This window comes from Schistocerca piceifrons, chromosome 4 (genome assembly GCF_021461385.2).
Source record: "Schistocerca piceifrons isolate TAMUIC-IGC-003096 chromosome 4, iqSchPice1.1, whole genome shotgun sequence".
Taxonomy (NCBI): Eukaryota; Metazoa; Arthropoda; class Insecta; order Orthoptera; family Acrididae; genus Schistocerca; species Schistocerca piceifrons.
In genome coordinates, this window is record NC_060141.1 from 826,398,637 (window position 1) to 826,470,725 (window position 72,089).

Sequence of the window (72,089 nt, forward strand, 5' to 3'; positions counted from 1 at the left end):
GCCCTGTGCAATAAACTGATAAAGTTCCTTTTGTAAATAATGAAATACATTTTATTTAGCTCTTGAGTCACAACGGATGTACTCTTGGTATTCTGTTCTCTCCACAGTAGACATACAAAATATTCAATTTGGCTCAGCGAAGTGAAATGCCAGCCACAAAATAGCTTTCCAGAAAGAATGTCACACGACATGGTAGTGGATGAGGTACTGATAACAGAATGTGCTATGACCGAATTCTGCACTTCGGAAATTTTATTCAAAATAAGTTTCTCCATCACAAAATCTAATACAAAACATTTTACATTAACTTCGGAATTAGTGAACTTCTCAACTGTTCTACAATTCTCACTTACTGACATGGTTAACAATACTTGGATGTTACATGACAAAAGGTCTGACACCATTTGACAAATTTGATTCCAAAATTTAACTTCCTGGTATCAGGTTTACAAAATACACATAATAAGAAATCAGCATACCTAATCAACCTATACATTAAATCTGATGGAAGATACTTGGTTCCTAGATTCAAAGAATTAGCAAAATCCACATTGTGTTGCTGCATACTTAAAACTAAACATACAATAATGCATTACCTTACAAAACTGTGTTAAGCTACGTTCATAGGCCAACAACTAAATTCTCACCGCTACCCACTAGCTTAAAGTCTTGCATCCTACCTTTGTCGGAGTATAATCGCAACTACTACTGCACTCTGTGCACCCCTGCTTACAATCGATTCTGCCACTCAGGCAACATCTTTGGTTCAGTGGTGTCAAAGATACAATCTCTTCTATATGTGATAACCATTACATGTCATTTTTCATGAAATATATTAGAAAATCGGGCTGCACGTAAAAGTGGACCCCTCACATAACCCTCCAGCGGCTTTTGTTAAATTTGCCATACAGTTTGGATGCGTACCAAATGTAGGGTAATTTCTTATTTCTACATAAAAATTTTCAATATGAATAATAGGTATTACATAATCATTACAACATAATCCTAAAGACAGTACAAATCATTGAGCTCTTGAGCAAACTGCACTGGTGCATAAGTAGCAAAATTAAAGTCTCAGCATCTCATATACAAAATGTTCTAAAATCATGTTGCTGGAAGATGCATAACATTAGTGAAACGAAGAGTAAGCATATCCCTAGTCATCTATAAAATAATGGGAAAATGTTTAAGGAATGGTTAGTGCATGGCTGAAGTTTATAACCATGTAGATGTGGCTGCTTTACAATGTCCAGTTCTTTGCAAACTCACCTCTGAGGATTTGGCCGTAGTAGGTTGGTCCAACGTCCAAGAACAGCTAAACAAGGCACTGTAGTCTCATTGCAGTACAAAGGTACAGTTGGTACCTGGCACCATATTTACCAACACGCAAATTTGGTTGTTCTCAGTACATTAGTATTGTGATGGTCATCGTCATCACTATATTTGAAATTGAAGATTCTTCATCGATCCATGTTGTGAATAGCCACACTGAAGTATGAAATCTCATATCCAATAGTTCCAATGCCATGAGCAGAGGGAGGAAACTGGATGATGGATGGTGGGAAGCAGAAAGACAGGTAAGGTAGTGGAACATATCCTAATAAATCTAGGAAGATGTCTGTGGAAGGCCTAAATCAGCCTAAATTGAGTGTTGCAATATGCCAACTTCTAATAAATTTGGGAACAGTGAACAGTAATGATGCAATATCCTAATAAAACCATGAACTGGACCAAGCCATAGTGCTGTACACTATGTCATGTCAATTCTATACAATTTAATGAGAAGTGTGGCAACAGACTGCCTGTAAGTATAACAATTTTCAAGAAATGTAGCATAAGTCGGTCTCTGAGTGTATCAATAGTAGCATACATGCTAAATAAACAAGACATAAAGATTTAAGTAAACTGGACAAGATAATATTATTGGCAACAGGTGATCCTTCATAATGACTTATAGTGGCCTATATACCTATCATAATGGATGTAGCAGTGGTTAGATACATTAGAAAAATAGTGAGATTGCTACAAGCTCATTTTGCATAGTAAACATCCTGACAAAATATTTAAAAAGTTAATAAGAAATAATCATCTTATGGCTGCATGTGACCATTATCTAAAGTATACATATTAATGGAAGGTCATAGATTGGCTAAGTGACTGTCACAGAGTATGCACGAGTACACAGCTACCTGAAACTGTAGTGTAAATTTAAAGTTCCTGGCTCTCAATTGCCATTTAACATAAATGCTTACACAAACTCCTCAAAAAATGTCATGAAAATTAGCATGCTGGCTCTAAGTGGCCTTGTTTATGCAATACTGTGACATAATTACTTTAGAACACCTAACAGTAAAGTCAAAAATAGAATGGCTCCAGGTGGCCTTCTACATGGAATACATGCACATTTTAATAACTAAAACAACTGTGGAGAAAACATCAGTCAGAGGTTCCAAGTAGCCCTCCTACACACAAATGTGCTGATCTTAGTAGCTATAAAATGATTTTGGCTCTAGGTGGCCTAGTACAAGAAATACATGCAAATCTTAATGTCTACAGCAGTTGAGAAGACCAGAGGTGCCAAGTTGCTTTCCTACTTACATAAATGCTGATCTTAGCCGCTATAAATATGTTACAGACATTACATTTCTGGCTCAAGTGGCCAAGTTTTATAAAGAAATAATTGCTGACATTAACTAAAAAGTGACAAAAATTTTCTTTGAGACTCACAGTGGAGTGGTTTTACATGAAATAAATGCTGATCTTAATTGTTAATGTGACAGAAATCATCTTTCTGGCTCAAGGTAACCTAATTTTACCTAGCATAAACATCAAAGCTAACTTGGCTTGGCTTTCTACAAGAACAAAGTGCATAATAGCAATATTATTTAAAACTATGAATCTGTATGGTCTGTACAAGTACATATTAGACAAATAGATCATAGAGTAAAGACACAAAAGTTATAGGTTGTGTAGAACCCTTGGGGTTTCATAAAACTAGCTATTAAATGACCAGTATCTCCAACAATGTACTTATCTACAGGGAAGGATATGGGAATGATCGATAAGGGCAGTGAACTTTATCTATAAAGAAAATCATTAACAGTCAATCGTCTTGAGTCAAGAACTGCTATGGCCAAAGCAAAGAAAAAATGTGATTATAGTATATGCAAGCATAAATACAGGGAAATTAGACATATCATAGGAAATTCTGAGATAAAAATGTAAAGATGAGGTTGAACTGCAGAAGTAGTGGAAACTGTAAATATGAGTATTAACCTGGAAACAAAAAAAGGGCAGTCGTCCACACTAACATAAGAAGGCAGTATCATATGCAATCACGTAACTAATGGTGAAAAAATGTTTAAGTGTAAAGCTTCTGTGACAGTCTCCCACAAACACCTCCAGTCATGTGGCATAAGACAAGACAGATTTTCCTAGAAAGACACAACTTACACAAAATATATTAACGTCATAGAATATCAATAAGAAAAATCATCAGTATGTCAATGTAGTCCTCATTATTGGAGAGCAGCTCATGGCATGAACACTCATTAAACATCAGCATTCCATCATTATTCCAAAAAATCGGTGCAGCTCAGGGCATGAAAACTAATTTAAAAATACTCTTATTCCTTACACAAAATGCAGCAAAATGTCCTTAATTCTAAATCTTTATAGGCAATCTGTCTTATTTACTTAGTATACTAAGAGGAAAATGTTCATAAAAGCCTGCCAAGAAACAGTGTGGGAAGTGTCAATCGTGTTGCTTATACCGTGCTTTCTATGTATTGCATTTCCTACACTTTCATGTGCCTCTGTTTTTGAGCATAATGTCTCATCTGAATACAGTGATACTTTGGTACATTGGTTCTGCAAAATAAGCAAAATGGATGAGAACATATAATGGACATGATTTACAGGGTACATTGATTTCTTAAGACTACATAGGTGAAATCAAGTAAATTAGTGACATCATGAAGTACAACAGATATAGAAAATTAGAGCATAAGACTGGGCATTATAAAGTGCAAAGAATGACTAACCTAACAAAAAATCTAATGATAATTCATTAGACAATCGCATCAATTTCAGCATAGTGTCATGAAAATAGCACATTATATGATTTCCTCAAAGACAAAATAGCACCAGAAATAAATAAATAAATGATCATAAGACATATAGAGGCTATATACAAAAAGGACACAAATTCTTATTATATAAAAAAATGGTTGAGTTACAGTTAAGCGGTCAGACCACCCAAGGGATGTTATCTGCTGGACACATGTAAAAATAAATGTTGCCTGTTTCAGTTAATGTTTTCATATACATACATATGGAAACAGCAAAATGTGTAAGACCTTAGCTTATGGTAAGAGAACAGCTCTGGAAAATTCTCCCTACCAGGCACATCGCCACCCAATGAAATGGCGAATAACCAAGGAATCTTGAAAACAAGGTACCAATAGAATTTGTATAAGCATGAGAAATGCATCAGGTAAAATATCTGTGTTGTGCCATATTATTATGTACATTTATATATGAATTACAATAAGCAAATATGAAAGCTGGCAATATATATACGCACATCTGTAAAAAATCTGGCAGTTAGCGGAGTTCCTGGAAAATAGGGAAAAAGATTTATGTACAGCTGAAAGGCGGAAAAGTAAATTAATAGCGGTAGTGTAATGTCTTCAGAATCCAACAGATCGAACTGAAGAAATAATTAATGTCGTCAAGATTGGTGCATATCTGTAGTGTAAATAACGTAGCTGGTTACATAGGAATTCGTAGGATAAACGCCGCAAAAGTTTCTCCTGAATTTCTTGTTGCTGAAAGAAGCGTGCGTATAATTTCGTTCAGAATCGTATCCATATTCTTGGCGCTAAAACTTATTGGTATTTCAATAATCCTCATTATTGCTATACGATGGAAATTGAAATTCAGAACACGTTCAGTACATATTCAGGTGTACATAGCTACAAAAGATGTAAAAGGAAATGGACAAATTCAGTGTACGAGTGTGAAAATCGTGTGTAACGTTGTAGTCCGGGAAAGCAAAATCGTAGGAAAGGTAATTTATGTGATTGCAGAATTTTCTTTGTTATATGTACATAGCGCAATATAAGTGTTCCAGCTCTGTGTTGGGTTTGGCATAATATTTGTGAGATGAATATAGATGTGCTCAGTTTAGGAAATCGATGTTATCAAATAAATATGCTTGACAGTTGGTCGCTGGTGGTATTTAGCTCTAGTTTTTCTGTTGTTAACAGATTTGTTACAGATGACCTGGCGACTAATTTCGTAAGATCTTTGCAGTGCTGTAAAATCAGGTTGTCTTTGCTAGTAAATCGAAGTAGCTTTGACATCAGTGGGATTGAAATATGCGGAGCATAGTTTTGTTTTGTTCGGCGTAGCGCTACACTGCTTTTAAGTAAGCAGTGGCGTACCGCTGTGTGGCCCGAAGGTACTGTTGACCGCGCCGCAGATGGTTTCAAGGACGGCATGGCATTTACCTGTCTGCAGGTATCATCATACTTTGTCTGCATGTGGCCTCTATGCTTCCAAAAGGCTGTGCTATGCATTGCGCTTGACCTTGAATAATTTGTAACATCTGAGAATTCTCAGCGTTATTAGAGCTGTTTGTATAGGATAACTGTGCGGGGTCGGTATATCGGAGTCTGTAAGATTTTGCTCTGTATTGAATAAATGGTGAAGTTGCTTTCGTGGCTTAGGCTTTTCTGTGCAGCGGTTTCACAAATTTTAACTGAAATATCAGAAATGTTGGCTGAACGTGGTCAACTGTACCAGAAGATAAATTTTTATGAAAGCTGCTGTCAACTGTAGTCCTCTCACGTAATCAGAGTAAATATGCTGTTCGTTACAATTACAAATGGACTGTTGAAATAAATTCTAACTGTTGTGATCATCATTCTTACGAACTGTGACGTGAGACTGGGTTGGCTTACCATCGATAATAAAATTCTGTTCACTCAACATAGCATTTGCATCCGTGCTTAAATTCTGAATGTAACTTCCACGAAGTTGCTGTGTTTTATTTTCTTTAGTAATAGACATTGTCTTGTTGTAGCTGCAAATGTTTAGTTCTGACTGTGTTTTGTCGCGATTGTACGTATCTGGTTTGAAAGAGATAAACGGAATGGTGATATATTGCGTGGTTTAGAGGAATCTGTATCAGTAGTAGATCAAATATAAGTGCTGGTAGAAAAATCTTGCTTCCCACAATGGGCTGCTAAGTATATCAGTGGGGTGTGGGGGGATATACGTAATTTGCTTTTGAGCAGTATTAACTACACAATTCAAAGATTCAGTGTATGGGAAATCGTCTTGTCCTTCATCATATTTTGCGTCGTGACGCAGTGACCGCATAATATTTCTGGTATGCGTCACGGACGGAAACAAACTTTGTTCTTTGTTGGGACTGAGTGTGGCGACTTATGTTTGATTTTTCTCATCATTCATCTGAGAGAAAGAAAAGTTATTTGTTGAGGTTTGATTTTCTGTATGAATTTGGTCTGTAAATCGATGGTGGGGAACAGCATTCTTCAGCACAAAGGTTGCCTGAAACAAAAGTGTTCGCATACGATGAAGCGGAAAGCTGTGGTGTCAACGGAAGGTTTTCACGACAAAGGTCGGCGTTGTGTGTACATTTTTGTTTTGACACAATACTTCTTTACTGTTAGTGTCATCATGCTTAAGGTGTGGCTTGATAACTTCACTATTAACTGTTTCAGACTGCGTGGGTGGCTCCACAGAGCGGTCATGTGCGTCAATCCAGACTGTATTGTCGTCAGTATTAATGAAATATCTGACGTGGGAAACTTAGCTTTGTTATCAGATTTGGTTGGCACAACTGGCTCATCAAAGTTTTCCGTGACCATCAAACTGCTGCTGCTGACGATGGCGTCGGCGAAAAACTGACAATTTCATGCCGCTTAATAGAGGTCATGGTTAATTTCTCAGTAAAATATTGCTCTGCATTGTCAATATAATTTTCAATAGAATGTTAGGTTTGTGACGTGGCAACGCCTGTAACGGAATCTACGGATTATTTTCATTGTCCTTAACGTCCGTATCTACCTGTTTGAAAAGGTCGTCAATCTTATATGTACGATTTAGGCTCGTTACGTATGCAGTAAAAATGCTCATTGAACTGGGTATTGTCGTCATGTAGTTGTTTCCGCATGTTGGCGACCTGGTCATCATTTTTATTAAATCGTTCGTTAATCTGAGCAGTAAAGGCATCTTGTTTTCTCGTATGCTAGAAAATTGTTCATTCCGCTGAGTATTCAGTTTAATCATAATTTGCGTAAGAGTTTGAAGCACTGCTTTCGCATTCTTTTAAATTAACGCGTCGGGTGTCACCTGTATTGCGTTTTGTGGTGCGGAGAAATCATCTACAAACATGGACGTCTCGTTTGTTGCGTTATACGCGTGATTACCGTTTACGGAATCTGACGGCTATTTAAGAACAGATTGAGTACTTTGCTTTACTGTGTCCTCTGACATAGTGTTGGTAATCTGATTAATTGCACGAAACGTAGGTAAATCACAGACCTCATTCGGTAAACAATCAATTTTTGAATTATGCACATCAGCCATGTGCAGATCAATGGCGTCCGCAGCACCGAAACCTACCGTCTGGTTACTCGTCAAGTAAGTGGGTGAAATAAGAGTGTCAGGGGTTTGTTCGTTGGTTTTGGAAACGGAACTTACGTTTTCTGTGGTGCTTTGCAATTGTTGCACCGAAGAGTGGTCACTATCATTCTTAACATTGTCGTCAATAATCGGAAAGTCGTTCATTTCGGTATCTTTAATTGTACGTTAAAGCGCCGGAATCATAACAGTTTTGCGCGGTATCTTAAGTCATATACAGTGTGCAAATCCAAAGACAAAATTTCAACACTCAACACAATAAAACAAAAAACAAAAAGACGGAGCATAATAATAGCGATGAAACGTGGAAAAATTTTATACAAGTTAGTAAAGTGCGTGTTTGTTAAAAGTGTAGCGTTCTATAAAAATATATTTTGTGTTATCCAAATTTACTGTGTGATGTGTTGAGCAAATGGTGTGCTTAATCAGTTTTACTGTAATCCAAAGAAAGATTAAACAATTTAATCTGGAAAACTAGTTTGTAATGCCTATAAGGAAATCAATCCCTCTGAGCACCGAGTTCTATAGCCTTTTGGGAATAAAACATGAAATAAATTTTACGTAGCTCTTGAGTCGCAACGGATGTACTCTTGGTATTCTGTTCTCTCCACAGTAGCCATACAAAATATTCAATCTTGTCTCAGCGAAGTGCAATGCCAGCCGTAAAATAGCTTCACACAAAGAATGCCACACGAATGGTGCACGATGAGGTACTGATAACAGGACATGCTAAGACCGAATTCTTCAGTTCGAAAATTATAATCAAAATAAGTTTCTCCTTCACAAAATCTAATACGAAACACTTTACATTAACTTCCAAATCAGTGAAGTTCTCAACTGTTCTACAATTCTAACAGACATAGTTAACAATACTTGGATGTTACATGACAAAAGGTCTGACATCGTTTGACAAATTAGATTCCAAAATTTAGTTTCCTTGTATCAGGTTTCAAAATACACGAAATTAGAAATCAGCATAGCTAATCAACCTATACATTAAATCTGATGGAAGGTACTTGGTTCCTACATTCAAAGGACGCTACTTTTAGGATTAGCAAAATCCACGTTGTGTTGCTGCATACTTAAAACTAAATCTACAAAAATTCATTACCTTCCAAAACTGTATTAAGTTGCGTCCATAGGCCAACAGCTAAGTTCTCACCGCTAACCACTAGCTTAATGCCTTACGTCCTACCTTTAACAGAGTACAACGGTAACGGCTACTAGGCTCTGCGCGCCTCTGCTTACAATTGACGCTGCCACTCAGGCAACATGTGATAACAATTACATGTAATTTTTCTTGAAATGTATTAGACAATCGGGCTCCACCTAAAAGTGGACTCCTCACGTGATATTTGATGTTTTATTCGAAGTACAAAACAGAAGGCTAACTACTTTCTTGACATGCCAAATGACTCAAAAGTTTCACTTACAACAGAAACTTCAAATTACACATAATTGGAATGCTTCTGTATGTTCGTTAGTGTGACGGTATGTTCTTTAATGCAAACTGTGGCACTCTTGTGTCACTGATATGGTCGTCTTGTACCACCGCAATCCAACAAACTATAAACATTCATTCACAACTTTCTTGGCTGTGATTAACTATTAATACTTTCTCTGTGTACTTGTTAGCCCGTCTTATGGAGTTATTTCTCATTATTGCGTTTCGAATTACTGTTATCCAATGTAATAGTCCTAGAATGGTATGCCAAATATAGTGTTGTCATGGTGACAAAATGTATAATATGCCCTGTCACCGTTGCCAAGTGTGGTAATGTGCGTCTCTATCACCACGAGAAATCTGAAGTTCCTCTTCTCGTTATTTCAGTTATTTGAGTCTGTCAGAGATGAGTGTGGGATCCTTATGGAGAGAAAACCCGTGTCACACTTCCTCAGTTATATAACGTAAAATGTCACTTTGAAGTGCGAATAGTAGAAATTAATACAACTTCTTTTAATTATACTTTTACATACAACAGACTCCCTAACAATGCTAAGCTCATGCACTGTTGTGCTGTCAGTTAATCTCGCTTCGCATTTGTCCTGAAGAAGCCGTGTCGGTGTTTTATTTCCACATTAAATTAACATGTCATCACTGATCACAGAAGCATTTTTTCAGTAGCAATATGTTCTACCAAGGAAGTTAAGGACTATCAACACCATGTTGACTCGACCACAACTTTTCAGTATTTTCCTGTGCCTTTCCTTGAATAAACCGAATCACTAAAATGCTTTTACCCTCTGAACCAACGAAAGCCTTCTTCATACGTGACACAGCTGTGTGCAGCTGCTCTGTATGTAACCGCAACCACGACTCTGCACATTAGCTTGGTGCATGACCAATAGTGCTTGTGCACCCTTGACACTGTATAGCAAGACACAGCCCCCACCAGAGAAAAATGGCGCTCAGGATCAATAATTCCAGAAGCTAACGACAAGTAAGGAGCCCAATACCACCAATGTGAGTATTGGAACAACCTATCTACCACCCCAAAGTACCGTATCAAAGATGGCGGCGATGACGTCATCGAAAATGGCGGATTTTGGCGGGAAGTTTGAATTTTTGTTCGAAAGTGCCACGAGCCCCTCGCCCAGAAAAATGGCGGAAATTTCAAATTCTAACAGGATAATGTGTCACACCAAGAAAAATAGCGGGAAAAATGGACTTGTCTTTATTATCCAACCAGTTTCAAGCATGTGTGTTTGCCACGAGCTCTAGAGCCCAACTGGCTTAGTTGATATCATCGCCACCAGAGACCACCACCATGAAGTCATCCAAGATGGCGGATTTTGGCGGGAAGTGTGAATTTTGGAAGGAAGGAGGTCAGTTGGGCTATCTCCAGTAACCTAACCCCCACCCCCCAGGAAATGGTGGAAAGTTCAAATTCCAAAAAGATAGTGTGTCACACTTAAATTGGTACTAGCACTTTTGAAAAGCTGTAGAAATGGGTGCGACTGGAGGATGTGTAGGGTGTGATTAAAAGGAGGTTGTAATTTTACTGCAGCATACAGAGTTGTGGGATGGCATTCGTTTGGAGGAATGAGAGTGTGTGAAATACGTATGATTGACTTGCGGGTGTGAGCATATGTAAGTATGTGTTTGACTGGACATAATTTCTAAATATATAGCATAAGGCTAGAGATCTGAGAAATTATTGTATTTTTTTCGTTTAGGACCTCAATCATCACATCATCTACCACTACTGGCTGTTATCGCCTATAACTCAACGGATGTATATAGGAATGTCTGATATGGTCTTTAGACAGAATGTGTTGCAAAAACTAATGGATTATGCAGTTGTGTGCAGTATGATGGAGTCGCAAATAGCGCTTGCATACTACGTTCAAAGTTCATTGAGTTTATGGCGAGGTTGCATTGTTGAGTCTTAATACGCACATTTATACGATCACGGTCTCGGTATTTGTCCAGAAAACATCACCTCATTCAGAGGTAATGTCGTACCTCGATTTCTAAAGCGGTTATAGCTTTTAACATGGGTACTTGTGTGCACCTGTGGAACCAAGAGTGCTTGTAAGAGTAACATGCCGTAGTTGTTGGGGTCGAGATTTTTTGTTTAACCTGTGCTTGATTACGTCTGTGACACGATGGTGTTACTGGCAGGACGAACGTAAGAGAGATGCACACACATCGTTGATTTTCTATCAGTATTATTTGGTGTCGTATGCACCCAGTTATTGAGCAAGTAATATTATACTTAGTGCTTGCTATGTGATATGTTCGCATTTGAGCATCGGGTTTATGAAGTATATCTGTTTGTATAAAGGAAATGACTATGTACTGTTGTAGGGAGGGTACGGATTTGAGTTGGGGTGCTGTGATGGCGAAGGGAGGAGTGTGTCTAGTGGTAAGCAAGGTACAGGTATTTCCTGAGCCACTGCTGACAACAGGGTGTATTTCCAATACTTCGCTGATTGCCGAATACAGTTCAGTTCAGACCGTGATCGTAAGATTTAATTGTAAGTATAATGATAGAAGATGTGAGGGGATTTCTAGAATGTGTTCGTGTATGGAAACTCTGTGGTGGTATTGATTCGCGTTCCCCTGTTAATGGTAGCGGTCTTCTCAATACAGAGACCTATTGGAGTGTCGGAATGTATCATGGTTAACTTTAATCTTCTAGACGAACGAATAGAGAACTAATACATAGTATGTGCTGAGCGGCTTTGGTGATCAAGTGTAACTTTGAGAAGATGGTGCGTTTCGGCGGAGCGTTATTCTCTCGCATGTAAATTGTTCGGTCTACTGCTTCTGCGCACCTGGTGCCTTTATTTAGTCGAGGGAATATCGATTGTGGTGTGTTGGACACACGTTTTCCTGTTCTCTAGAAGTTGGAAAGACCCTTGTTGATTTGTAAACAATATTGATCATGTCGTATCTGTTAGATGACCGACTTCGGTATTAGAGTGTGCGAATATCAGTTTACTTTACTTATTTCTAGCTAGTCAATGGTTTACAGCACGCTGCACCTCGCTAAAGTTTGGTGTTTGTGGAGAAATAATTTACAGTGTATATGTTGTGCATTATGTTGCATTAGCGATCGGGAGGGTAGTACGGTGTTCTTGATACCGAGAAGTACAGCGAAAATTGACGGTACTCAGTGATATATTCCTTGGTTGGAGATCGGTTTGACACTTCAATATTCTTGCGTGTATGGTTTGTATTTGATGACCTGTACACAACTTTGCGAGGTTTAGTTGTCTGTGCAAAATGGTGATCAGTATAAAATAGTTTATTACCGCTGAGTGTAGCGTCTATAGAAAGAAAGAACCGGTTGGGGGTGTATAGATTGAGGGAACAGTCTGTGGAATTTAGCAATCTTTGCAAAATAAGGACAGAAAGCCCAAGAAAGAAAATGCTCGATTGATTGTGGTTGGATATAGGAGTGGTGAGAACATTTTCATATGTTGAGAGCAGGAAGGCTATCATGTTATGTCCAGGAGGAAGACTAGATTCAGCGATATTTTGGTAAACAGATTCTTTAGGGCAGGAATTTTGGCGCATACAAGTTGAGACAATAACAAAGCAAGCATTAACTATGGAATTTAGTAGAGTTAGACTTAGTTATTATTTTAGATAGCAATGTCAGTTGAGTCTAAGATTGAAAAGGTTTGCTGGTTTCGTGTGTTTGAGATGGTATGTAGCTAAGCGTGGTGAAGCGTGAGTCTAATGTAACATAGGGTCCATTAGAATAGCGAAGGAGAAAGCAAGTTCTGCTATTGTGAAACGGAAATCTGCAGCGTCTTCATCGGACCGCAGTTAGAGTGAGGGTATAGAGGAAAGCTAAACACTTGCGGCTCTGCTTGGAGTGCACGCTGTGTAAATAAACGGTCATTAATAGCGCCTACATAGGCCTGCGTGCGGCTGCAGCTCACGGTTGCGCTCCCACCAGATCACATCAGCACGTATGCATAGGTGAACACGTATTTGGGTAGGAATTTCTCAGGTGTTACGTATGAATGGGGGTGCCGCCACCTCATGCTTGCAGAAGCTGAGCAGGGGCTGTGCGCGGCTTGACATCTGAAGGATGCGTCACTTACCGCTACCTGCTGTGTACTCTAGTGGAGAGGGGGTGGTGGACTGTGTTTGCGCGCGTTCATTGCATTATTTCAGGAGCAGGTCTCTAGGCCATGATATGCGCTATTTGGACAGTTTTCGAGTACTTAGCGTGTCTACACATCAATTTGCTGTATTATTTAGGAGCAGTTTGCAGGTCTGTACTGAAATTATTTCGGAAAATTCGGAGTTCTTTCCGTTTCTGCAGAATGTGTATTGTAACCCCAAGCATAACGTGGCGAGTGTTTTGCGTCAGTGTGATAAATATATTCGATCGCTTAAGAAAACGTTTGAAACTAAATAGAGTGAACTCCTTCTTTACCCTCCCCCCCCCCCCCCTTCCCAACCCAGCCACCCAGAGTAGACTGAAGTCGTTTTCCCTCACTATCTTGGTTTACATCACAAAACGGAGGACAGCATTGTAGACCTCATGGAGAACACACTGTTTGTCGCCATAATGGATAACTGCACTTCCGTCATCAGCGGGCGTCACTGTGGCGTCCTCTGACGGCAAGATGTACTAAGACAGTTGGGGTCTGGAGCTCGTGGTGAACACACTAGGTAGCACCATGTTAGATTACGGTACTTGCGTCACTACAGCGTCCTCTAGTGGCATCAGTATGATCTAAGTCAGTTGGGCTATGGACTCAGTGGCGAATACACTTGGTGATGGTGCTGCCTCTAGTTGTTTAAATAAAGGCTGGTGTATGATTTTGACTGTTGACAATTAGCAAGCAGAGTCTTTTACATTAATTACTGTTTTGACAATTTACGAGTTGTTTGGCTGCCTGGATGTAAATTCTCTGCATTGTTTATGAGTAATTCACATGTCTCTAGGCTGTTCAATGTCTTATTTTTGACGGTTTACAATTAGCAAGAGTGTGTTATGTAGGAGTAGTTTGCAGGTCTGCATGATGTGGGGCATGTCAGAGCGTGTGTTCTGTGATAGATATAATCAATCCCTAAATAAACTGCTCCCAAGTGAATAAAGTACACTCCTTTGTCTCTCCATCAGCCTAATGCGGGCTGAGTCCTTTCACCACCTGCCCCTATGAAGAGGTGGCAGCCTGGTGGCTTAGGTTAGTGGTGCTGGTGAGTTTTGTTTGCAATAATTTTCTTACATTGGTAGCGAAAGCACAAGTGACCTTTCTTTGCTGCCAGAATTCAAAATTGGCACTGGGTCCTAGGAGGAAGTGGCGGTCGGGTGGCTGGGGTTAGTTCTTTCCCACAATTTTCTTACGTAGAGTCATGTAACTATTGGTGCAGCATTCCATGGTTGGGGGGAGGGGGGTTCTAGGCCATGACTGAACGCTGGTAGTGGGAAAATGTGGAAATTCTAATTAGATCACTGAATATTGAAATTGTAAATTGAATTATTGAATGTGATTAAAATAGAAATGGAATTAATTATTTAGGTAATTGATAGGTTAGATGAACGATGTGAGTGTTAGCATATTTACCGAAGACTATATGTCCAGTTCATGTATGGTGGTGGGGGTCGAGGGTGTGTGATGTAAACGGTCGGACACCCGCGGGCTGGTGGCGCTATGCATGTCCGGTTATAACGTGGACGCGAGGGAGAGCAGATGATCATGTGTCATCACGCGATGTCACGGTGACGTCCTCTGGTGTTGATGATATGAACTAAGTCACTTGGTCTACAGAGCTGGCGGTGAACACAGTGGGTGCCGTCATCTTGAATAACTGTACTTGCGTCAAGATTGGACATCAGGAGAGCGCCCTCTGGTGGCACTGATATGAATTAAGCCAGTTGGAGGCCAGACTCAGTGGCGAACTCATCTGCCTGAAATTCATTAATAAAGAGAAGTGCATTTTTCTAGGTGTGACACATTATCTTGTTGGAATTTGAACTTTCCGCCATTTCCTGGGGTGTGGGGTTTACGGTGTGGAGGTAGGCCAGTTGACCTTCTTCCTGCCAAAATTCAAGTGTCCCGCCAAAATACGCCATCTTGGATGACTTCATGGTGGTGCTCTCTGGTGGCGACGATATCAACTAAGCCAGTTGGGCTCTAGAGCTCCTGGCGAACACACTTGTTAGAAAGTGGTTAAATAATAAAGACAAGTACATTTTTCACACCATTTTTCATGGTGTGAAACATTATCCTGTTGGAATTTGAAATTCCCGCCATTTTTCGGGTCGACCGGGGCGTGGCACTTTCGAGCCAAAATTCAAACTTCCCGCCAAAATCCGCCATCTTGGATGACGTCATCGCCGTCATCCTGGATGTCATCATCGCTGCCATCTTGGATAACGGCACTTTGGGGTGGTACTCAGGTTGTTCCAATACTTATGTGATAATACCAAAGAAGGCTCTGGCCAAAACTCCTTATAGTTTTATCGTCTTGTTATGTTGCTGCTTCCATTTGTTGGCATGCTTCAAGCACATGAGAACATGGAATCGATGGGTTCTGGCAGGCACAATAAACGTCATGCACAATATGAATGGCCTCACGCAATTAGTGTCTGAAATAACAGACATATTGTTCATTTTCCCGAACAGGATCGTACACTGACTTCAATTACTTTGTAAGAGGAAACGAACATTTTTGCAGCGAGACAAGAGTTCACAGAGATGGTGCTATGACCCCTAGAGCACCAAGGCCTGTGAGATTTTCTTCAGGCAGCAGCGTATGGTGGCGCAACCGAGATTGGTGCGTCTGACGATAATAGTGGCCACTTGTTTGGCACCACGATGACTTTTCAGACTAGTTTTGAATTTACGTGCAACATCACAAAGGACAAATCCGTGGGTGCAGGCTCAGAGGAGAATAGGCCTTGGCAGATCGTATTCGACATATTGGAACTGGGCCAATATTTGGAATGATAGCATGGGGTGCCAACGAGCTCAAAAAATGATCACCTCCAAATCGCACAGCAGGTAATCTGGACTGGAGTCACTACATTTATGATGTTTAAGGTGTCGGCCGTGTTGATCTGACATATCTCGGTAAAGAGATTGTTTGACTATTGTCCCAGCCAGCACGCCATCACAACCTATCCCTGGTTAAAGTCATGTAGACATTGATTGCCAGTGTACTGTCATGTCGCCACCACTCGTCAATATCTGTAGTTAATGCCTGTGTTATAGACTTGTAAAGCAGCACAGAATACGGGGATAGTTCAAATTGATGTCCAGCCATGTAAGACGCATAGTTGTGGCCAGATGCGACAACCCTGTGTAATAAATCTCGCATCCTGTATACACTGAATCACCTACAAATTTGATAATGTACTATTCATACAGTGCTACATAAGTGCAATAACTAAAATGTACCGAGCGTGGTGGCGCAGTGGTTAGCACACTGGACTCGCATTCAGGAGGACGACGGTTCAATCCCGTCTCCGGCCATCCTGATTTAGGTTTTCCGTGATTTCCCTAAATCGTTTCAGGCAAATGCCGGGATGGTTCCTTTGAAAGGGCACGGCCGATTTCCTTCCCCATCCTTCCCTAACCCGAGCTTGCGCTCCGTCTCTTAATGACTTCGTTGTCGACGGGACGTTAAACACCACTAACCTAACCAACTAAAATGTATTTAATTACTGTCCCATCTGGCATTGTAATTATAACGTCAAGCAGTGTCATTTTGTCTGTGTACTACATAGTACTTTAAATTTGTACAAATAATTCGGGTAAGCATCATACAGGTTGATGTTAGGCATATATTTCAGGTTTTTGGTCGATTAACGGAGAACAATGAGCACCTCGCAGTGTGTGAGGCTGTGCACTTTCATGTCAAGCTCTGTCGAAATGGTTTCAAGAAATTAAGCAAAAAGTTGAATCTGGAGATTGTATTAGGAAGTTTAATTTTTGGCATCGGTTGACGGGCAGGGAGACGTGGATGCAGCTGCAGTGGGCAGGAGCCGCGGCCGCCCCGCGGTGGTCGGCGGAGACGGGCACGTGCGTCCTGGGCGGCGGAGCCGGCGCGCTGTTCGCGCAGCTGTTGGCAACCCTGGCGCACGCACAGTGCGCGCTGTCGGACCGCAGCGCCTACCCGCCGGAAACAGGGCGCCCACTGCCGGAGTACGACTTCGTGGTGGTCGGCGCCGGGTCGGCCGGGTCGGCGGTGGCCGCCCGCCTCTCGGAGAACCCCGACTGGACACTGCTGCTGCTCGAGGCCGGCGGCGACCCGCCGCCCACCACCGACGTCCCCGCCCTGTTCCCCGCTCTGGCCAAAACGGAGGTGAGCAGTGCCGCCGCCGCTGTTCCAGCTGCTGGGTGCGCACGCTGTGCTCCAGCTCCGCCAGCTGTGCCTTCGCGCTAGCCACTCTCCTACGATTACCACGTAGAAAAGGAAAATACACTGATCAGCGAGAACGTTATCGTCACCGATTCACTGTCCATATAAACCCGTCCGGGCAATAGCAATGTCACCTGGTGAGGAATGACTGCTAGTTAGACACACGCACGGTCAACGTAGTATCAATGACCTGGATGTCCGTTTGTAGAATGGGCAAGGTACGAGATCCATCTGAATTTGACCGAGGGCATATTGTGGTGGCCCGGAGGCTCGGCCAGAGCATTTCGGAGTGTTCGGGGAGTGGTATCGTGCGTGTCTTCAGCACGTGGCGAAACAGGGGTGAAACCACACCCAGAAATCATCTCCTAGGACGACAGACCCTCATTACAGATATCAGACGTTGTAGGCTCAGGAGACTAACAGAACGGGACACGTGGTGAACTGTGGCAGAACTAACATCAGAATTGATGCACAGAGTGCAAGTGTGTCTTAACACACTGTGCACCCAACACTACTAATGATGGGCATCCGCAGATGACGATCCGTGTGTGTGTGTGTGTGTGTGTGTGTGTGTGTGTGTGTGTGTGTGTGTGTGTGTGAACACTAACGTGAAGACATCCGCAGCTACATCAGTGCTATATGTTAGTACTGGGGCAAGGCCAGTTCTTGTGGAAACTACCGTTATCCGAGATGGCGGCGGCGACGTCATCCAAGATGGCGGTTGTGACGTCATCCAAGATGGCTTTTGGAGGGAAAGTGCTATACCCCCCCTCCCCTCCCCTCCCCCAGAAAACTGACAGGAAGTTCAAATTCCAAAAGGATAATGCATCACACCAAGGTTATCTCTACTAATCTAAAAAAATCGCGGGTAGATAGATCGCTTGGGCTACCTCCGCTAACCTAAGTCACTCGACTGCCAACTCTTCCTATGAAGTGGCACCAATTTGAATTTTAGCAGTAAAGAATGTCTGGTGGGAATTCAACATCCCCAATTTGGGAGAATATGCAAGACTATACATGGACAGAGACATGCATTTGCTTGCAGATGTTTTCGAAAAGTTATGGAGTGTATGTATGGCCATGTACTTTCTGGATCTCGTCTTTTATTATATGGCACCTGGATTATCCTGGGACGCTATGCTCAAAAAAATGGGGTGCAGCATCGAACTTTTGACTGATGCTGCAATGCTTCTATGTTTTGAGCGCAGGATCTGCGGGAGACTTCGTCAATGCGTTCACAGGCATGCCAAGGCAAATGATCCATGGATGGGTGTCGGGTGTAACACATCCCTTGATTTGAGTTACATTATGTGCTTATATGGGGACACCATGATGCAGCCACTGCCACTTGGTGGGTTTCGACAGGTGCCCAAAAACGAATTGAAGGGATTAGGTGGAAAAATAATGGGTCTTGCAGCCGATTCTGATGTAGGGCGTGTGATTGAGGCAGACATTACATATCCTAATAATTTGCGTGGAGAGACAAGCGACTTGCATTTATGTCCAGAGCAGCCAATTCCGCGAGGAAGCACCATCCATAAACTGTTGGCTACTGTTGGAGATAAGCAGAGGTATATTATTCATTATTATAACCTCCAGCAATGCCTCAGCTTAGGGATGAAGCTTGTTAGAATCACCCAGGCAATCTCCTTCAAGCAATTCCCCTGGTTGAAGGAGTATATTAAACTAAGTACCGAGAAGAGGGCAGTCGCGACTGATGATTTTGAAAAAGATTTTTATAAATTATGAACAATTCCATGTTCGGGAAAACTATGCAGAATGTAAGAAATGCTCGGGATATTTTGATTAGAACCGTATAGGAAGGGCGTTATGGCGTGAGAAAGTGTATCGCCAAGCCAAATTTTAAGCGTGCCACCATCTTCAATGAAAACTTTGTTGCTGTGGAAATGTCAAAGACTGCAGTAGATTTTATGAAGCCTGTTTATTTGGGTGTGTGCTTACTGGATATCACCAAATTCTACATGTATCACTTGCACTACAAGTTTGTAACACCTCATTCTGTAGAACCAAAGTTGCTTTATGTAGATACAGGCAGCTTTATCTACTGGATCAAGAACTGTAATCCATATGATGTAATTAGGTGCCACTGTAAAGAATTCGACACATCTTCTTGTGAGGTCGAAAATCCTTACAGTATTGTTCCTAAGAACAAGGTTATCGGTGTCATGAAAGATGAGGTGAATACCGATTCTAGAGTTTGTGGGATTGAGGTCCAAAATGTATGCATATCGTACAATAGACGGGGGCACCCAGAGGTGGGCAAAGGATCTTAGAAGTGCGGCATCTCGAGCTCTGAAGGTTGAAGACTATTTGCAGTGCTGTATGGTCGCTGCGTTCAAGGCGCTCCTCCATGCATTGTTCGGCAAACTAGTACTCGACTGCGAGGTCATGAAGTGTACACTGTACTGCACTCTAAAGTCGGATTGTCTCCTCATGACAATAAAAGTGTAATGTGTGAGGATGGAGTGGAAACCGTCCCATTCTCACACTATATATTTGAAGCAAAAGTAGGAATGGAGACTCTGATGGAGAGATTGAGAGAGAATGAGTGTGTGAATGGGGTGAGGGGCTTTATGCATCAAATAGTATGGCTCTTTTATCATAATGTAATTATTGGTTGTGTGTGTGGTGTGACTGTGTGTGCGTATGTGGGGGTGTAAAAATGTGTGTGTGTGTGTGTGTGTGTGTGTGTGTGTGTGTGTGTGTGTGTGTGTGTGTGTGTGAGTGTAAAATATGTATGAATGTGTAAATACATCTACTTTTATACATATACAGGGTGTTACAAAAAGGTATGGCCAAACTTTCAGAAAACATTCCTCACACACAAATAAAGAAAAGATGTTATGGGGACATGTGTCCGGAAACGCTTAATTTCCATGTTAGAGCTCATTTTAGTTTCGTCAGTATGTGCTGTACTTCCTCGATTCACCGCCAGTTGGCCCAATTGAAGGAAGGTAATGTTGACTTCGGTGCTTGTGTTGACATGAGACTCATTGCTCTACAGTACTAGCGTCAAGCACATCAGTACGTAGCATCAACAGGTTAGTGTTCATCACGAACGTGGTTTTGCAGTGAGTGCAATGTTTACAAATGCGGAGTTGGCAGATGCCCATTTGATGTATGGATTAGCACGGGGCAATAGCCATGGCGCGGTACGTTTGTATCGAGACAGATTTCCAGAACGAAGGTGTCCCGGCAGGAAGACGTTCGAAGCAATTGATCGGCGTCTTAGGGAGCACGGAACATTCCAGCCTATGACTCGCGACTGGGGAAGACCTAGAACGACGAGGACACCTGCAATGGACGAGGCAATTCTTCGTGCAGTTGACGATAACCCTAATGTCAGCGTCAGAGAAGTTGCTGCTGTACAAGGTAACGCTGACCACGTCAATGTATGGAGAGTGCTACGGGAGAACCAGTTGTTTCCGTACCATGTACAGCGCGTGCAGGCACTATCAGCAGCTGATTGGCCTCCACGGGTACACTTCTGCGAAATTGTTCATCCAACAATGTGTCAATCCTAATTTCAGTGCAAATGTTCGCTTTATGGATGAGGCTTCATTCCAACGTGATCAAATTGTAAATTTTCACAATCAACATGTGTGGGCTGACGAGAATCCTCACGCAATTGTGCAAACACGTCATCAACACAGATTTTCTGTGAACGTTTGGGCAGGCATTGTTGGTGATGTCTTGATTGGCCCCCATGTTCTTCCACCAACGCTCAATGGAGCACGTTATCATGATTTCATATGGGATACTCTACCTGTGCTGCTAGAACATGTGCCTTTACAAGTACGACACAACATGTGGTTCATGCACGATGGAGCTCCTGCACATTTCAGTCGAAGTGTTCGTACGCTTCCCAACAACAGATTCGGTGACCGATGGATCGATGGAGGCGGACCAATTCCATGGCGTCCACGCTCTCCTGACCTCAACCCTCTTGACTTTCATTTATGGGGGCATTTGAAAGCTCTTGTCTACGCAACCCCAGAACCAAATGTAGAGACTCTTCGTGCTCGTATTGTGGACGGCTGTGATACAATACGCCATTCTCCAGGGCTGCATGAGCGCATCAGGGATTCCATGCGACGGAGGGTGGATGCATGTATCCTCGCTAACGGAGGACATTTTGAGCATTTCCTGTAACAAAGTGTTTGATATATATATATATATCTCAATGAACTATGTGCTGGAAAATAGAAAAAAATTATTGTGACTTCATTTATATATAAGCACAATGTACCAAAAATAATAATATTGTGTCTCTTTCGTTATCTGTGTGTGTGTGTGTGTGTGTGTGTGTGTGTGTGTGTGTGTGTAAATAGAGTAGTGTTTAAGCTTCCCTAGCCATCCAGTCTGAGTAGTTTTATCTCCATCCAAATATTTATTTTCTTTTGTACAGCTATTTGGATTGGACACTTTAGAGCCCCCCAATTAATTGTTATTATTAAAGTATTTCAGCTGTCTGTGGTGGAAAATGTCTGGAGCCACCCAATTCAAAAAATATTTGGAGCTGCTCAGTTAAGTTGGAACCATCCAATTAAATGTTTTTGATGTTATAAAGTATTTCAATGATAAATGTATATTTCAACACACACACACACACACACACACACACACACACACACACACACACACACACACACACACACACACATATATATATATATATATATATATATTTATTTATTTATTTATTTATTTATTTATTTAGCGTATGGCTCATAACATCACAGTAAAAATTACAGAAACAACACGATTTGAGCAAAATCACATATCTATAAATAGAGCAATAAATAACAGTTTGTATATAAGAACACCGCCAATTGTAAATTTACACTCACAGAAGAACAATCACAAGCAGACGTCCAGCTTAGATAATAAATAGTCGATTGCCTCTTGGGTCGCCTTTAGGAAATCCTGTGGGTCACCCTCGTATGCCCTTAGTGGGCATTCCTGCACGATGTGTTTGACCGTCTGTCTGTCAGCGCCACAGTCGCAAGCGGCCGAAGGAAGTTTACCCCATCTGTGTGTAAGGAGTCGGCGCATCTCCCACAGTTGGTTCTGATATACACTCCTGGAAATGGAAAAAAGAACACATTGTCACAGGTGTGTCAGACCCACCATACTTGCTCTGGACACTGCGAGAGGGCTGTACAAGCAATGATCACACGCACGGCACAGCGGACACACCAGGAACCGCGGTGTTGGCCGTCGAATGGCGCTAGCTGCGCAGCATTTGTGCACCGCCGCCGTCAGTGTCAGCCAGTTTGCCGTGGCATACGGAGCTCCATCGCAGTCTTTAACACTGGTAGCATGCCGCGACAGCGTGGACGTGAACCGTACGTGCAGTTGACGGACTTTGAGCGAGGGCGTATAGTGGGCATGCGGGACGCCGGGTGGACGTACCGCCGAATTGCTCAACACGTGGGGCGTGAGGTCTCCACAGTACATCGATGTTGTCGCCAGTGGTCGGCGGAAGGTGCACGTGCCCGTCGACCTGGGACCGGACCGCAGCGACGCACGGATGCACGCCAAGACCGTAGGATCCTACGCAGTGCCGTAGGGGACCGCACCGCCACTTCCCAGCAAATTAGGGACACTGTTGCTCCTGGGGTATCGGCGAGGACCATTCGCAACCGTCTCCATGAAGCTGGGCTACGGTCCCGCACACCGTTAGGCCGTCTTCCGCTCACGCCCCAACATCGTGCAGCCCGCCTCCAGTGGTGTCGCGACAGGCGTGAATGGAGGGACGAATGGAGACGTGTCGTCTTCAGCGATGAGAGTCGCTTCTGCCTTGGTGCCAATGATGGCCGTATGCGTGTTTGGCGCCGTGCAGGTGAGCGCCACAATCAGGACTGCATACGACCGAGGCACACAGGGCCAACACCCGGCATCATGGTGTGGGGAGCGATCTCCTACACTGGCCATACACCACTGGTGATCGTCGAGGGGACACTGAATAGTGCACGGTACATCCAAACCGTCATCGAACCCATCGTTCTACCATTCCTAGACCGGCAAGGGAACTTGCTGTTCCAACAGGACAATGCACGTCCGCATGTATCCCGTGCCACCCAACGTGCTCTAGAAGGTGTAAGTCAACTACCCTGGCCAGCAAGATCTCCGCATCTGTCCCCCATTGAGCATGTTTGGGACTGGATGAAGCGTCGTCTCACGCGGTCTTCAAGTCCAGCACGAACGCTGGTCCAACTGAGGCGCCAGGTGGAAATGGCATGGCAAGCCGTTCCACAGGACTACATCCAGCATCTCTACGATCGTCTCCATGGGAGAATAGCAGCCTGCATTGCTGCGAAAGGTGGATATACACTGTACTAGTGCCGACATTGTGCATGCTCTGTTGCCTGTGTCTATGTGCCTGTGGTTCTGTCAGTGTGATCATGTGATGTATCTGACCCCAGGAATGTGTCAATAAAGTTTCCCCTTCCTGGGACAATAAATTCACGGTGTTCTTATTTCAATTTCCAGGAGTGTATATAATTTTTCTCGTTAATTTGGAGCCACTCAACTAATTAATTATTTCATGGAAAATGTCTACTTCAAAACAAAGAACAAAAAAAAAGTTAGGGCCAACTAGTTAAGTAGGAGAATGTTAATTCACAGAGCAGCTCTGGCTCTGAGCACTATGGGACTAAACATCTATGGTCATCAGTCCCCTAGAACTTAGAACTACTTAAACCTAACTAACCTAAGGACATCACACAACACCCAGTCATCACGAGGCAGAGAAAATCCCTGACCCCGCCGGGAAACGAACCCGAGAACCCGGGCGTGGGAAGCGAGAACGCTACCGCACGACCACGCAGAGCAGCTCTGTTCAGTATAGTCTGCTTGGATGGAATTTCAAAAGTAATAGTATTTAGTGTGTAAGTAAGTTAGTCAATGCCTCTTCGGTTTTAAGTATGCCTCTACAACTGACATTCCATTAAATGAATCTCCAGCATGTGCTGGATTCTAGTAATAATAATAACACTAAGTTAAGAGTATCACTGTATTGAACTGAACTGCATCTCAAGAACTATATATATATTGCACAACACTAACTAAATTCTAAACTGAAGAACTGAACTGAAATCAATAAAGGAAAAAAATCATTACCTTACATCACTGTTTTTATTTAAAAAAAACCTAATCATTATGTTTTTGCTAAAATATATATGTTTGAACATTCCGCACCTTTATGTGCATTGCACTGTGCAAGTCTGCAAGACATGGCGCATTTAACACAAGCATTTCCAGAGACTTCCCTGCAGGCGAGGGGCGAGGAATGTGAAAGCGCACCTATTAACAGAACAGCTACCGCTACTCCCCTGGTGACAGCACGCAAAGGCTGTGGCAAGTGAGTCAGACTTAGATGCTAAGGATGCAGGTGTCAAAAAGAAAAGGTATACAAGGATTGTTAGGGAAGAAAAATTATTTGTATCTCATCTAACTTAAAAGAAATTTTACAGTTTCATAAGCAGATGCAGTAGCACTTTTGTGATACATGTTCTTCAGTCGACGGATAGGACAGCCATAGAATTCCATGTCTTGAATAGAGACAAATTTAAATATTTGACGAATCCATGAGATCTTGTCCTTCCCCTTCGCATAGACGATGGTATCCACGTGATCGAATAATTGAAGTGCAGTGACCATATCTTTATATTGTATGCCAGGATCATCCCAGTGAGTTCCAAGGTAGAAATGTGTTAACCACTTTGCGCTTTTCCTTGTCTTAGCACATCTCACTTGCTTGAAAGATCTTGGTGATGCAATGTTTGCAGAGAATGTCTATTATTCCAACATCTTGTGTGTACGCTACAAACGCAACGTCTTTAAATACGAACTGTCCACTGTCACCGTCATAGTAATCCTGTGCGTCCGTAATGATCCAGAATGAGATTTTCACTCTGCAGCGGAGTGTGCGCTGATATGAAACTTCCTGGCAGATTAAAACTGTGTGCCCGACCGAGACTCGAACTCGGGACCTTTGCCTTTCGCGGACAATGGTAGAGCACTTGCCCGCGAAAGGCAAAGGTCTCGAGTTCGAGTCTCGGTCGCGCACACAGTTTTAATCTGCCAGGAAGTTTCATGTCCGTAATGATGTTCACATCATGATACGTCGTTGTGAAATGCTCTAGGTATGGTGCAGCACCTAATCACTTATACAGCTCGTTGCACAACACTGGGGAGTGGGAGAACTAAAGCAGACTGGAAGTGTGTTCTGGGAAATTTGTTGATGATCCAAATTCAATTCGCACATCTATAGGTCCAGACTTAATTATCTCATTCTGCTTTGAGCAGTCTGTTACGATGATCGGCGAAAGCTCTCTAAGCTTACGTAGACCAAGTAGACAGCCTCCCCCTCTCCTTCCGCAATTTCATAGTAAGAAGGACGAAACCTTGCATACATGTCATACTCTAGGCTGTATACATTTTGATTCCACTGCAGATGTAGATTGTCATATGGGTAGAATTCTGAATTGAGGTAGACTTTGGTAACATTTAACTTGCAGTTGTCGAATACGGTGGAATCATTTTCTGTATTGCCTCTTCTATCAGTCTGAAACGCAAGTATGATGAATCTAGGTGGAGGTTATAATAGCCCATGTTTGTCTGCTCGCAGTCGGTAACAATGGGTACTCGAAAATCTCCTACGAGCGAAATGTCAGTGACAGAAATGGACCTGAATTCAGGACTTTTAAAAGCTTCAAATGCTCCTCGTCTGATACACTGATGTGAGGCATTTTCCATATTATCTTATTGATTGTGATCATATTCTCCTCCTGAGCTCCTTGAACGTATTAGTTATTGTCTGTCGCACTCCGCACCAGAATGCGTTCCTGTTTATCTTTCACAATAATCCGTCTCATGTTGTGAAAGCACCCCATAATCATTTTTAGAGGTATGCAGGCTGTAAATCGCTTGCACTCTGCAACTGTTCTAATCTCTGGAAACTATGCAAATCTGCTGGTGATGCCGAGACGTATGTTTTAAGGGTTGATGTGACATTGCATGTGTGGTCGATCTCAGACCCGTTGAGTTCATAGTGTATCTCTTGGAACAGGAAGGCTACAGTGTTGTGTCAGCTTGGATCCCACTGTATCGCTGCTGTTGGTTTTCTAGAATGACCCCTCTAGACATATGAAACTCTTGCATGGAAGCATGAGTGCGTCTTGGTCCTGGATGACAATCCTGATTTCATCATTCTTGTTAAACGTGGTTGAAGCGTAAGGTTTATGAGAGAAGTATTCCTGCCATAATTCTCTCGTCATACCCTTCTGGACTGGTCATATTGAGTGAGGATGTCATTGCGCGGCTCCAGGCCAACTGATTTAAGAAACTCGTAGTTCGCACGCTTTATCACTTTTCTGTTCGGTAGCGAAGTGTGATGTTGTGGATTGCGTGCAATTGTTTTATACCGTTCGCCCATCCTGCCTTAGATGTAATCGTACAATGATTTCCTCACCACGAAAGTCGACAATTTGATTATTTTGGTCCACAATACGCAGCTCCAAATAGTCCAATGTCTGAACTGTCACTGGAAGGTATATTGCATTTGCAGGGGACTCAACAATCTTATACCCCGTTGCAACTGAGGTGAAGAATCCGTAACTAGTGTGAATGAGAGTATCGTTGAGATAGGAGTTCGTTGCAATGTTACACTCGACACGTATTTTGCTGACGGGGAGTTGTAACGCTACCGCCCTACTCGGACGTAGGTTAGCTCTATAAAGCCTGTACTGTAATAAGTTCACGGGCTTCACCTTATAAACAAGGATTTTTAGTACATTAGTTGACCGCGTGTACCTAATAGAAGCAAAATCGGACTTATATTCAGTCAATAACCACAGTGATGCATCAAGCAAATGTACAGTATAATTACTCTTTCGCATGGACAAGAAGTACACACAGTAGGTGCTACCTATAATTAACAATTCGGTCGCCAGCCTACTTAGGCAATTAGTGAGTTTTTTCTTGTACAAGTGGGTGCATGTACAAGCATAGTAACACGGAGTAATGATGCGTTATATGGCAAAGTTTGGAACCCGAAAAATCCACTGAACTAAAGTTTTCTCTTTTTGTACTAATTTGGACGAGTTACATTTACACAACACTACACAGTAATGATTACTACTAACTGCATTTTGTATGTTGAGCAGACTGAAATCGGGCATAGATTGCCCTAGCGTCGACAATCTTAAAAGTACACACACAATATCACTATGAATGATGGAAAAAACACTAATACATTTAGGATTAATATAGAATTTAGCTTTACTGGTCAAATCTGATCAACACATTTCAAGGTTTGAAAGAATAGACAAGAGGGGGGGGGGGCCTTGAAACTGTTATAGTCGTTATACTGAAACTGTTAAGTACAGAAGGCAAATTAACACACAAAATTATCAATCTATGGATAACTACTCTTTTGTCTTACTTCTGAATAATTTAACTGTCATTATTTCTGTCTCAGATTAATTAAATAACATCGCTAACTCAATTCAAAAAAAAAAAAACTCTTTTGTTCTTTACCAACATTTGCAACAACACACAGAACTTTAGATTCCTTTTATGGCATAGATTAATCTGCTGATAATTTTCTTTAACACAAACATTAAACTTTCAGTTTAGGATACTCGGATTGCACAATACGAGGTAAGGATCCTGTCTAGGTCAGTGATCAGGATAAGTCATGGCTAAAGCAATTCTGGTAAAAGTCACGTTATTATTGAATCGTCAGAAACATTTTCGACACTGGTCCACACAGATACACTTCTAAAGATGAAATAAATGTTTGACCTGTGCAAGTCGGTGCGGCGGATGGCGGGCAGCAAGATAGCGGGCAGCACGGCGCACATACAAGCACGGCTAAGGCTCACACTACATCGGCACTTTCCATCTTCTTAGCGTCGTAATCTTTCCAATTTTGTGCCTCAGAATATAGCCATGCCAAGTAGTCGTCGGAATCGGTTCATCCGAGGCTCAATGGAATCCACTTTTCCTGGGTAGCCTCCTCGGTACAGTACGTGTACTTCCGACTGTTGCTCGCCTCCGACTGTCATACTGTGCCCGTTGTGCCGAACCGCGCCAGTGTGCGTTTTCCCGCCTCGCCTGCCTCCACCTTTTCCCGCTCCCCTACAGGTAGGGTATTCACCACAGGTTTTCTACTACACATATCCTAATGCATTACCTACGTATGGACCAAGTGTATAAATTACAATTTTCACATCTTACAATAGTTTTAACATTAAATACACTTTCCTTTGATTACCACATTATTTGAAATCTAACATAAATAATAATATTCGTTTCAAAAGTTGCTCACAGTTTCTTTAACATGACACAAAAAGAATCGAAAAAGAAATCCAACACATTGCTATTATTAATTTATCTAAATTCATAAAGAAAAAATTATTATATGTATAATTGTCGTTACACATGCCCCTGTTTCCAGAAAATTTTCTTAAGTCTGAATTTTATGGGAACACTAAATCTTGCAATTATACAGTGGTTCCGAATCTTTACTTAATTGTCCAAAAAGATTTACACTACATATTTCCTTTTACTCACTGTATATAGGTTTACACTTTTTAAACACTTCAAGAATAATTACTTGTCATTTACTCAAGTGCCTTTTGCACAGTCCAACTTCCCATCATAACCTCACCAAAATAGCAATTTACTCATTTTTTCTAAATTTCTCAAAGAAATAATTTAAAATTCTGGAATACAAACATTTAACTATAAAACAATTTCATATTTTGTATACACTATAAGATAATTTGTCGCTGCTTGCTTGGAATAGCAGTCCATTTTCTTACTTACTAAACAAAACACACACACATATATTCAGAAAATTAACTACACATATTTGCTGCCTATTATGCGGATTTGGGCAGTCCTTTTTACTTCATATTGTCACATCTCCTGGATCACATTTACAATTTTCCATCGATTATTTATCTGCCCTCATTGGTATTTGGCAGTCCTTCATATTATGGTTCATACACTGCCCATTTTCATTTTGACAGTCCCATCTTTTATCTGGCTGATAGCATTTATCCTTTCTTTTCAGTCTTTTTCTCCATACATTTTTACAGTTACAGTACAATTAGTAATCTGAAACTCACATAACTACATTAGCACACTTTCAAGGGTATACAGACATTTACAAAGATTACATTTAGAATAACTTGGGTTCAGCATAAGATACAGCACATTTACTCGTTCCTAGGTACATACAGTTTCAGATCCACAATATTTCTTACACCTAAAGGTCTTTTGGATTTTGGGTAGATCAGGTAGTAAGCATTGTCGTGTGGAATATTCTGTATTATATATGGTCCATTATAAATATATTTAAATTTGGAAATTTCGTGGTTTAGTTCACTAGACTTTTCGTGGGTTTTTAAAAGAACATAATCTCCAATTTTAAATTTTGAAACTTTTAAATTTTTATTGTGTCTTTTAGATCTAGATTCAGCTTTTTGCTTTGCCCTTTTTATCACCAATTCTTTCTTTTGATCCAATCCCAAACTTGTACAAGGTGGAAACTCTAGTTTTTCTTCAATTAAACTTTTACCACTTCTGCCTAACAAAATTTCTTCCGGTGGGAATCCTGTAGTTTCATGATGTAATGTGTTCATGACATTCTCAAAATCCGATATAAACCTGCCCCAGACTCTAAATCATGCCCCTTCCTGTTTTTTCCACAACGCACCTTGGTCGACTGTGACATCGTCCCAAGATACGTTCCTGACCTGTGAATCTATTATATCTGGCGGCTTTTTCGGTTTCTGGAGTTCAAAGTCTTTGCTTACTTGAACTCGTTGCAAAATAAACATTGAGTCGTCCGGTGGCTCTTTCTTTCTTTGTTCTGTTTCAACGTCTGGATTTTGTTTTGAAGTTTCTTCATCCTTAGGTACAATGCCGCAATTAACTGCATCCCTATTATTTTCACTGATTTTCTCATACCCTCTTTCAGTAAAAGTATATTCATTTTCCTTTACACCTGAAAATTCATCTTCACTAGATTCGTCACTACTCTCTTCCTCAACATCAGATTCACTTAAGCACGCTACTTTTGTACAATAGGGAGCGTTAGTACATTCATTTTCGTCTGTATTTGCGTATCTATTTTCATCTGAACTATCGTCGGAATCGGACCATTCCGGATCGCTTTCAGGTTCTAACATAAAAGCTTTTCTGAGACAGGCACTAAGTTCTTCCTCTGTATTGTCGTCAGGCTTGGATTTTAATTCAATCTCCTCTTTTGACAAAACGGCCTCATCCTCAGCTTTATTCGCATCCACTGTAACTTCATATTCGGTTAATCCTCGTGGACTTTAATTACTTTCAGGTAATCATCTACCCCTTCTCCACGGTGCCTCTCGGTAGCAGCTTGTACTATTGGCGGACTGTTAGCAGAAGTTATTTCTTCGTCAATGCTGAGGATTTCATTCTCCAAATCCTTCCTATCATTAACCTTCCTCCTATCGGCAGCACGCGTACTTTGCGCGGCGCTATTTATTCTCCCCTCTTCAAATTTGGGCCACGTCACTTTATGGACGTCCCTACCATCTCTCTTTCCACCAACTAATTTCTTCGCCTCATACTCCTTCTTAAAATCCTCCCACTCACATTGCTTTAGGCCCTTGTACAGATCATCGATCTGCACACGCCAATCAGTTACTTCTGCTAATCCATTATCGCCTTTTACCTCATTGCAAACACTGCTAACCGCACCTCTCTGTGTATTCACAGTTTCAATTATTGTTTCCTTTGCCACGGAATTATCACTCGTAAAATTTTCATTAGCTCTGACTGCTACGTTCGTACCTACTGCTGCCGTATTGCTAGCGGCTTCTTTCCGAACAGGTGTTCTGCTAGGCTGGGCCGTTGCCCTCTGATGCTCCACTCGCCTGTTAACATGTAGCGCTCTGCGCGGCACCGATGATTCATTCTGGCTCGCACCTGACGCTTGTTTCGCCACAACACGTCGCGGCGTTCCATGCTCGTCCCTAGCCTGTCTCATTACATTACGGTCGGTCCGGTATCTTTTCTTGAATCGGGGCCGGTATGTATTGTCCGCTTCCGTTTGGCCCGCAACGTTCGCGGAAATTAGTTTCCCGCGTCGTTATTATTTTGCGCGGTATACCCTCTACCGCGACCTGGATTATTTCCTCTGCCTCTTCCTCTGCCTCTTCCTCTTTGTATTATATTGACGCGAAATCCATCGCCATTGTTTCGTTCGTCATTACGTCGGTTATTATGGTTACCAAAATTTTGATAATTGGCACGACTTTCGCGCCAATGATCTTCATCTTCGACCCTTTCTAGAAATGCTTGGAAGCTACGATGATTGCTTCCTACATACCTCTTGGAATCCTCCGGAAGCTTTTTATATAGCTCCCAGATAATTTCTGAATCTGATCTTCGACCTCTTAAATGCGTCAATTTCCGGAACCAATGCTCGCAGAAATCTTTCAAAGAATTCCTGCCCCTGTTATCATGCTGTTTGGACATGATGAACTCCCGCCATAAATGGTCCTGCCTTTGTTCAGACCAATATTCTTCCGTAAATCTTTGCCTAAATTCCTCGAACGTCATTTGTTCGGTATTTAAATTTATTCCCCAGCGCTTGGCATCACCCGCTAAGGCGCTAATTACAACGTTTATCTTTTCCTGATCAGACAAGTGCTCAGGAATTACTCTCTCGCAATTTTTGATAAAATCTAACGGATGCCACCCGTTATGTTTCTTGGCTGGATCGAAGCGTTCCTCGCCTTCTAGCAGCTTCGTAATTGGTGTGCCATTACAGACAACACCAAGCCTATCTTTAATTTTGCTCTCCAGATCGAAAATTTTGGCCTGAATTTTCGTAGTATTTTGTTCACAATTTTGAACACATCCGGATACTTTTTTACTTAAATCCCTTTCAGTGTCTGAAACTACCTTTTTCAATTGCGATATCCCGTGTTGACATTTGTTTACGATCTCAGTTTTAAGACCGAAAACTTTTTCGTCTACCTTAGTTTCAACCAGAGGTTCTACTTTCTCTTGGATGTTGAGAATTTCAACCTCGAATCTACTGTTAATGTTTCCAATTTCCTCCTGCATAGTATCCATATTTTTGTTAATGGTATCAATTTCAAATTTCAGAGTATTTACCACAGAACTTAAATTACCCATTTTTTGTTCTACCTGTTCTATTTGTTTACTAATTTTAATTCCCTGCCCTTCAACCTGTGCTTTAATTTGATCCACCTGTGTTTTGAGTTGCTCGTTAACGTGTGTTTTGAGCTGGTGTCCCTGTGTTTTGAGCTGCTCGTCAACGTGTGTTTTAAGCTGCTCATTTTGTGTTTTGAGCTGCTGATCAACATGTGTTTTAAGCTGCTCATTCTGTGTTTTGATTTGCTCACTCTGTCCTGAAATTTGTTTGGTTAATTGTTCAAATAAGTCGTTCATACTTAAAATTTTTACACTGTTTTGTTCTACGGAATCGGTGTGTTCCGATCCTACTTCAAAAGTTTCTTTCGGTTCTTTCTTTGTCTGTGGTGAATCAAATATGTCAGTGGATTCGTTCACGTACCCACTATCATCTACAAAGTCACCCTCTGCTTCCTGTTTTGTCCCTTGTTGTGTCCGAGGCGATCTCAACCTTTCGATCTGTTCACTGACATGTTCGTGGTATTGTATGTATGCCAATTGTCTTCCGCTAACGCCATCTGTTATCTGGCCGCGTAAACTCCGGCTACTGCCAGCCACATTCTCCATTTCACTTGGCGCACCTACCCCGTCTACGTTTCTGTCCATACTAAATGCCAACTACACCACACTGTTATACTTGGCTCACACTGCAGTTTCTTTTGCTAAACTTTATTGCTATTCGTGCCACTGAACAACCACTGTTCGGTATTTACATTAATTTGTAACCGACAACAGATGGACGTCCTGTCACCGGGAAGCCACTTGTAACGCTACCGCCCTACTCGGACGTAGGTTAGCTCTATAAAGCCTGTACTGTAATAAGTTCACGGGCTTCAACTTATAAACAAGGATTTTTAGTACATTAGTTGACCGCGTGTACCTAATAGAAGCAAAATCGGACTTATATTCAGTCAATAACCACAGTGATGCATCAAGCAAATGTACAGTATAATTACTCTTTCGCATGGACAAGAAGTACACACAGTAGGTGCTACCTATAATTAACAATTCGGTCGCCAGCCTACTTAGGCAATTAGTGAGTTTTTTCTTGTACAAGTGGGTGCATGTACAAGCATAGTAACACGGAGTAATGATGCGTTATATGGCAAAGTTTGGAACCCGAAAAATCCACTGAACTAAAGCTTTCTCTTTTTGTACTAATTTGGACGAGTTACATTTACACAACACTACACAGTAATGATTACTACTAACTGCATTTTGTATGTTGAGCAGACTGAAATCGGGCATAGATTGCCCTAGCGTCGACAATCTTAAAAGTACACACACAATATCACTATGAATGATGGAAAAAACACTAATACATTTAGGATTAATATAGAATTTAGCTTTACTGGTCAAATCTGATCAACACATTTCAAGGTTTGAAAGAATAGACAAGAGGGGGGGGGGGGCCTTGAAACTGTTATAGTCGTTATACTGAAACTGTTAAGTACAGAAGGCAAATTAACACACAAAATTATCAATCTATGGATAACTACTCTTTTGTCTTACTTCTGAATAATTTAACTGTCATTATTTCTGTCTCAGATTAATTAAATAACATCGCTAACTCAATTCAAAAAAAAAAAAACTCTTTTGTTCTTTACCAACATTTGCAACAACACACAGAACTTTAGATTCCTTTTATGGCATAGATTAATCTGCTGATAATTTTCTTTAACACAAACATTAAACTTTCAGTTTAGGATACTCGGATTGCACAATACGAGGTAAGGATCCTGTCTAGGTCAGTGATCAGGATAAGTCATGGCTAAAGCAATTCTGGTAGAAGTCACGTTATTATTGAACAGTCAGAAACATTTTCGACACTGGTCCACACAGATACACTTCTAAAGATGAAATAAATGTTTGACCTGTGCAAGTCGGTGCGGCGGATGGCGGGCAGCGAGATAGCGGGCAGCACGGCACACATGCAAGCACGGCTAAGGCTCACACTACATCGGCACTTTCCATCTTCGTAGCGTCGTAATCTTTCCAATTTTGTGCCTCAGAATATAGCCATGCCAAGTAGTCGTCGGAATCGGTCCATCCGAGGCTCAATGGAATCCACTTTTCCTGGGTAGCCTCCTCGGTACAGTACGTGTACTTCCGACTGTTGCTCGCCTCCGACTGTCATACTGTGCCCGTTGTGCCGAACCGCGCCAGTGTGCGTTTTCCCGCCTCGCCTGCCTCCACCTTTTCCCGCTCCCCTACAGGTAGGGTATTCACCACAGGTTTTCTACTACACATATCCTAATGCATTACCTACGTATGGACCAAGTGTATAAATTACAATTTTCACATCTTACAATAGTTTTAACATTAAATACACTTTCCTTTGATTACCACATTATTTGAAATCTAACATAAATAATAATATTCGTTTCAAAAGTTGCTCACAGTTTCTTTAACATGACACAAAAAGAATCGAAAAATAAATCCAACACATTGCTATTATTAATTTATCTAAATTCATAAAGAAAAAATTATTATATGTATAATTGTCGTTACAGAGTATGTCCACCGTCTGATCTGACTTGTAAAATTTACTTGGATCCTGTCCTTTTGTGAAACCTAGCAGGCATCCTATTGAACCTTTCTGGTGAAATTCAATCGTTGCATTTACAGTCCTTATCTCAGATTTAAGTGTATTGATGTTTGCACGTAGTTCAATACTTTTTCTAGATTGTTTTAAGACTTCGTTTAAATTGTTGATATCGTATGCACCCGGTTCTATTTCCACAATATCTTTTTCACCATTAATATGCAGATGGTGTTTATTGTTAAACTCAGTGATATTTGGGATGCTGTTGTACGCCTCGAGTCCAATCAACGCAATACTCCATTTACCAACGTTCAAATCAACTGGCGGGAAGTAATTTGCTCGCAATACAGATGTTAGTTCTTTTAACTTCAAAGTGTACCACATTGCATCTGAATATCGACTGATGAATGAATGTTTAAACCTCCTCCTTACATAGCATGCTTCTTCTTCTTTGTGAATGTCAAGAGAAACACGATGCATAGATGTGAATCTTCAGGTTTTGGCGGCGCAAAGACTGTTCCATTAAGTTTCGGGTGTGCAGCCGCAGCAAGTCTCCTTCCTCTTCTAATATTTCGGCTGTAAAACGTTCAGCCATCTTCAGAGTGAGCCGCAAGACTGCCGCTCCAGTTATTTTTTTTTTTTCTTTTTTTTTCTTTATTGAATTTCAATTCCCCCCAAAGGGGGGGGGGGGGGGGCGGGCTAGCAGCAGCTTAGGACGCCGCTCTGCAGCCTACAGATTTTCTGACAGAGAGCAGGAGAATAAATAATAATAAAAAACAGGCGATAAAATTGGGGACTTAGTGAGTAACAAGGTGAAGAGAAAATGGGGAAATTAAAACAAGCAACAGAGGGATGATGAAGCGAATAAGAATACATACGGAGCAGACAGGGAAAACAATAGATAGTTAAAAAAAACACGGCGACAGTCTGGATTCTGTTCGCAAAGTATATAAAATTCACACACAGCGACAGCATGGTTTCTGTTCGCAACACAACACTGAATAGGCACTAGAACACAGCACGAAAAAGTCGGCAAAGGTGACACCACAGTCGAGAGCAGGTGGGGGGAAACTGGACAGGAGATGGGAAAACAAAAAGGGGGGAAAGGAGAGTAAAAGCGAAGGGGGTGGGGGGGGGGGGGGACCGGGAAAGGAGCTGACGGAGTATGACGACCCATAAGAGGGGTAGGGGCCAGACGCGACAGGGAGGGGGGTAGGCAGAGGAGGGGAATACAAAAGGACTGGGGGGGAGAAGGGAGGTAGGGAGAGCCGTAGTGGGGAGGATTTTTTTTTTTTTTTTTTTTTTTTTTTTTTTTTTTTTTTTTTTTTTTTTTTTTTTTGCCGCCCCAGTGCTTGCTTCGTCGCTTTATACTGTTGTACCGCGCGACTGCGCATGCGGCCACAGATGCAAATGCGCCAGAGACGTTGGTCGGCGGCAGAGACGTGCATAATGCGCGAGTTGTATCTATGACTCCGCAGTTGACCTTTGTTGGCATATCGATATATCATTGTGAGCTGCACTGTGACGACGTCTTTGCGAGTTTATTACAGCAAGTGCCGGATTCCAGGATTTATCAAGATTGAAACCACTGTCTCTATTAATTAAGTTCGTCGTCAAGCGAATTTCAATTGCCTCCTTTACTATCGAGTCCCAAAATGACGATGTAGTTGCCAAAATTTCGACGTTGTCATACAACATACTGTGACCATTATCAATACAGTGCTCTGCCACGGCCGACTTAGTAGGTTGTAAAAGTCGTGTGTACCTCTGGTGTTCTGTACATCTTTCTAGGACAGTACGAGTTGTTTGTCCGATGTAAGAGAGGCCACATTCACATGGAATTTTGTAAACTCCAGATTTTCGGAGCAGAAATCATCTTTGACGGAGCCCACGAGTGCAGCTGTCTTAGGTGGAGGACGAAAAATCACTTTTATTTTGTGTCTGCCGAGAATGCGCCCTATTTTTGATGAGAGGCTACCCACTTTGACTCACAGAGCGCATATTATTTCTGACGAACGCAGTCTGCAAGATGAACTTTCCCACTTACAAAGAGTGTTTGAAGACAATGGGTACTCTCCACAACAAATACAGAGGGCACTGAAAATGAAACCGAAAGCGGCCACAAAGAAAGCAGAAGAAGATGAAGAAACCTTTAAATCGATGGCCTTCCTGCCATATGTGGGTAGCGTCTCATCAAAAATAGGACGCATTCTCGGCAGACACAAAATAAAAGTGATTTTTCGTCCTCCACCTAAGACAGCTGCACTCGTGGGCTCCGTCAAAGATGATTTCTGCTCCGAAAATCTGGAGTTTACAAAATTCCATGTGAATGTGGCCTCTCTTACATCGGACAAACAACTCGTACTGTCCTAGAAAGATGTACAGAACACCAGAGGTACACACGACTTTTACAACCTACTAAGTCGGCCGTGGCAGAGCACTGTATTGATAATGGTCACAGTATGTTGTATGACAACGTCGAAATTTTGGCAACTACATCGTCATTTTGGGACTCGATAGTAAAGGAGGCAATTGAAATTCGCTTGACGACGAACTTAATTAATAGACAGTGGTTTCAATCTTGATAAATCCTGGAATCCGGCACTTGCTGTAACAAACTCGCAAAGACGTCGTCACAGTGCAGCTCACAATGATATATCGATATGCCAACAAAGGTCAACTGCGGAGTCATAGATACAACTCGCGCATTATGCACGTCTCTGCCGCCGACCAACGTCTCTGGCGCATTTGCATCTGTGGCCGCATGCGCAGTCGCGCGGTACACGAGTACAAAGGGACGAAGCGAGCCGAGCACTGGAGAGGCAGTCTTGCGGCTCACTCTGAAGATGGCTGAACGTTATACGGCCGAAATATTAGAAGAGGAAGGAGATTTCTTGCGGCTGCACACCCGAAACTTAATGGAACGATGCATAGATGTCCACAGAGTTGCGTATTAAAGTCCTGATAGCGTCGATAATTGTAGAGCACACCTCTTCTGTGAGCGAAGTATCGTTGGAATTCTTCTGGTGGCTGCAGTCGAAATAGTAGACGGTATCCGCTATATTCCTAACCTATTATACCCAGTGAGTGCTGGTGCCTCCGGCTACATCTAAATTCACAATACGGCATTCACCAGTTTTCCACATAGTCTTCGGTAATGTATCCCGCATAAACACACCACGGAATCTTGGTATCTTTAATTTGTCTCTAACAAATATAAGATGATCTCTATTTGTGAGGGGTCTATCTGGTAGGACCACTAATGGGCTTTTTTTTATATATATATGAATAGACCAAGCACTTTTCTGTACGGTTTCAAGTATAGTCCTTTCTCGATGGCTGCGGCTTCCATCATGCGATAATGTCTTCTTGCCTTTTCTGACTGTGTTTGGGGGTTTTGCGCGTTCTTGACCGTTCGAGCAATAACTGGAGCACCACCAGCGAGGGAACCTAGAGCGCGGAGAGGGTCGGGATGAGAAATGGAATAAAACCGCCAGCTGTCTTGGTAAATGGCAGAACTCTAGGTGCTTTAACCGATCCTCTTCTTCTTCTTCTTCTTCTTCCTGCATCTTTCTGCTTCAGTGCGTTTTTAGCTGCATATAATGCCGTTAGGATACAGTTCTTCAAAAGCCTTGCTTCCCGCCCTTCTTGTTCTTCCTCTTGTTTAGTGCACAACGTGCAGCATTCATAACTCGCTTGAAATTCATCACTCCTAAACCCAACTTAATTTTTTCACGCATGGTTTTATCAACTGCAGATGCTGCGATGCGTTGACCTACACCAATATCCCTTCTTCTCTGCATAGCCTTAGCCGTATCAGCTAACATCCTATCTGCAGTGTCACGACTTGATAGATCTTTATTTGCAGCGTATGCAATGTCGTGTTCCACACACGCTTCGTCGAGCAGATTAACTCGCGCCAAGCGTTTCTGAAGCGTTGTCCCAGGTCCACAGTAGTTATACTCAGAAACATGTAATTCCACTGGCAGTTTGTCTAGAATACCACCACCTCTTCTAATGTGTCTCCTAGCACTCATGTTACGCTACTGTTGTGGTTGTGGACTATGCACGTCCATTATATAGCAAATCGTCGGCATCAATCCAGCTGTTTTGTGTAGCAGGAAAAACAGCCATTTGACTAGTGCTTTATTTCCCCGTTGTCTTATGACTCTCTCCATCCGGTTCTGAGATTTTCTGCGACTTCTCGGTGTAGATGCAGCCTGCAGTTTCTTCACCTTTACTAACCTTCAATATATAAGTTCTACGATTTGTTCGTTGCACCTTTGAAACTGTAAATATCTCTGTTGACCAATTCGGTATGTATGATTTCTCAAACGCCGTCTTGTGTTTTGAGATACGCACCAAATCACCTACATTAAATTTCTATTTTCGTGGACCCAGCATCTTAATGCGATAGTACACCGTATCCATGAGTCCATTATCACGAACATCTATTGGTCTCGTTTTTATTGTGCTATGTTTGGTTCGATTATACTGAGCAGTTATTTCTGGGAGGATATCTGTCCATTTGAATGTGCCGCGAAGGTTAAATCGCATCCACATTCGACCTTCTATTGTTCTGTTCAGACGCTTCACGATACTTGCCTTCAGGTGAGTGACTGTTGAGTAGTGATGTATTCCGTACCGCTGCATCACTGCCTTGAAATGCCTATTGTAGAACTCCCCACCGTGATCGGTTTGGAGGTTGTCTGGGCATCGATTTGTCCTTGTCTGTAGCAAATGCTCAATAACATCCGCGACATTTCGACCCGTTTTTGTTTTGACAAGTAATGCCCAGGCAAATTTGGAGTATGTATCAATAATCATTAAAATATATTTGAATCCATTATTCTCATGTGAATAATCCCTCATATCTACAAGATCATTTTGCAACAAGTCATCCAAACCTTTAATCATAGCCGGCACGGGTGGCCGAGCGGTTCTAGGTTTTGTGGACTGGCAAGACAGCCAATCCACTAGGACAGGAGGCCGAAGGGCACGCGTTTAAACTCACGCAGGCTGGCGTGAGGTCTGTAAAATGATAAGGAATTGAGACTAGCAAAAACGGTACGTAGCTTCTGGAATACTTAACTTTAATCCATAATTGGTGAACATCGGTCTGACGGTACATGTATCACAAGATAAATAGCAATTGATAATGGCGCCTTGATAGGTCGTAGCAAATGACGTAGCTGAAGGCTATGCTAACTATCGTCTCGGCAAATGAGAGCGTAATTTGTCAGTGAACCATCGCTAGCAAAGTCGGCTGTACAACTGGGGCGAGTGCTAGGAAGTCTCTCTAGACCTGCCGTGTGGCGGCGCTCGGTCTGCAATCACTGACAGTGGCGACACGCGGGTCCGACGTATACTAACGGACCGCGGCCGATTTAAAGGCTACCACCTAGCAAGTGTGGTGTCTGGCGGTGACACCACACTAGGCGCTACAGTCTGGAACCGAGCGACCGCTACGGTCGCAGGTTCGAATCCTGCCTCGGGCATGGATGTGTGTGATGTCCTGAGGTTAGTTTAAGTAGTTCTACGTTCTAGGGGACTGATGACCTCAGAAGTTAAGTCCCATAGTGCTCAGAGCCATTTGAACCTTTAATCATAACATGCCTGCGGGGGCATGTTTTGCGTGTTGGTTTGTGCAGTTCTCGAACTACTGTCTCCATACTTATTCGATGATACATCTCTCTCTAAGCTCCGAGATTATTGAAACAGCCTCATTCGAATGAGCTGTATTACCTGCAGCAGCTGATGCCATGAGCAGCCATAGTCGATCTATTAGTTCGTTGGGATCGTCATAATATAATATATATATATATATATATATATATATATATATATACTGCGGGATTCGATTATTCACTGCTTTACGCTCAATGTCAATATCATCACCGCTGCTGCTGTTCTTGTTGCTTTCGCCTTCAAGTACTGGTTTTATATTTCTTGTTGCTCTGGCTTTTCCTGATCTTGTTCAGTATTTCACGGTACGTTTCCCTATCATTAAATGAATAATTTATAGGTTTTTTGGTAGGTCTTAGGAAAATAAGATTTATTAAGCAGCGTGTTCTCGCAAACAGCCTATCACCAATCTGTATTGTGTCTTCAGTTACAGTTACAGGATGTGTACCCAACATGTACGGTCTTCCCCTTCTAACGACGAATGTTCTATCTATCTGACCGGGGGTGTGTCGAATAAATAACCCATCAATGGCAACACCTTCGTTACCGTGTGTTTTTGTTTTTGCTGAGAGATGTCGGAGAGATTCAGTAAATGACTTAAAGGTCTCTCTTAGTGTCTGCTGTCGATCCATTTGCCCTAACCTCAGCAGCAGCAGCAGCAGTTTCTCACGAAGTGCTTTACGCGCCTGAATCACTTTCTGCTTCGTCAACATCTCGGTGTATACTAATCAGACATCTCAGCAGCGTGACGCTTTGTATATCCGGTCATTTTCTTCTTCCTCTTACTATGAACCTGATCGCCCTTCTCAACAACAAGGAAGTCTACATCTACTTTCCATTGAATAGCCTCGACCTTTTAAGTTAAGTCGGTTACTTTCGTACTGACTTGAGTACCAAGCTCATTTAATGCATTCACCATTCTCAGAAGAGTCTGGTGATACATCTCTAGTTCCCTGCGCCGCGAATTTGTCCATGGTGTAGCGTAGACTGATGTACAAACCTCTCTTCCGTGCTATGTATGCAAAACCTCTTGAACGTTTTGCCTGTACCTACTATCACTCAGTTTTCGTGTTTTAATAACGAGAACCCATACTGTGAATGCTTCCAGCAATCTGCACATATCTTTACAAAATCATTGAACGACATGTCCGTTCCGACATGTGCCTGGTAAATGTGTTTTAAATTCAGGTTGTCTTTTTTGAATTCTATAATGAGGTTTGCGTTATCCCTAACTAACTGTTTGGGGATTCTGGAATATGTGTGACTTAGATAAAATACATCAGCATCCACATGACTGCCGAAACAGAAATATTTTCGAATTTGGTCTTGGTTTTCCACAGCAATATCGTCAAATACGAAGACGGTTTTTGGCTTTGCTTTTTTCAGGTGGAGGGATATCACCGCTTTCACTGAATGTCGTGTATGTAACACCATCTACACCGCGCAATATTTGCTACAATAGCTGATACTTGGGTTGAAACAGTGTTTTTTTAAAATACACAAACATGTTGTAATCGGACCTCATGTATATATGTTAGCAGAGTCATGACGACATTAGTCTTCCTACAGTTGGATGGACCTACAATAATTGCTCGTATATTATCAGGAAGGAGAATTCCGTTCTTCTTGTTCTTCTTCTTCAGGTCTTCATTTGCATCTTCACAGGACGAGTCATCGACAACAAAATCCTTGTGGCGAGGGTGCTTCACCCAGTCCGCCATGATACTAACTACACTGGGTACAGACAAATAGTTGACATCTATAGAAAAATACACTTGAAAGGATAACAATAGTATGTATAGCCACTATAGGTCCGTCACTTAACCGACTGAGCGATATTGACTACACAGAGAATACAGCTATATATTTTACCCATGAAGAGTAAGATGATCAATCAACATTTCAATAACTCGTATAACATTGAAAAAAAAAATAATTGCAATACTTTGACTATAATGAGACAGGTATAAAATAAAACACAAACACGGTTTGAGATTATATATACATAAATTATTTATTTAAATATCATACATGGGGTGTAGTATTTCAGGAATATCATTACAATCTGTTTGTATCTTCTTCTTCGCACCTGTACTGTATTTACAAAATAAAGCTTTTTGACATGCAATAAATTCAGCTCGTATCTCCCTCAAACCAACAGGTGCCTCACAGTATTCAGGTTTTTCACACACACATTTAATCTGTTTCTCTTTAGGTAAAGCGTTCATGATGAACAGAGGTGCTGCTTAAGATTATCAACATGTACACTATGCACACGCACGAGTCTATGCTAGGCAACCAATGGTTCAGTCTGTCCAGTGTAAGACGTATGGCAGTGTCCAGATCCTATAACTTCATAACTGAGACATGTCTTAGATAAACGCAGCTGTCACCCGATTTCACACATAATGCAGTCATCGTACACTGTTGTAATAGAAAGTGTCACACGAGTAAGTCGAATGTCTGGGGGAGAACGAGTTGGATAATACTCTGTAGTCATCTGCTGATTGGTGTTGCTCTCTGCACGACATATTTCATCCCAATCGAACTCATAAACTGGCACTTTACATTTTCAGTATCCATTCTCGCATGCAACCCCCAGACATGATGCGCTTCTTTAGCAATGTTCACACGTTTCGATCCACTGGGAGTTAAATTGTATGTGGAGGTGAAGAGCGTAGGTGCACTTGACGCCTTCCTATCCACAGTACCTGCACTCTGTGGTTGCACTGTCACAGGGGTGTTCTGCTGGGGTGGGTCATATGTTGGCGACCAGTACTGACCTCCATCTTGTTGTTTAACACCTCCAGCGACAGCTTGCGATGTGTCGGGGGCAGATCACGCGTCTTCATCACACAAATTGATGAGTGCCATGGATAACAGAAGCTCCTTGTCCTGCTCCATCAAGTGGGCTATGTGCGTTACCAGATCCCACATGGCCGCTACTGGTTCAGACACACTGGGGGCTGTTGCTGCAGGTCTCGACAAGTTGACAGCCGAGGTTGATACAGGTCCGGATGTGGCAGCAGAGCTTAGCATGTTGGCACTCGACCCTGTTGAACAAAGATGAGAAAGCATTAGACATAGACCTAGATGTGAAAACTTTGAATAATGATAATACTAAGGCTAACCAGAGAGAAAGATGTGATATGGGATACTTTCTTTTCCATTTAATCCTGTTCTGCATGGCTGTGCTGGAGTGCGACTGCTGTTTATGCTTCACTGTTCGTGTTCTTCTTCTGCTGCTGCTGCTGACTGACTGGACAAGACTGAGGCCCCAGAGCTGCTGACCCTCACTTCTCTCCTACAATGACGTCGACGGATACTATCATCAGTCCAGAACGTGACTGGATTAAGGGCTCCTATCGGTTCCCGCCATTTCCCCCACCCCAGAACATCATCTTGGATTACATCACAGAACAGACGAAAGTGCCCTCTGCTGGTGGTGTTGTGTGCTAGGTCCAGACCTCGTGGTGAACACATTGTTTGCAGCCATCTTGGATAACGGTACTTGCATCATCAGCTGGCGTCATGGCCGCCATCTTGGATTAAGTAATGGGACGGAAGACAGCACCCTCCTTATGAGGAGGTGATTTAGCTTAGTGGAGGTAACCTTTCTTTCACACCATTTTCTTAGCTTAGTAGAGATGCGTGAATTGACCTTTTTTACTGCCAAAATTCAAACTTGGCGCCAGTTCATAGTAGGAGGTGGAGGTCAGGTGACTTAGATTAGCGAAGGTAGCCCAAGGGACCTATCTTCCCGCGATATTATTAGGTTAGTAGAGATAACCCTGGTATGATGTTTTATCCAGTTGGAATTTGAGCTTCCCACCATTTTTCTGTGGTAGGGGAGGGGAGGGGAGTGGTTGTGGCACTTTCCTGCCAAAAGCCGCCATCTTGGATGACGTCGTCGCCACCATCTTGGATGACGTCATCGCTGCCATCTTGGATAATGGTACCTTGCATCAGAACTGGCCTTGCCACAATATTTACATTCACGTAGCGCCAGAGCGTTGTGTGGTATGATGAATCCAGATATCTTCTTCATCATGCTGTGGGATTGCACGAATCCGTCGTCTTCCACGGAAGCAGCTCCTGCACATTTGTACTACCGGACAGAGACAAGCTAGTGACGTCTCCGTTATGCTCTGAGGAACATTCACATGGGCACCTATTGGTCCAGGTCAGCTCGTGCAAGGCTAAGGACTATCGTACACTGGTTCCAGACAATCTTCATGACGATCACATTTTCCGAGGGCAGTGGCATTTTGCAATGAGATAGTGCGCCATGTCAAAATGCCAGGTGTGTGGTTCGATAAACACAGTGGCGAATTCCAATTGATGTACTAGCTCCAGCATCTCCGAGGTGGCGATGAAGTGGGAATTTTCTCATATAACCATTTCAAGAGAGTACCCTCAATAGCAGGAATCCGGTAAAACATCAGATCTCCGACACTGCTATGGCCGCAAAAAGATCCTGCAATAATGGGACCAATGACGGGCCCTGATAGGTGACACGTCCGTTAGCATCCCGTCTGATCACCAGCATCCATTCATATCCATTGTGCACTCCAACGGACTTGGGCAATTCCAAAAGGACAATGCGACACCCCACATGTTCAGAAATGCTACAGGGTGGCTCGAGGAACACTCTTCTGAGCGCAAACACCTCCGCTGGCCACCAAACTCCCCAGACATGAACACTGTTGATCATATCTGGGATGCCTTGCAACGTGCTGTTCAGGAGAGATCGCCACACCATCGTACTCTTACGGATTTATGGACAGCCCTTCAGGATTGATGGTGTCAGTTCCCTCTAGCACTATTTCAGACATCAGCCGAGTCCATGAGACGTCGTGTGGTGGCACTTCTGCATGCTCTCACGGGCCCTACACAATATTATGCACATGTACCAGTTTCCTTGTCTCTTCAGCGTATGTACGTAAGAGTTCCCTGTAAACCACTGTACGATGCACAGTGTAGGGTACGTTGTACCACTGCCAGTCATTTCTTCTCCTACTGGCAAATAGGGCGACGGTAAAACGACTATCTTTTTGCCTCTTTAGTAGCCCTAATTTCTCATATTTTGTGTCCGTCATCCTTAAGCGAACTGTACGTTGGAGGCAGTAGAACCGCTCTGCACCCAGCTTCAAATGTCGGTTCTCTATATTTCCATAATAGAGCCTTGCAAAAAGAGCTTCGTCTTCCCTTGTGATATTCCTATTTGAGTTCACAAAGCTTCTCCATAACACTTGCATGCTGACGGAACCTTCTGGTAACAAATCTAGCAGCACGCCTGTGAATTCTTTCTATGTCTTCCATTAATCCTACTTGGTGGTGATCCCAAACACTCGAACAGTAGTCAAGAATGGGTCGCACTAACGTTCTACACACCGTGTCCTTTATGGATGAGCTTCACTTTCCCAAAATTCTCCATCTATTTCATCGCACAGATATTTAATCGATTGCGTCAAGCTGCATCCTAATAATGCTATATTCGAAGTTACCTGATTGTTTTTCCTCATCATCTTACATTTTCTACTTTTAGAGTGATCTACAATTCATCACGTGGACTAGACATTTTGTCTGAGTCATTTTACACATTCCTATTGTCACTAAACGACGACACCTTTACACCACGGCGTCATCAGAAAACAGCCGTAAATTGCTGTTCACCCCTGATCTTGCTCTTTCCAGTGTTGTTTTTTGCTGGATGGAAAGGAAAGTGGTGCACTCAGCTTGGGCCATTTGAATAGGAATTAGCGCATCAAAGTCTGGAAAGCTAACAACTTATGGGAGGGCATTGTGTTTATCCTATATTTCTGCACATCGCATACAGATGACGCTGTGCGCCAGGTCATGGCATAGCGGCTGGTCAACATTGCACGAACGCATTAGACACCAAACTGATGCAGTTAAAATGTACAGAGAAAATCTATGTCGATTATAAAGCACCCTTCCGAATTTTTCTGCCTGTATGTGAAGACTAACCTCTGGCTCTCTAGTATGGATTTTGATACAGTTTCCAGTAATAGATACTCTCGTTCACAAGGAGGATTGTGAATACAGTTTACAAATATTTTGTGCAAATTGGCTGGACAATGATGAAGTTTGTCGATTAAGGTGTGTGCTCTGAGAAGTTATACTAGCATTTGAATTTACTGTTCAGTTTCGTAATGCCGTCTTCTCACGGAACGTGAAACCCCCCAGACGTGGTGACCTCCCTGCGTCCAGCAGCCAGTTCCTCATCGCGACTTGCGACTCCGGCGCCAGCGCCGTCCAGCGGCATCTCCCGGCTGCATCTGGCGCGTAACTCACACAGACTCGTTGCGAAAATGGATGCGCATAAAATAGCGGTATTAATGGTCGAAGAGTAGTCGACAAAATCTCGAAGGTTCTCTGGCTTAAACAGCGAACAGCCGATAGAGGAACACTACATATTATAATGCTGTACAACGACGTGAGGTACGACTAGTTGGCCTACTCGTTAACTCAGCTGGATGTTTTAAATTGTTGTTGTTGTTGTTGTGGTCTTCAGTCCTGAGACTGGTTTGATGCAGCTCTCCATGCTACTCTATCCTGTGCAAGCTTTTTCATCTCCCAGTACCTACTGCAACCTACATCCTTCTGAATCTGCTTAGTGTATTCATCTCTTGGTCTCCCTCTACGATTTTTACCCTCCACGCTGCCCTCCAATACTAAATTGGTGATCCCTTGATGCCTCAGAACATGTCCTACCAACCGATCCCTTCTTCTGGTCAAGTTGTGCCACAAACTTCTCTTCTCCCCAATCCTATTCAATACTTCCTCATTAGTTATGTGATCTACCCATCTAATCTTCAGCATTCTTCTGTAGCACCACATTTCGAAAGCTTCTATTCTCTTCTTGTCCAAACTATTTATCGTCCATGTTTCACTTCCATACATGGCTACACTCCATACGAATACTTTCAGAAATGACTTCCTGACACTTAGATCAATACAGGATGTTAACAAATTTCTCTTCTTCAGAAACGCTTTCCTTGCCATTGCCAGCCTACATTTTATATCCTCTCTACTTCGACCATCATCAGTTATTTTGCTCCCCAAATAGCAAAACTCCTTTACTACTTTAAGTGCCTCATTTCCTAATCTAATTCCCTCAGCATCACCCGAATTAATTAGACTACATTCCATTATCCTTGTTTTGCTTTTGTTGATGTTCATCTTATATCCTCCTTTCAAGACACTGTCCATTCCATTCAACTGCTCTTCCAAGTCCTTTGCTGTCTCTGACAGAATTACAATGTCATCGGCGAACCTCAAAGTTTTTATTTCTTCTCCATGAATTTTAATACCTACTCCGAATTTTTCTTTTGTTTCCTTTACTGCTTGCTCAATATACAGATTGAACAACATCGGGGAGAGGCTACAACCCTGTCTTACTCCCTTCCCAACCACTGCTTCCCTTTCATGTCCCTCGACTCTTATAACTGCCATCTGGTTTCTGTACAAATTGTAAATAGCCTTTCGCTCCCTGTATTTTACCCCTGCCACCTTTAGAATTTGAAAGAGAGTATTCCAGTCAACATTGTCAAAAGCTTTCTCTAAGTCTACAAATGCTAGAAACGTAGGTTTGCCTTTCCTTAATCTTTCTTCTAAGATAAGTCGTAAGGTCAGTATTGCCTCACGTGTTCCAGTGTTTCTACGGAATCCAAACTGATCTTCCCCGAGGTTGGCTTCTACTAGTTTTTCCATTCGTCTGTAAAGAATTCGTGTTAGTATTTTGCAGCTGTGACTTATTAACCTGATAGTTCGGTAATTTTCACATCTGTCAACACCTGCTTTCTTTGGGATTGGAATTATTATATTCTTCTTGAAGTCTGAGGGTATTTCGCCTGTTTCATACATCTTGCTCACCAGATGGTAGAGTTTTGTCAGGACTGGCTCTCCCACGGCCGTCAGTAGTTCCAATGGAATATTGTCTACTCCGGGAGCCTTGTTTCGACTCAGATCTTTCAGTGCTCTGTCAAACTCTTCACGCAGTATCATATCTCCCAGTTCATCTTCATCTACATCCTCTTCCATTTCCATAATATTGTCCTCAAGTACATCGCCCTTGTATAGACCCTCTATATACTCCTTCCACCTTTCTGCTTTCCCTTCTTTGCTTAGAACTGGGTTTCCATCTGAGCTCTTGATATTCATACAAGTCGTTCTCTAATCTCCAAAGGTCTCTTTAATTTTCCTGTAGGCGGTATCTATCTTACCCCTAGTGAGATAGGCCTCTACATCCTTACATTTGTCCTCTAGCCATCCCTGCTTAGCCATTTTGCACTTCCTGTCGATCTCATTTTTGAGACGTTTGTATTCCTTTTTGCCTGTTTCACTTACTGCATTTTTATATTTTCTCCTTTCATCAATTACATTCAATATTTCTTCTGTTACCCAAGGATTTCTACTAGCCCTCGTCTTTTTACCTACTTGATCCTCTGCTGCCTTCACTACTTCATCCCTCAAAGCTACCCATTCTTCTTCTACTGTATTTATTTCCCCCATTCCTGTCAATTGCTCCCTTATGCTCTCCCTGAATCTCTGTACAACCTCTGGTTCTTTTAGTTTATCCAGGTCCCATCTCCTTAAATTCCCACCTTTTTGCAGTTTCTTCAGTTTTAATCTACAGGTCATAACCAATAGATTGTGGTCAGAGTCCACATCTGCCCCTGGAAATGTCTTACAATTTAAAACCTGGTTCCTAAATCTCTGTCTTACCATTATATAATCTATCTGATACCTTTTAGTATCTCCAGGGTTCTTCCATGTATACAACCTTCTTTCATGATTCTTAAACCAAGTGTTAGTTATGATTATGTTGTGCTCTGTGCAAAATTCGACCAGGCGGCTTCCTCTTTCATTTCTGTCCCCCAATCCATATTCACCTACTATGTTTCCTTCTCTCCCTTTTCCTACACTCGAATTCCAGTCACCCATGACTATTAAATTTTCGTCTCCCTTCACAATCTGAATAATTTCTTTTATTTCATCATACATTTCTTCAATTTCTTCGTCATCTGCAGAGCTAGTTGGCATATAAACTTCTACTACTGTAGTAGGCGTGGGCTTCGTATCTATCTTGGCCACAATAATGCGTTCACTATGCTGTTTGTAGTAGCTTACCCGCATTCCTATTTTCCTATTCATTATTAAACCTACTCCTGCATTACCCCTATTTGATTTTGTGTTTATAACCCTGTAGTCACCTGACCTGAAGTCTTGTTCCTCCTGCCACCGAACTTCACTAATTCCCACTATATCTAACTTCAACCTATCCATTTCCCTTTTTAAATTTTCTAACCTACCTGCCCGATTAAGGGATCTGACATTCCACGCTCCGATCCGTAGAACGCCAGTTTTCTTTCTCCTGATAACGACATCCTCTTGAGTAGTCCCCGCCCGGAGATCCGAATGGGGGACTATTTTACCTCCGGAATATTTTACCCAAGAGGACGCCATCATCATGTAATCATACAGTAAAGCTGCATGCCCTCGGGAAAAATTACGGCTGTAGTTTCCCCTTGCTTTCAGCCGTTCGCAGTACCAGCACAGCAAGGCCGTTTTGGTTATTGTTACAAGGCCAGATCAGTCAATCATCCAGACTGTTGCCCTTGCAGCTACTGAAAAGGCTGCTGCCCCTCTTCAGGAACCACACGTTTGTCTGGCCTCTCAACAGATACCCCTCCGTTGTGGTTGCACCTACGGTACGGCTATCTGTATCGCTGAGGCACGCAAGCCTCCCCACCAACGGCAAGGTCCATGGTTCATGGGGGGGAGGTGTTTTAAATTGAGTACAGGTAAAGTATAGAGTCTAAAGTCGGTTTGCACAGCCACAGTATTCATATTCTCGATGTTGCACTGAGTACCAACACTCTGAAGTAAGGTATTTCATCACATAGATTTCAAGAACGATATTTTTTATATGAATGCGTTGTAGTAATCCTTTCGGACATGTTAGAAGGAACAGACACGAAGCATTCATATAATTGATTCGCCTAGATGGGCAATGGATCCATCCTGTTCAGTGCGGTTGTACAAGTTCGTACAATCCGCGCAGATGCGATAACACTGTGTCCCAGATGGCGTAGTGGTTAACGCACGAGCCTAGGAAGCGGGAGTTCCTGGTTTAGCATTCCACACGTTTTCCCTCGTCGTCGCTGATTTTGCGTAGTCTCCCGATGCAGCTGACATCAGTAACCACTTCCCTTTCCTGTCCTCTCCCCCCTCCCCCACCCCCATCTAACGATATTTATTTCGTAACTTCACTTGAGTGGAAGAGGAAGGAGATTTTTTCGGACTTGCTCACCATCGTCTAAAAAGATGTTTCGTAAATTGAAGAACAAACCGTCTTCAGTCACAAGTTGCGTTTATTTACTGCACTATGCATTTCGAGTCCTGGAGGCTCAACTTCTGGTGCTTTTTAGTGATTTATATCAAGTTTTTTACTTGTTTGCCTGTTGATATCACATTTTTGTGTTACAACATGGTATAATGTAGATATAAGTTTAACAGCGTTGATAATATGAAACTAGCTTACAGTTTAACATTGTACGATGTCTGCTTCTGTTGTGCAGCTGGTATACAGGATACACATCTTTAAATTTGCAGTACATACTGCAGTACATACCAGCTGCACAACTGAAGCAGACATCGTACAATGTTAAAATGTAAGTTAGTTTCATATTATTAACGCTGTTTAACTTATATCTACATTATACCATGTCGTAACAGAAAAATGTAATATCAACAAGCAAACAACTAGAAAATCTAACATAAATCACTAAAAAGCACCTGAAAATGAGCCTCCAGGGCTCGAAATGCGTAGTGCAATAAATAAACTCAACTTGTAACTGAAGGCGGTTTGTTCTTCAATTTACGAAAGTAAAACAGTCGCGGACGAAACACTGAAAAACAATGGATAAAATTAAAAAAAAAAGATTTTTACCTGCAAGGTACGAATACAAACATGAGACAGTCCATAAAACCAAGAGATAGACATATCTTTTACACAAAGTTTCACAATAGCAAGAACTTCAAGTGTGCTACTTGTATTTTCTTTCTGACATAGACAGCAAGTCACGTTGAGATTTCTGACCACTGGAGAAACATCCCAGTCATTGGTCATTAGCCGGCCAGTGTGGCAGAGCGGTTCTAGGTGCTTCAGTCTGGAACCGCGCGACCGCTACGGTGGCAGGTTCGAATCCTGCCTCGGGCACGGATGTTTGTAATGTCGTTAGGTTAGTTAGGTTTAAGTAGTTCTAAGTTCTCAGGGACTGATGACCTCAGATGTTCAAAATGGCTCTGAGCACTATGGGACTTAACTTCTGAGGCCATCAATCCCCTAGAACTTAGAACTACTTATACATAAGGACATCACACACATCCATGCCTGAGGCAGTATTCGAACGTGCGACTGTAGCGGTCACGCGGTTCCAGACTGAAGCCTCTAGAACCGCTCAGCCACCAGCGGCCGGCCAGATATTAAGTCCCATAGTGCTCAGAGCCATTTGAATCATTGGTCATTACAACAAGAATTGCAGCAAATACATTATTTGTAATAAGAATAATTGGCCACTCTCTGCGGAGGTTAGAGTCCTCCCTCAGGCATGGGTGTGTGTCTTGTTCTTAGCACAAGTTAGTTTAACTTAGTTTAAGTAATATGTATGTCTAGGGACCGATGACATATGCACTTTGGTTCCTTAGGAATTCACACACATTTCAACATTTTAATACTAAATAACATCGACTACTCCAGATACCATTTCTATTAACTTTATAAGAGAGACTCAGAATCGTTTTGAAAAGAATAGGCGAAAACAAAAAGTAATTGGAAGAAGGTGGAAGCAAACCTGCAACCTTACTCTCACGACCTTATCAAGTATGCTACACCTTCAACGTAGCAACAAGCCCTCCGAATATAATACACATTATCTAAAGAGTGTCTTTACAAATGTCATTTGACGTTTAATTACGACAAACTACACCAAAACGACGCACGTTTGGTATATCATCGTTGTGCCGTAGTGTTTCAATGGTATACATTCATAGCACATAAGTTATAACACTAAAATGTCGTAATACAGAAAGCCTTTAAACTACGTATGTGTAGTTGCTGTGATTTTATTATAACAAACTGTACGTAAAACGATTCGTTGCAGAGATATCGTTATTTTCTAAAGTTTTGAAACAGGTTATACTCATGCCGCATACCCTGTGATAAAGGAAACCCACCAAATACTAATTCTACCCAATATCTGCCTCGTAACTTCTGCTTGTGAAGTAAAACTGATATCGCATCTCACTGGCCACATTTCTCTACACGAGGCAAAACCCTGACATGCGAGATTCTTCTTCATTTCACGCTCTGCACTGTAGCAGAATTTGGAGTTCCACGCTGTGACCTCACCAGCCGCATGCACCACTTGCGTTTCTAGGTCCCGTGGGAGGACGGCTTAACGTTGTCTGCACTTTAACCACGACGGTATGCTGTGGTTAGTAAACAGAATTGCCGATAGGCCAGACAAGTAGCCTGACCTCAGATACCTAATGTTACTGACGCCAACACAGATCCCTACACCAGCAAACAAAGAGGAACTTGTGTTTCAGGTCGACTGGTCGTACCTGACAGAAGCAGACGGGCGATCCTGCCTGGCGCTCGCAGACAGCAGGTGTGCGTGGCCCCGCGGCAAGGCGCTGGGCGGCTCCAGCTCCACCAACGCAATGGTCTACATCAGGGGCAGCCCGCAGGACTACGACGGCTGGGCGGTGCTCGGCAACCGCGGCTGGGCCTACCGAGAGGTGCTGCCCTTCTTCCAGAAGCTGGAGGCCTTTGACGAGGAGGAGCTGGACACGAGGCCGGACGCCGACGCCGTACACGGCCGCCACGGCCCCATCCGCGTAACCAGACCGCCACGTCTGGACCCGGCGTTCGATATTCTGGACGCCGCAGCCAGAGAACTGGGCTTCAGAATTATTCGAGATTTCAGCGCCGAGCCCAACGTGGGGTTCGGTCAGGTACACTGCAGTATCTGGAACGGCTCCAGGTGGAATGCCGCTCTGGGATACCTAGGACCAGCTAAAGTGAGGCCAAACCTACACGTCGTGAAATTCGCTCACGTAACGAAAGTGCTGATCGAGCCCGAGAATCTACACGCTTACGGTGTACAGTTTTTGAAACGAGGAAAATTGCAGGAAGTTAGGGCCAGGAAGGAAGTAATTGTATCTGCAGGAGTTGTCAACACACCTCACATACTGATGCACTCCGGCATCGGACCGAGGTCACATTTGGAGGATTTCGGAATACGAGTTTTAAAGGATCTCAGAGTAGGTTACAATCTACAGGATCATCTCTTGTATGTCGGCCTGTATTACACGAGGAAGGCGTCGAGGAAGAAAAGGCCCGAACAGGACACGTTCGAATACTTGCTGAAAAGGACAGGTGCTCTGTCGAACACGGGGATCACTTCTTATATCGGTTTCGTGCAGACTGGCGGAGCACCACACCGAGCCTCGTATCCCGATATACAGATGATGTACTTGTCTGTAGACAGTTCCACTGGCGGCCTAGTGGGGAATTTCTTCAACTTCGGCGGCGAAATGCTCCGCGGTCTGGAGAACGTGACGGCCAGCGAGGACGCGATACTGGTGGGCACGTCGCTCTTGGCCCCCAGGAGCCGCGGGCGTATCCGGCTGAGGAGCGCTGACCCGACGGAGGCGCCGGCGGTCGAGAGCGGCTACCTGTCGGACGCGCGCGACCTGGACACCCTGGTGGCCGGCGTGGCGGAGGCGCGCCGGCTGGGCTGGACGGCGGCGATGCGCGCCGCGGGCTACCGGCCGGCCGAGCTGCGGCTGCGGGCGTGCGCCGCCCACCGGCCGCTCAGCCCTGCCTACTGGCGCTGCGCGGCGCCGCGCCTCGCCGCCTCCGCCAGCCACCCCGCGGGCTCCGCCAGGATGGGGCCTCCCGGAGACGCCGGCGCCGTCGTCGACCCCCGGCTGCGCGTCCGCGGCGTGCGCGGGCTGCGCGTGGCCGACGCCTCCGTCATGCCGCTCGTCGTCCGCGCCAACACCAACGTCGCGTCCATCATGATCGGCGAGAAGTGCGCCCACATGGTGGCCGAGGACTGGAACCACTGAAGCATTACGTGGGTTGAGAATGGAAGTCACGCCAGCTAGGTGGCATCGTAACTGCTTTACTCTGTGGCTACACTGTGTCGATTTGAGGTTACTAATCACCACAACCAAAGTGGCGTTTGGGCACTCACGAACGCGCGATCTCGACAGTCGACGGTCTCCTTCTCTGCCGTAAGGCTTCATTTGGGCCCAGCACACAAGGGCGCACCACTCTCTCAGCTGTCATCAGCTTTAAAGACTGCAGCTCCTCCGTCTCGCTCCCCAGCTGGTACCGATGCGATACTCCCACTCCCACCAAGTGAAAAACCCATTCACTGGCGGTAGTTGGATCCATGGCATGCCACTCATCTCTTTCGCATTAGCTGTTGCGAGGCACAGAATCCGATCTGCAGTGGTCAGAAGCTGTGACTTCAAGTCTGTCTTTCTGCAAATCGTAAGGTTTGTCGTTAGAAGTTTCTGGAGATAATCATCTTCTTCTCCTTCTTCACTTCATATAATTGCAGATTTCTGTTATGGTGCTCCATGTCTTGTACAGTCTTCCAAAGTTTCTTCTCCAGTGCAAATGTAATGGACAGCCTTTCCCAGGAGTCATTCTCCACCCGTGCAGTTTCACCTAGTTTCCTTATTTTTCCCTTAGATTGTTTATTCCTAAACCTTTCCTTACATAGTTAATACAGTCAATTAATTTACGATCGTCCTTTGTAGATTGCTCCACTCTTTTCAAAAACCTCATTTCTCGAACCTGTTTTCTACTTTCTTGGCCTGTTGCTGTTGCTCAAGTTTCACTTCCGTTATTAAGGGTTGGTACTGCTATAGTATCATAAAACAACAGCTGGGTTTCTTCCCTGGCTTTATTCTGTAAACTTTTAACGATCGTTCCACATATAAAAATATAATTATTTTTCATCCACGTCATGCTAATATTGGTAAGTGCTGTCACATCCTAGACATTTAAAGCGTTTAACTTTCTGCAAGATTCTCTTACTCAGAAGTGTTATACGCGCTACTAGTTGCATGCCCTGAAATAGCATCACTTTCGTTTTATCTACAGACTATGTTGTGTTGTAATCTGAGGCTACCAGATTAACTTACAGTTCCCCATCTCAATGTCATCTTCATCTTCTGCAATCGGAGCTAGGTCATCTGCATATAAAATTACGTTTACTCTACTGTCACAATTTAAACATACTTCTCATTTAATCAACTTTTTCCATTTACTGATCGCTTCTTCCACGTACATACTGAACAGTGGTGGACACACGCTTCATCCTCATTGTATCTGTTTGCGTTTCTTGTCTACATCATTTTATTTCACATATCTACAAGAAATTCAGTCTTTGTGTATATGCTATTAATATCATTCATGAGGTGAGATGCACAACCTCAGTCAGCCAGCATAATCCATAGCATTTCTCTGTTCGTGTTATCAAATGCCTTTTCAAAGTCTATAGAAGTAATTTCAGTTTCCGTATTGAATTCCCGTCATTCTTCTATAGATTGTTGGAATGTAAAGACATTGTCAATAGGTGATCGTCCCTTTCTGAAACCTGACTGGTTTTCAGATATAAGTTTTTCCGTGAATTCAGGATTTTGGCGTTCAATTCATGTGCTGAATCTGGGCTTATTATTTATTTTTATCACCCTTTTTAAAAATAGATCTGACTTTCCCTTTTAACCAGTCTTTTGTACCTTGTTGTTTCCTCCAACTTTGATTAAAGATATGAAGAGCCATTTGATGTAGCTATAATCCACCGTATTCTGATAGTTCCATCTGGACTAGTGCTTCTCCTATTCCTTATAGCTGTTAGAACTTCTTTCAATTCTGTAACATCGGTATCAGCCGGGCCGCTGTGTTACTTAGTTCATGTACTGTCCGAATTACAGTATCATCACATCATATTCTTCTATCATGTGCTGACAATTATTTATACTCCTACACAATTAACACGTTTTCTGGAGGTAATACGATTTCATTTTGTGATCAGTACAGACTTTGTGCCACGGCTAGACTATCGTTTTCTTCCGACGTTATTAGCCACTAACTGATAACCATCGAACAAGATTGTGTCATTACTAGTTTCGCAGTCCCAGTATTCACACACTGCGTCAAGTGAGGTTTTAAGGTGATTTTCCCTCAACTGTAAGGCTATTTCTGGGGTAATATGCACTCCACCAGACAAAGACTAAATTATAATCGATTCCGATAAAAAAAGTAAATTGGAAGTGCACAACAAAATAAATTACAAAGTATCAGAACAGGATTCAATCTTTCTCTTCTGTATAGCTGAAAAGGGGCACACCGCAACCCCTAAAATTTCTGCTCACGCCCTTCTAGAATAAGGCCTATTGGAAAAAGTACAGGCAGGTAAGCATATTTTCTACTTCTATTTGTTATGTATACATGTTTTTCGTCATAGAATAAAAACCGTAAAGTCAATTTGTAAGAAACGGCGTAAAAGGAAATGATTCAGAAAACACACACTTACGAGGAAACACTGGAAGTGCCATAACCAGATTCCCCAGAAACTTCGCTCAGTGGAAGAGGAGTCAAAATAAGCTTACCCGTAGATACTCGATCGTTTCTGAGAAAACGACGGTCAAAATTTTCGACGTAATTTAGATGATGTTAAGCACGTGACAATTTCAGCCAAAATGGTGACACAATGGCTGCCCTCACTACTTATCACTTTCGAGCCCAGCGATGGGAACACGATTGTTGTTATTGCTTATTCTATTTCAGTTTCTCATTTATGTATCGATTTCCGTGGAAGGTAATTACATGAATGTTTCTTATCAAGTTATGGAACTCATGGATGTTATATTAAATTTAAAATTACATATCGGTTTTTCAGTAAGTGTCATAGATTTGTTATACAATATGCATATCGATGGTAGAATCTGTCCGTGAAAACCTCGTTATTCCAGTAACCAGCAACTCATTACCACAGAGAGATTTAAAAATGCACGCATTTCTCTGTCAACTATGCTTCTACTATATAGTTACACATGTAGCAACTTTACATATATCACTTTACATGTATCACTTTACATCATTAATAAGAATCTGTTTTTACTCCTTCTGAAAAATTTAGCAGAATGGAGCTACGAGGTTTCCATTTGCTACCATGTGTGTATGGTGTTCTCAGTGGTTAAAACCTTTTTAAATTCTCGCAGTTGTATATTTAATGCTTATATTAATTATTATCTTAATTCTTATACTTTATACCTATGTTTATTTTTCTGGAAGATTTGGTGCATACCCTTGGATGACACCGATCACAGAAACATTTGAAACACAAATTTCAAACACTACGAGCATCGTGCGAAGACAGTGCCACAGTGACATTTTGTAGTATCCTAGTCGGTTCTGTAGTGTCTTGTACCGCAAGGAATCAAGGATGCTATTATGGGTGGCTGGTATCCTCTTTTTGCAACACAAATGCACACTTGGATTAATACGGTTCTTTATTTACATGGACATTTACTTAACTGTAATAGAGTTCATGTGTCATGGTACAAGCTCATCAGTAATGGTCCTCTTGCAGACAACATCAGTAATCTTGATATTATAAACTTTAGTCTCATTGCTAGTCTGCTACAGGTGTTAATCGCTAAGTACTGCCGTAGCCTCTGACCCGCTCTGTGAATAACTGACAGACGCCAACTGGATGAGTGAGTCAGTGAGGCCTTCTGGTGAGCGCCAGCAGCCTAAATACACGCTGTCGGTAGGGCGTTGGCGGCTTATTGCTTGTTGGTGTGTCTTGGCCTCCCTCATGATAGCCACACTTGAACCAGCGCCTATTATCGATCTCCAGTCTCTACTGACTGGTCTGCTGGCGTCAGCTTACGCCAGCACACATTTCTTTGTAGGAAAGATAGCTCATTAACAATGCTGAAGATTTCACACATTGATGATAACTTTGCAGCAGAGCACCCGCAATGGATCACTTTCCGGAAACTGGTTATTGTAGTTGACACTACAGGGATTTCGCGAAAACAATTTCGAATAATTTTCTCAACCATTTATTGTTTTTTCTCTTTCAATTCATTCCCCATACATACAATTAGCAGACAAATAAAGACAATGTTATTTAAATATACACTGGAAAACATTTGTTTAGTAATTTTCTACAGACATGGGTAGCTATATGAAAAAAAAAATCAATTTTCGAAGGAGGGTTGAAAAGCGTGAAGTCGTGACGTTAGCCACTGTGTTACCGCTTCAGTTAACTCAGTTACTCGCTAAAAGGCTCATAAAGAGACTCCAAAACTTTGGCTGTCGGTTTCTCAGAACTGGATAAGCCGAGACACGTGTTCGCTTGTTTTGACTCCTCTTCCACCGAGTGAAGTTACTGGGAAGTAATGTTATGTCTCCACGTTGGCATATCCTTCATAGCATCAGAAATTCAGCAGCCTGCTATTTATGACGGTGGATGTTCTCCAGCGGCCCTGCAGGGCATCCAAGCCACACCACGCAGAGAAACAGTTGCCACTACCGTGTCGTGGCGTAGCGCTGGCGGCACCGCACCACATTCGCATCTCTAGCTCAATGGCTCTAACGTCAGATGGCGTAGGTGGCGACCGCCACGACACCACTGGGAGGTCACTAAATGCAGTGAAGCCAGACGCTTCCTGATAGCTCACTGCATTCAGCGGGATCGAACAGACGGTCCCGCTGTAGATAACTTACGTTTGGCGCCTTTCGATGCATTAGGCATTTCATACACATCCTAACGATCGAAAGAAATATGTATGTATAATATTCGTGGAAATAGGTGTTTTTTATGCAGATCTCTTAATAGAGGCTCCTCACTTTTTCCAGGGAAATACGATCCTTCCATTCGGCTCCCCTAGTATAAATTCCACACATCTGACACACTCCATATCGCTTTTGCACTCACCACTAGTACTAGTACCGACGTTGTCACGTCTTACCTACAAACGTGTACTTTGTGTTGTGGAAACTGTTTTATATTTATCCATATCCAGACAGAGCTATGATTCAGTACTCCACCCTTGCATGTAATCAGGTATTACCTCGTAACCCCCGAACACCCCCTCCTCGCTCCACCCACCATCGTCAACATCAGCGCATAACTAAAGTTTGTAGGGAAAAGGAATGTTCTTAGAACACTTTGTTTTGAAAATGACGACAGATAAGTGACATTTGGTGTTTGTAGCTGGTTTATTGCACGACTGACCACTGAGTCGATGAGACACTCTATACCGCGTATTTTTAACAACCTATTGTTAACAACCTTTTTTTATCGAATCATGACGAAATTCTCAGTGAATGACAATTCCTACTTAAGTCTCATTCTGAGAGAAGAAAGCTAACTGTTCACACTTGGGGTACTCACAAAATATGCTTCGTTTGTACCACTTTCTTCTCATGTGACCGTTGCTGCACCCTAATTTAAAATCAACTAAGTTGAAATATGTGCAGTATATTTAACCTCTTCTGGCTCAGTTAATTGCTGGACGCCTTCATTCTGAAATGGCAGAAACTGAAAGACTTCAGATAGCCTATGTTTTGGGTCTGATCATGGCAGCTAATCACATTAATAATAATAATGAAAAATATCAATGTGTAGGCCACACAGCAGCGGTTCCCGACCTGAGGATACTTACCCCTGAGTGGGAGAATGAAATTTTCTAAAGGGTAGTAAATTGTGTTTCAGTCATAAAGCAAAATAATTTCTAAAACGTTGTGGATACTCCAACACTACGTCATGGAAAGTTTTGAAATTTAAGTTTGTGATAAGTTCCCATGGGACCAAACTACTAAGGTCAACGGTCCCTAGGCTTACACACTAATTTAATATAACTTAAACTAACTTACACTATGGACGACACACACACACACACACACACACACACACACACACACACACACACACACACCCTTGCCCGAGGGATGCCTCAAACCTCCTACACGTGAAGCTGCACAAATCATGGCAAGACGCCTCATACAGGACGGCAGTATTCGGACAAGGGCAAAGCTACCCCAAAGTACCATTATCCAAGACAGCCACGATGACGTCAGCACAAGTCGTCATCCAAGGTGGCGGCCGTGACTTCATCCAAGATGACAGCTTTTGGCAGGAAGTTTGAATTTTGCTGGGAACATAGGTCAATTGGACTACCTCCACTAACCTAACCCCCACCCCTCCACACTCCTTAACAGAAAAATGGCGAGAAACTCAAATTCCAACAGGATAATACATCACACCACGGTTACCTCTCCTAACCTAAGAAAATCACAGGAATATAGGTCACTTTGGCTACCTGCACTAACCTAAGTCATCTGACCACCACCTCATCCTATGAACTGGCAGGAAGTTTGAATTTTAACAAGATAATGCAACACACAACGGTTATCTATACTAACCTAAGAAAAACGCGGGAAAATAGGTCACTTGGGATACCTCGACTAACCTACGTCATCTGACCATCACCTCTTCCTAGTAACTGGCGTCAATTTTGAATTTTGATGGTAAAGTAAGAATAATTTGGCTATCGCTACTAACCTAAGAAATTGGTAGGAACGAAAGGTCACCTCACTAAACATAAGTAACCCAAACGCCACTTCTTCCAAGAGATTGGTGGGAAAAGGAACAAGCCTGCGCTGGGCTGCTGGAGAGAGGAAGGAATGTACTTTCTTTAGTTTGGAACAATTTATTTAGGGACGGATTTGGAGAAATAGTATCTTTAGTATACTGATACAAAACACACGCTCCGACGTGCTTGTCACGCCACACAGCCTACAGACCTGCAAAAACACTCAAATATTCTGCAAACAAGTTTGATAATAGTCAACTTTCGAAATCATGCACCAGTCTTTATTTAACCAATTTGAGGCATTATAGTGTGTTCGCCACCAGGCCCAGAGCCCAACTAACCTAGTACACAGTACCATGACCAGAGGGCACTCATTCGTTCCGTGACGTAATCCAAGGAGGCAGACAATGGCGTCAGCTATTGACGCATGTACCGTTATCAAAGATGGCGGATTTTGGCCGTAAACAGTGCGTTCACCACGAGGTCTGGACCTAGTACACTGTACTACCACCAGAGAGAGCTGTCGTCCATTTCGTGATGTAAGCCAAGATGGTGGGGGGAAATGGCAGGAAACAGTGTGGTTTACATGGAGTTCGGAGTCCAACTAACTTAGTACACAGTACTGCCACCAGAGGGTGCTGTCATCCATTCCATGACGTAACCCAAGATGATGGTCTGGGGTGGGGTAAATGGCAGGAAAACGACTCTGGCTGTGCTGGACATAAGTTTTTGTTTTGCAGGCAGTGTCTCCACCATGAGATCTAGAGTTCAACCGACCTAGTACACAGTACTGCCACCAGAAAGTGCTGTCATCCTCCCTGTAACGTAATCCAAGATGGTGGTCTGGAGGGGGAAAATGGTGCGAAAATGACTCTGTCTGCACTGGGCTGCTGAAGAGAGAAAGGAAGGAGTGTACTTTATTTATTTCAGAACAATTTACTTAGAGGTATCCACGTTGAAAGCTATACTGGCTTTATAAATTGAGGTACGAAATTACTTCTGAATGAGGTATTTTTTTTTTTTTTTAGCCGGCCACTGTAGCCAAGCGCTTCTAGGCACTTGAGTCTGGAACTGCGCTGCTACTACAATCGTAGGTTCGAATCCTGCCTCGGGCATGGATGTGTATGCTGTCCTTAGGTTAGTTAGGTTTAAGTACTTCTAAGTCTACGAGACTGACGACCTCAGATGTTAAGTCCCATAGTGCTCAGAGACAAATTGAGGTAGTTTTTCTGTCCAGACAAATACTGAGACAGTGATCGCTGGAGTGTATATTATCAGACCAGCACTCCAGTTACACGTAGCCCATGATGCAGTCTCGTGATAAAATCGCTGAATTTTGAAAGTGATTCGGCGACGGGACGTGGTATGTAAGTGGTATTTGGGACTCCCTCACAACGCCACAACTACTTATTTCTATGGTACTTGTAACGTATTCTGACTCGATACCTTGTAAGAGGTTTTGCGATATATCCACTGAGTTATAGGTGACAACTGATTGAGGAGGAACACAAACAGTAGCAGTAGATGATGTGCTGATTGAGGTGGTAAGAAAATATACACTAGCTCTCCAGTTCTCTAGTGTTACACTATCTGCTGGAAAAGATGTCCATTATTTGGAATCAAGTCTTTCATTCTACCACATACCTGCTTTGGACCACACCCACAGGTGAATCGTATTTCTGGCACTCTCATATCTCGAAACGAGAGACGTTTCTTGAACAAGTCTGCTACAGCAAAATTCCAGTGTGGTTTTAGTCAGCCCCTACGCATCTTGCAAGTGATCCCATTTCTACAGCATACCGAATGCGATCGTTCCAATTTAAGTCATAGCTAAGCAGAAGTCGGAGAAAGACGTAACCACCACCTTCTGCAACATATGTAGAAACAGACCTACCTGAGTTACTGCAAAATGACCGTGTTTTGACTATTTAGTGGAAATGCGCGCAATGTCGTACTACTGTCCGAAGCAGATCTGCATCCAATCACATCTATCAGCCCAACATGCTATCATCGTTATTCTCTACCATTCAACAGAGAAAAATTTCGGACTATAAGAGCTACACTAAATTCATCCGATATACAACTCACCTAGGCACCATTGAGGGCGCGATGATGCATAGCTGCAATGTGGATGCGGTGCAGAGAGAGAGTTGCCGCAATGCTTCCCAAAATAGCATTCCTAGTGGGACACCCCATCTGTCATCGAATTTACCTATCAAACAGTTGCTGCTGTCTATGTGGGACAATCCTATTAAATGTACGCATTTGATCGACTGCAGAGGGCAATTTACAGTTTCATCACCCGTACTGTAGGATGACGACCGTATCCCACAGACTATACTGTAACTCGCAAGAGACGCTCACTGTGACCCTGTATCGGTGTTTGAAACATTTGTTTTCTAACACACTTTGTACACTGCCATACATTTTGTTTTTCTGCCATGACTTCGAAGTATGTGTCAGGTCCTAAACTGACATCAAGGCGCTCTGATCCATGACCTCTCACAGAATATTACGAGCGCTACATTCCATACGACTGATAGATCGGAAACAGAAGCAATGTAGCATTATAGTCCCTTTCAAGTGCGGAACGTTGTAGCCTTAGGAGGCCGTGCATTTACGTTCTCTCTTACCTGTATCTTCCAGCTACCAATCCTAGACTCTAGAACAATACTTTAGAGTTGATAGCTTGGTTGATTTACGTAAAAATGATTCGAACTCCATCAGTATGGAGCTCCATCGAGCATAAAGATCATTCGTGTCTTGTTCTTCTTACCTGTCTGCTATTAGATCAAGACACTTTTATATCTGTTACTGTTGTTGTTGTTGTGGTCTTCAGTACTGAGACTGGTTTGATGCAGGCCTCCATGCTACTCTATCCTGTGCAAGCTTCTTCATCTCCCAGTACCTTCTACAGCTCACATCCTTCTGAATCTGCTTAGTGTATTCATCTCTTGGTCCCCCTCTTCGATTTTTACCCTCCACGCTGCCCTCCAGTACTAAATTGGTGATCCCTCGATGTCTCAGAACATGTCCTACCAACCGATCCCTTCTTCTAGTCAAGTTGTGCCACAAATTTCTCTTCATCCCAATTCTATTCAATACCTCCTCATTAGTTATGTGATCTAACCATCTAATCTTCAGCATTCTTCTGTAGCACCACATTTAGAAAGCTTCAATTCTCTTCTTGTCTAAACTATTTATCGTCCATGTTTCACTTCCATACAAATACTTTCGGAAACGACTTCCTAACATTTAAATCTATACTCAATGTTAACAAATTTTCCTTCTTCAGAAACGCTTTCCTTGCCATTGCCAGTTACATTTTATATCCTCTCTACTTCGACCATCATCAGTTATTTTGCTCCCCAAATAGCAAAACTCCTTTACTACTTTAAGTGTCTCGTTTCCTAATCTAATTCCCTCAGCATCACCCGACTTAATTCGACTACATTCCATCATCCTCCTTTTGCTTTTGTTGATGTTCATCTTATATCCTCCTTTCAAGACACTGTCCATTCCATTCAACTGCTCTTCCAAGTCCTTTGCTGTCTCTGACAGAATTGCAATGTCATCGGCGAACCTCAAAGTTTTTATTTCTTCTCCCTGGATTTTAATACCTACTCCGAAGATTTCTTTTGTTTCCTTCACTGCTTGCTCAATATACAGATTGAATAACATCGGGGATAGGCTACAATCCTGTCTCACTCCTTTCCCGACCACTGCTTCCCTTTCATGTCCCTCGACTCTTATAACTGCCATCTGGTTTCTGTACAAATTGTAAATAGCCTTTCGCTCCCTGTATTTTACCCCTGCCACCTTCAGAATTTGAAAGAGAGTATTCCAATCAACATTGTCAAAAGCTTTCTCTAAGTCTACAAATGCTAGAAACGTAGGTTTGCCTTTCCTTAATCTTTCTTATAAGGTAAGTCGTAGGGTCAGTATTGCCTCACGTGTTGCAATATTTCTACGGAATCCAAACTGATCTTCCCCGAGGTCGGCTTCTATCAGTTTTTCCATTCGTTTGATTCTCCAAGTCAATGAGCGCGACATGCCCACGAGTCGTGTCGCGTTAACAACTAAAAGACAAGTTTTCAAAACAACGCAGAAATGTACTGCAGAGAGTGTTAAGGAGTGCCGAAAGCAGTGGGACCAGAGGCGCAAGCAAGCAGGAGGGTCCTTGGAGCAAATAACGTGATAGCATTAGTGGACGAAGGACGTTAAGCGGTAAAGGAGAGGGTAATGTGACAGAATTGACGAAGGAAGTCCCTTAAACGATGAAGGACATCGCACATGGGTAGTCCTTTGACATGGAGCCCCTGTTAAGGCAGGAAGTGGTCAGAGGGATGAAGAGACAAAGCTGTACGACAGAGCGCCTTTCGTGAAAAGATCATTGTGGGGTGTTACAGTAGAAGTCTGAGTGAGCGAGAAGCAGTCGTGGGCAGACGCAGGCGGAGTTACCGGCTTCCTCACTGGGAGAGGCAGTCACCCAGCTCTGAGTCTGCAGCTGACACACAGGAAGCAAACAGTCACTGCCTCAACACTTGGCCAATGTCGTGGAAGCACCTCTGGTAGGGTAGTTATTTCTGTAAATGATATTCTTAATGGAAGTTACTTGTATGATCTGAGATGGTTATTCTCCTCGGAATCCTCCGATACTCTACATCAACCTAGGAGAATTTCGTCCAGCCCAGAGAATCTCATTGTCACTTCGGACAGCCGACGCAATATCTTTGACAAGACGCGTCAATCGGGAAAAAACTTGCGACGTAGAATTTGAGTGTGACGCACTGTGCACAAGGCTACCATAAGAGGTACAGTCGTCTTCAAAATTCTATATTTTCCATAGTATTACACGTAAGACCGTCCGCACACGGAGCGACCGAAAAGGAACGCACTGCGCAGGTGATCTAAGTCGTTAACTGGTTGCCGACAAGGTGGGCACTCAGTACCGCACGCGGCGAAGCTGTGGAATGACTGGACGAGTCGCCCTGTGGCAGCATCGAGGATAGGGAGTGTCGTTTGTAGCGGCAGAGCGTCTTTCGGTTACACTCGGAATGTCGAGCACGGATTCAGGATCGAACCAGTTGCACACCAATGAGGAAACGTAGAAAATTTCGGATTCATTCGTACATCCACAGAAATACACACTGCACGCTGTTTATACCACCCAAAAAGCTGATACGGAGACTATTCTCAAAAACATGTCTAAACATTGTGAAACAATTTTGAACTACTTGATAAGCAGAGGAAGAAAAACCATTGAATGGTGATTTGGAATAGCTTCAGAGGAATATGAAGTTTTAAACGGCCCAATGCGTTGCAGGGATGCCGCCAGAGCGAATGCTACCCTTTAGTGTTCTCCACAATTAAGGAATGCACTAAAACGAGAAGGGTCACATGCAAGAAAATCATGAAACCGTTATCTTGCAGCTCAAAACATTACAGTCTGTGCTAATTCATCGACAACTGTATTCAGAAATTTGTTACCGGTAGCAAATCACTTTTCGACACCACGTGCGGCAGCGGAACTGCTCCACTTGATTGTCCATTTCATGCAGACCTTAGCTAAATTATGAGAATGAACACAAAATAAATTCTTTTCGATTACTTTTGTGCTGAACTGTGGTTAGTGCTTCTTAAATTATTTGTACGTGAACACCAATGTGTTTGCATACAACGGATATTTCTGGCTATTTGTCGTTTACCCGCCGCTTTCACGATTCTTTTGCACGTAACGCAATTTTACGAAACGAAACAAGCACTCCCAGTAAAAAAAAAAAAAAAAAAAAAAAAGAAAGAAAAAAGAACACTCCCGATATGGTTTACATTCTCTTGTGCATTTGCTTCCATTGACGTATTTTAAGCAATAGTACACTGCGTATCTACGTGTCGTGCGATCTTTTATCACCATTCCACACTACACTGCCTATGCCAAATCCCTCCTACAGTAGCGTGGAAACTCGTAATCCCATAAAACGGCATGTTTTCCATTTCTTGTACAGAGATAATGTTCGTGACCTGAAAACGGCATGTTTTCCATTTCTTGTACGGAGATAATGTCCGTGACCCGTTAGTTCCTCCCATATTAGACGAATATAGAACTGTGCCCAAGTGCACGACGCAACGCGGGCGCCGAGTCATTGGCAACGGGTTGGCACGCGATTTACTGGCGACTCAGGCAGCCTGCAGTTGCGCCCTCTACCGTGCCCTCTTCCGCTACACTGGAAGTCATTCCGACTGGAATGGCAACCAACTCGCTCAGGCAACGTGTTCCGCTTGAGACGCTTCGTATGCGATGGGTTTACGAATATGATTGATTCGTGAACAGAATTGTTACCTCACCGAGTTTGCATTGAGTTCAACAGTTGGCAGTACAAGCGCAGTACCTTGACATGGTGGCGAACCTACAAAGACTTTTTTTTGTGTTGGAATATGCGAGATGCTTATCTGTTAAAACAGCACAACTTGCATTCAGATGGAGTTGTGCAAAATAATCGTCATGATAACAAAGCATTGTGCATTTCTATCGACAGTTTAGGATTCTATCTTTGTAAACAGGAAAGTACCGATCGGCCAAATGTGCCAGAGGCAAACGTGGAGAGGGTGAACCGAAGTTTTGTACGCAGTCCAACAAAGTCAACGGTCAGCGCAAACCACGACATTGGAATACTACAGCGAACTGTGTGAAATGTTTTGCGACGGCGTTTACATTTCATACCGTATCGTGAGCAGCTCCTGTCACAGTTAAACCGGGAAGATCAGGACCTCTGCCTGTAATTTGCCATAACAGTGCAGAAAACACGTGAGGATTGACGATTCTCCTCCAGGCTGCAGTTCGGCGGCAAAGCAACGTTCCATCTACCTGCAATGGTTGACTGCCACAGTGTGAGACAATGTGCGGCGCTGAGAACCATCATGAAACTTGTGGCTCTTGAACGAGATTCGCCGAGGGTTCATGTTTTCTATGCAACATCACAAACGAATTTGTAGGCGCCGTTTATTTTTTCTGTGAGAACACTGTGACGAGTACCCCTTACCTTAATCTGTTGCAATTTTGGTTATCTCCACAACTGACCGTTAATCTTCCACGAAGATGCCCCCTAATGGGAGCACCGATTTTCGTTGCTACCTAAGCGACGAATTTCGTCATCCTTGAACTGGGCAAAGTGGTGAGGACGATGTGCTTTGTTCCCTTGCCTCCCTGCCACCTTCCGCAGTTCGCCTGACCTAACGCCTCGTTTTTCTTTCGGGGTCACGTTATCCACGCTGTTTACGTAACCCATCTGCCCAAAACACTGGAACGCGTCAGTGCTGCTGTCTTGATCGTTGACGGAATGCTGCTGCACAAGGTATCGAACGAACTAACTACAGCTTGGGCGTGAGTCGTATGACCAGCTGGGCTGTCGTAGGACATTTGTAGGGTGAAATATGCAAACTTAGTGAATTCATGCGTCAGTCATATTTGTACACGCAGTACTTTGGAAAATACAGAGTTTCGGAAACGAATGAATCTTTAACAGTAGCCGATTGCTATGCTGAACTGTGAATGTTGCTGAGGCCCTAGATGATATGTGAACAAGTAAAATAAACTAAGGGGTCCTAAATATCAGTATCTTTATATCAGACAGAACCTTCATCAATTACACGACGATCGTTAGGGGGAGTAACATTGGTTATGCAACTGCTCTGCACCAGAAGCGTCGCAAAGCGAAGTTTTGTTGGTTTCCGTTAACCTTGTGTTACCCACAGAGTCTACCGTTGCTCAGTTTCCCTGTCGTACAATATATCCAAGTTTCGTTTTGTGTTATGAATTTATATACGCTTTTGCGTTTCTTCAATCAACGTTTTGAGCATTTGCTTCACCAGTTTACAAGACACATATTTTGACTGTCTGTTGCACTGTGAAGAACTATATCCATTTCCAGATATGCGTCACTGCGTGAAATAAATTTTATACCCGAAAGATGTTATAGTAGATTGCTGCCCACTGCTATGACAGCTACTGTTGGTAATACTTATGGCCTGCTGGGTATCGCAGAAAATCGGAACAACAGGCAACGAAAGCGAAAGATCGCTGTCCAAATATACCATCGGGGATCAACACTGTATTCTAACGACCATAAAATATCCAGGAATAAGCGTCCAGAGCGGTTTCAAGCAGAATAATCTAATACAACTAGACGTAAATGGGCAGCATCCACACTGCGGTTCATGAGGAATTCCAAGTAAATTCTATGTGAAAGCAATTCACAAACCCTCATTCGGTTCTGTTTAAATACTGCTCAACAGTTAACCACGTAGGATTAACAGAGGGGTTGAGGAAGATGCGAAGAAGCGCAGCACCACGTTTAGCCACGTGTTCGTTCAGTAAGGGCCAGGGCGCCGCCAACGTGTTCATCAGCCTCCTTTGGCAGATGCTACGAGAGAGGCATTACGCATATTTTCAATTTCTGTTTCTTTGTTACGAGCTGCTCTACTGCAGCCTACTTAGCGCCTAGCCACATTTAACTGATATTACTCCTGAATTATTTACATGACCCGACTGTCTTTATGCACATATTGATTTGAAGAACTGCTTAGTTATTCATCCTGGACTTGAACTACAGTTATAAATTGTGATTTGTGATTGGGAGATTGCAATTATCGAAGTGACTATTATTGTGGAAGCTTCGTCGGAGTTCTCGCTTATTTGCAATTTGAAGCCATTACGAGGTATTTACAGTTTATTTACTCAGTGACGGTGAGATGTTTTCTAATTTGGTAAATTTGCATCAGTTGCGATAATTGTCATGCTAGGACTGCAGGGCGGACTGGCACATAGTTTGGTATTGGGATCCGAGAACATCAGAGTCTGAGGAATCTAGGTAGCCACATACGTGATTCTGGTCACTCCATAATTGGTGTAACAAATGATTTTGAAGTCTGAAAAGGAACTAAAAAATGTTGTAATTTAATCTCAAAGATAGAAGAAGAAAATTTGTTCGACTGTCATACCAGAGGAATACTCTAAAAAAAACTTTTTTATCATTGAAAGACAAAGGACTAATTTCGAGATTCTTTTATTTCTTCTAGTATTAACTACCCTTTTTTGTTCTGATGTGCTGGCGTAAAGACGTACTGTATAGTTTCATGTCTATGTGTGTGTTAAATGATGAAAAATGTGTTTTACAATTTCTGTCAAGATCAAGCCTAAATCCCATACCAATGGAGTACAAATTATTCTGTTAATTCGAGAAGGCGAATTTTAGATGGAGGCGACGATCTTTTTACGACGGCGCTGCTCAACAATAGAGGTACGTGATTGTGCTCACTACTTTCCTTTTGTGACCGCTAAGATTAATTTCGATGTGTTTTTGCCGAGACGTAATTATTTTACACAAAAAAAATTAAGATAGATCTTTCTCATCAGATCGCAACCACTCGTACGCGAATGTACGTACCCTCTGAATGTGTCTAGTCAGTCGTGCGCATTGTTCTAAAGCTTTTCTGTTAATCTTCTGTGGATTGCATCTCCGCAATTAATTTTTGTTTATGCCGCAAATCGCACTTCACGTGAAGTATTTATTACGCAAGTTTCAGGCTCCATTTAATGTCAAAAAATTCCGAAGTATGGCTGACTAAGCCAACCGATACAATAATATATCTCTACAACTACAGTAACAAAAAAAAAAGAAAACAATAACAGAGAGGGTACGTTGCAGCGGCGACCGAGTGCCATGACGATTATTTCAGTAAAAAATCAGTAGAAATTTTAGTTGAAATATTTAAGCCATTTTTGCTATCCATTATTGCTTTTACAACTCATTATTTCTGTTGCGAGCTGCGTACCAAAAAAAGAAAAAACCCATAGAAATTACCAATTTTTGAGAGAAAAGTGTTGGACCATATAATGTTAATTCTGCTGACTACAAAACCGTCCGGAAAAAAAAAAACACGTAAGGTAAGAGCAGCAGCACTACTAGCCTACGCTTTAGTTGAAAGTAAATGTTTCATTTTTTGTGGGATTGTATGTTTCACTTTTTCGATACCCACTGCGTGGAACGCATCAGTTCCTTTTTTTTACAAATTCTTGTCCATTTTTTTACACAAAAATTGCAATAGTTCATTTGCTATTATATGTAAATGCATCACAAGATGGTGGACAAAATTTATTAATTGCACGCGAAAAAGAAAAGAGTCGTTTATCAGTCTTCTGTTTTGCCAAAGACATATTTTACTACATGAATTTCCACGAACGAGCGCAAAGCCATCTGTGATTTATTTACGTGTAGTACGAGCTGTAGTGATAGTGAAGTTCGGCTGCACGCTGTTCTGAGTTGTGAATCGGCATGGTGAAACTCAAGATCTCAAACCAAAACCATGGATAGTTCGTCCGAT

General features: G+C 42.6%; 1 protein-coding gene across 1 annotated transcript; it reads left to right on the forward strand.

The window, feature by feature from the left end:
• Positions 1–17,113: 17,113 nt before the first annotated feature.
• LOC124796229 (glucose dehydrogenase [FAD, quinone]-like) lies at positions 17,114–55,151 on the forward strand. Its single transcript, XM_047260320.1, has 2 exons — positions 17,114–17,455; positions 53,625–55,151. Exons 1-2 carry the CDS (start codon positions 17,114–17,116, stop codon positions 55,149–55,151), a joined length of 1,869 nt encoding a protein of 622 aa, XP_047116276.1.
• The last annotated feature ends 16,938 nt before the right edge of the window (positions 55,152–72,089 follow it).

Bases quoted from the DNA above. Each gene is read 5' to 3' on its own strand.
- LOC124796229 (XM_047260320.1), top strand. From the start codon at position 17,114: ATGCAGCTGCAGTGGGCAGGAGCCGCGGCCGCCCCGCGGTGGTCGGCG. The intron at 17,456-53,624 runs GTGAGCAGTGCC...CTTGTGTTTCAG, and splicing joins CCGCTCTGGCCAAAACGGAG to GTCGACTGGTCGTACCTGAC.